The 72,089-nt window shown below is 37.3% G+C and overlaps 2 protein-coding genes across 3 annotated transcripts; both read right to left on the bottom strand.

The window, feature by feature from the left end:
* Nucleotides 1–4,254: 4,254 nt before the first annotated feature.
* On the bottom strand, nt 4,255–7,984 carry LOC111903628 (receptor-like protein kinase FERONIA). Of its 2 annotated transcripts, XM_023899389.3 has the most exons (6): nt 6,841–7,984; nt 6,141–6,427; nt 5,403–5,541; nt 5,152–5,288; nt 4,996–5,062; nt 4,255–4,745 (listed from the first exon to the last, which is right to left on the bottom strand). In XM_023899389.3, the coding sequence occupies exons 1-6, from the start codon at nt 7,886–7,888 to the stop codon at nt 4,432–4,434; spliced, it is 1,992 nt and encodes a 663-aa protein (XP_023755157.1). In that variant the 5' UTR covers nt 7,889–7,984; the 3' UTR covers nt 4,255–4,431. The 2 variants fall into 2 exon arrangements, with proteins under 2 accessions (XP_023755157.1, XP_042752587.1); XM_042896653.2 differs by lacking the exon at nt 4,996–5,062 and having other exon boundaries at nt 4,603–4,745.
* A 38,764-nt stretch (nt 7,985–46,748) lies between these two features.
* Nucleotides 46,749–49,349, bottom strand: LOC111903627 (nodulation receptor kinase). The gene is made up of 2 exons (XM_023899388.3): nt 48,274–49,349; nt 46,749–47,943 (listed from the first exon to the last, which is right to left on the bottom strand). Exons 1-2 carry the CDS (start codon nt 49,310–49,312, stop codon nt 46,901–46,903), a joined length of 2,082 nt encoding a protein of 693 aa, XP_023755156.1. The 5' UTR covers nt 49,313–49,349; the 3' UTR covers nt 46,749–46,900.
* Between the last annotated feature and the right edge of the window lie 22,740 nt (nt 49,350–72,089).

The following is a 72,089-nucleotide window of genomic DNA, read 5'->3' on the forward strand; positions in this document are numbered from 1 at the left end:
TTTAAAATCTAACAGATTTCGATAAATGATAAGAATTTGGAATTCTTACATTTAGGATAAGGATTTGAGAGTGTGAAATTAGAATCATGGAAATTATGTTTAATTGGTTTATTTCACAAAGTAAGGATCATAGACAAACATAGAGTGCATACTTGGTGTATGGCAAAGCTATTCTTTAGAAAAACATAGTGTACATGCTTGGAGCATGGGATAACTAGTGTTTTTAATTCAGGTATAAAGTTGATAAAACCGAAACAAGGAATAATGAGTAATCAGTATGGTGATAAATAAAAAGTGTTCTATTTATATTCATAGGTTTTGATACCATATTGGATTCAATTATTCTTGTGTTTCATTTTGCATGCTTTGACTTCCAGAATAAACTAGGTCATTCTTACCGAATGACTAAGTTATTCAAACCATCCACAGTCGGTCATATGTTGGAAGTAGATATGAGTCAAGATTGTCATGAGTTGGTTTGTAGATGTCTAAGATGTTGGACATAGCAAGAGTTGCTACAACACTCATGAGTACTCATAAGTTCTGAGTATTGGATTCAACCCATGCTCATTTGAATCACTTCATGGATTTTATCATGGGTGATCATGAGACGATAATATCTTATATTCTTGAAACCTAGAGATATGAGTTGTTATTATGAGTTGGTTATACATTAATTGCACGAAAACGCATTGGTAACTCGATGTTATAAAACGTGCCTTTGTGTATGATTTAAGAAGTAGTAGATCAAGCCATATGAGTCGAAGTTTATCCATTCTGTTTACCTTCAGGATAAAAGCGATATTTGTGGGCCCCTCGATAAATTAATGATGACACATGTGGGTGCTTGGCCAAGCCAGGACTGATTTGATCTATTCAATCAATCAGTCATCATGAATCGGAAATCAGGAAACAATAAATGGACAGAGAGAATGATTTCTAATCCATGTCTCAGTCCATATGATATCTAGAATGGAGGAATATATGATTCCTTATCTAATGGACAAGTCATTAACAAAGGTTAGAGTTCATCAACAAGGTCAGAGATCGACATCGGCTTTTATGAGCTATGATTGCCAGTTGCTTCTTAAAGTCATACGCAATAATAGTTTTAGACTTATCTAAGTGGGAGACTGTTGGATTAGGGTCTAAGTCCATAACTATAATTGGTATGTACTTGACCCGACTCGGCATGGTCCATTTGGGTTACATGGCATCAGAACATTTAGATAGACCATTTGTGAGGAGAGGACATTAGTGACATATTAATATCTTATAAGTTCTAATATATTAATATGAAATCATGTTATTTAACTAGTATTGATCAAGAATTAATTTGGACTTAACTTAGAGTTCAAAAGAGACTAAGTAAATATATGGGGATTGATTGTGTAAATCATTCATTCTTATATATGTGGGCTTATGATCAATGATTCCTTATGTTGGGTTTAACCCATGTGGTGACCCATGGATACTCCATAGAGGTTAAAACCCATGGAGCTTAAGGAATGGGTAAAGTCGTGGGTTACATGGTGTAACCCTAATGTGCACACTATATAAGGACCCCTTTAGCTCAAGAAATTAGCACTAGTGATACATATATGAGGGCTAGTTGATTTGAGCATGAGTGTCTTCTTCTCATGGTTATTTCATGTGTTGGTGATGTTGTGTGAACCATTTGAGGTGTCACACTTGGGGCACTTGGCTCTCGGCTTCATGGAGTCAAGCTACATCAAGAGGTATGTATTCTAACTTGTTATATTACACAAGTATCAAAGAATTGTATGCTAGATAGGGTAATACCTTGGAATATTCATATTTGCATGTATAATAGAGAACACATAGATTGAAGGTATTTAGGATTGCATGTACACTTAGGAGTGTTAGAATGCTCATAACCCAACAGTATCACCAGTTACGGATTTTGGAGAATGACATTTCCAAAACCGCGTTCAGAACTCGTTATGGTCATTACGAGTTCGTAGTGATGTCATTCGGATTGACGAATGCACCTGTTGTGTTCATCGATCTAATGAACTGAGTCTATCGTCCATTCCTGGAAAACATCGTCATACTCTTCATTGACGACATCCTTATCTACTCAAGAAGTGAAGAAGAACATGGCCAACATCTTCGTCAAGTATTGAAAACTCTTAGATCAGAGAAACTCTATGTGAAGTTTTTGAAGTGTGAATTTTGGATCAGGAAGGTTGATTTCCTATGTCACGTGGTTAGTTTAGAAGGTATACATGTCTACCCTTCTAAAATAAAGGCAAGTGAAAATTGGTCAGCACCCAAAACACCTATAGAAATCCGTCAATTCTTAGGTCTTGCTAGCTACTATAGTAGATTCATCCAGAATTTCTCTCGAATAGCTAAGCCTCTTATCACCCTAACACAAAAAGGTGTAACTTTTAGCTGGGGAGAAAAGAAAAAAACGGCGTTCCAAACGCTGAAACGAGCCTTATGTAGTGCACCAATCTTATCTCTTCCTAAAGGGAGAGAGGATTTCGTAGTGTACTGTGATGCTTCTAATCAAGGGCTTGGATGTGTTCTTATGCAAAGAGGAAGGGTTATATCCTATGCCTCAAGACAGCTAAAGACACATGAAGTCAACTATACAACACATGACCTTGAACTAGGAGCAGTGGTATTATCTCTGAAGATCTGGAGACATTACTTATATGGCATGAAATGCATAGTATTCACAGACCATAAAAGTCTCCAACATATCTTCAATCAAAAAGAGTTGAACATGAGACAAAAAAGACGGGTGGTGCTACTGAACGACTACGATTGTGAGATTCTTTATCACCCTGGTAAAGCTAACGTGGTAGCTGATGCCCTTAGTTGAAAACAATACTCAGGACGCCAAGTAAAGTCATTGACCATGACAATCCATTCACATCTGTCCACACAGATCATAGAGGCTCAACTCAAGGCCTTAAAACAGGAAAACATGGCAGGTGAAACCTTGAGAGGAATGGATAAAAACTCAGAGTCAGGGATGATGGAGTCTATTGTTTCATGAACCAAATCTGGACACCAAAGTTTGATGGTTACACAGACATAGTTATGAATGAAGCACACAAAACCCGATACTCCATTCATCCAGGTTCAGACAAGATGTATCTGGACCTCAAGAAACTATATTGATGGCCTAACATGAAGGCTGAAATTGCTACCTTTGTGGGCAAGTGCCTTACTTGTGCGAACGTCAAGGTAGAATACCAAAAACCTTCAGGTTTATTACAAAAATCGGAAATCCCTGAATGGAAGTGGGAGCGGATTACAATTGATTTCATAACCAAGTTACCAAAGACATCGGGTGGTTATGATACTATTTGGGTAATATTCGATAGATTAACCAAATCCGCACACTTCTTACCAATCAAAGAGAACGACAAGATGGACAAGCTAACAATAACTTACCTCAAGGAAATCATAATACTGCATGGTGTGCTAATATCTATTATTTCTAACGGGGATAGTAGATTAACTTCTCGTTTTTGGCGGTCTTTACAAAAAACTTTGGGAACTACGCTAGACATGAGTACAGTCTACCATCCACAAACTGACGGACAAAGTGAGAGGACGATTTAAACTCTAGAAGACATGTTGCGAGTCTGCGTGATAGAAGACATGAGTGCCTACACGTAGGACCACATTAATATATAATCTATTGTGATAATACTTTTACAATATACTTATCAAAAAATCCAGTTCAGCATCAACGGACCAAACATGTGGAGCTTGACATTCATTTTGTATGCGAAAAGGTTCACATTGGTGTTGTTCATATAGTCCACATACCGCTGGACTACCAATACGCCAACAACTTTACCAAAGGCCTGTCATGACAACTTTTCACCAATTATCGATCCGGTCTATGCTTGCGTCCTTCGGCCCATACAAAGGGGGTGTATTAGTCGTATAAACTCTTTGAATAATGATATTCTGTTGTCTCTTACACAAGAATAGTTTGTTTCCTTATTTATAGATTTCGATCCTTTGTATATAAAAGGTATTCCTATCAATAAAAGTCTTTGACCTTTTCTAAAGAATTTACACTTAGTTCATGCACCAAAGTTCAAGAAAGAGGAGAGAGAATGAGGGCTTCAATACCACAAAATTGGCACCTCTTTTTGAGAGGAAAAATAGATGAAAAACTAATTAGCTTTGGTCTCTTATCAAAAAATATATAAAAAAAAAAAAAAAAAAAAAAAAAAAAAAAAAAAAGAATAAATATAGAGATTTTTCAGCGGAAAGTATGGTTCAAATTAAACCTCTGATGTTGAAATTTTTAACATGTATCCCAAACACAATAACCCAATTTAGAAAAAATAATGCAAGTCTTACAAATAGCATAATTCCTTCTCCATACCCCAGCCAAACGAATCTACGTATAAAATCATACCTTTAATTTATCCATTATTTGTTTACAACGTATATTTGTTCCAAGCCCCACAAAACTTCTTCACTTGTAGGTCTATCCTTAGGATCCTTAGCTAAACATCTTAAAGCCAGTGCAGCACATTCAAAAGCACGTTCCAGGGGGTAGTTTTGTTCAAGACGTGGATCTATTATTTTCTTTAGCTCTCTTCTGTCTGCTAAGAATGGAGTTGTCCATTTTACCAAATCAAACTGATAAGGCGGACGTTTCGAATCCAGTGCTCGTTGGCCTGTTAAGATTTCCAACAAAATCACTCCAAAACTATAAATGTCAGTCTTCATGCTCAATTCACCTGCAATATTAAAGTGCATACTTTATAATCACAAAGGAGATGGAGAAACTTTTGGAACCACCATACTTGGGTATATTTATTGAAAACAAGCCATCATAATTGTAAAAATAAGAGTTTAGACAAAATGTACAAGTATGATGTTTTTTCTTCATATTTAAGTTAGGGAATGTTGCTGAGCGGGCTCATACTTATGGTTTTGTAAGAAGGATTTGTTTTGTAAATAATATCACTTTGTTACAAGGTAACCTACCATCTATATTCCCAATATCATTACAAAATCTTGCCATCTCAAAACTCCCTAGTTTTGCATTAAAGTCCTGTAATAACAAGTAAAAATTAAAGGTATAAAACCAAAGCATTGAAGTAGTTCTCCAACCAACAAAAAACATAAGTAGCTTAGGACTACCTGATCGATCAATATACTACAACTTTTAAGAAAACCATGTATGACTTGATGTTTTGACATATGCATATAAGCAAGTCCATTTGCTACTCCTATCATTATCATAAGTCGTGTTCCCCATGAAAGTTGTTGCACAACACCTGGTGCATTGAAAAATAATTACACATCACATGCGCTACTTCATTAAAACAATCCAAATTTTGAGTAAAAAATAAATCCAACAAGAGGTTTTAAGAGAGATTCAAGTATATTACCTCGGAATAAAAAGTTACTCAATTTTTGGTTCTGCACGTACTCATAAACAAGAAAGTATTTGTGTTCTTTATCATCGCAGTATCCCAAGAGACTAACAATATTTGAATGAGCCAACAATCCTAAAACTGTCACCACATTCTGATCACACAAAATTTTGAGTTACATTCAGCAAAAATGAGTAAATAAAATTGTAGCATTGTACACATGATGAAAATTTTCAGCTATCTTTTGCTTTCTCTCCAACGCAAGAAAATGATAAAAAGTAAAACGGGCTTCCTAGACCATGCACAAAATTGTTATCCTTTCTTTCTCTTCTTTCTTTTTCATATGTCATCACTTGTTTTCAATACGAGAGTTGCTTCACCAGGTTAGAATGATATGACCTTTTTTTATCAAGTCTTACCATATGTCCATGTCATAACATATAGACTTTGGAGGTAACTTTCAATGAAATTTCATCATGTCTTGTTCTACACAAGTAATTTATTAACTTTTATTTCTTAAAGTAAACTGACTTACTTAACCCCTAAAAAAGGTTAAGAAAAGAAGAACAATCCCAGATCTGTAGTTTGGGCATTTAACTTTTTGTATGAGAAACTGTTCAGCAGAAACCTCAAACATAATGAATATTAATTTAATGTGAAATTAAGGAGAACAAAGACTTAAGAATCCAATGGAAATCTAAAGTTCTTGTCTTGATTATAGATTTAAGTTTAGGTATATTTATTGATACTTACCTGCCATTGTTGAAGATCCTTTGACCTTTTAACAGCAACAGCAAAGCCTGTACTTTGTGTTGAAGGTGCGAATGTTTTCTTGTCAATCCAACCTAAGAACACCTCTCCAAAATCATCCATACACAAATCCTGACTAAAGTTTCTTGTAGCCTTTTTCAAATCAGAAAATTTAAATACTTTCAGACTTGGAATAGCGCTGGTGCAATCAATGTTGTTAGACCCTAATGTATCACCTGCAAGTCTATTCTTGGCCTTGTAATTATCTGATACCTTTGAATCACCTGGGACTGAAATAGATGAATACAAGAAGATTATATAATCACTATATTAACTGTTATACGATGTGATTTTGTTCATACTCATTTCACTGAAATCAACATACATGTACAATTGTACAGGTCCACTGTCACAAAGGAAGTGTACATGGACTTCAAAGGACTTTGAATGAGTTAGGTTGAACATATAAAGTGGTCAAACAGTGTCATATGAAACGACAAGAAAAGCATTGGTGCACATGATTTTATCACATTTGTACAAATCAACATCAATACTCTTTAACGCATAAGTAATGTTTGGACTTTTGAGGTGGAAGATGACATTCTTATATTATCATTAATGTTCTGCTAATATATGCAAAGATGAACCTAGACATATTTAAAGAATCTATATACACAATTAAATGGAAGGTCGAATTAAGTACCAGAGTTCTCTCCATCCAAGGTGGAGGGAAACATATCAAACATTTTTCCACATATTGTTTTGCCCACACCCTGCGAAGATGTATTGGTTTTCTCTTGTAAGATCATTAGAGAATCGAGACTGACCACAACCTCAGCCATTGTAGGCCGCTGCTTTGGATTGCTGAGCAAACATCTCTCTACAATTCGAGAAAACTCCTTCAAGCATTTTGTGGATATTTGTCCCCTTATTTCAGAATCAACTATGTTCTTTAAACTGCCTTCTTTGATAGAACCTTGAGCCCATGTCACTAAACCCCATTGCTCCTCATCAAGACTTCTATCAACTGCACGTTTTCGACATAACACTTCCAACAAAACCACCCCAAAAGCATACACGTCAGACTTCCTAGTCAGCCTTCCAGTTGTGAAATAATTTGGATCCAAATATCCAAAAGTACCTTTAACAAGTGTATTGACATAAGTAGATGGCTGATTGGTTGGGCCTATTCTAGACAACCCAAAGTCCGAAATTTTAGCAGCCCAACTTTCATGTAACAATATATTTGAGCTTTTGATATCACGATGTATAACCCCGACATCAATCCCTGTGCCAGTGTGGAGATAGTCTAATCCACGAGCTGCACTTATGCAGATCTTGAGTCGTTGAAGCCAAGAAAGAGGGGTACCAAGTTTATGGAGGTGGTCTTCGAGTGTTCCATTGGGCATATACTCATAAATGAGGATCTTTTCTTTTTCGTGATTGCAATAACCAAACAAAGACACAAGATGACAATGGCGCAACTTTGAAAGCATCTCAACTTCTGCCCAGAACTCGGTTGCCCCTTGAGTGGACATGGAATCCAACCGTTTAATGGCAGCAACCACAAGACTTTTTCCATTGATAATGTTACCTTTGTAAACTTTTCCAAAACCTCCCTTCCCAATTACTAATGATTCGTCAAAGTTAGCGGTTGCTAAGAGAATCTCAGGAAATTCGAACTTACGGCATGCTTGTGAGCACTCTGTAGAGGGTTGTGATTCCTTGCCATTGCTATTAGTAGACAACATGATTATTGATGAAGAAGAAAAGAAAGTAGAAATTGAATAAGAATTTGCAATGGTTCGTACTTCATATTTGTCAACTTAGAAAATGATAATCTTCTTACCTGGAAAGAGAGATGGACCCCAGGTTGCTGACATTTGTGATGGATTGTTTTGACTTTTATAGTGTAAAATTCGTAGTTGGTCTCTACATCTGGTATGGTAATGTTTAAAGAAAGTTTCTTGGACGTGTTTGTATTTAAATATTATGGTTTAAGCTATTCTGGGATTGTGTCAACTTGACAGTAAAACATCATGAAAGATAACTTCAAAACAAATGAAACTTTCATAACCAAAATAGTCAACAAAGAATCTTCTACATTGTAAAGCGTCAAAGAGTAAAATGTTTGTTTTTTCATAGGAAATGATAAATTTGATATATATTGGGGACCTAAAATACCCCTAAGCTAGCGATTTTTATTTGCATGGCATTGGAATGTGGTTCCTAATAACCACACCGAATTTAATAATAAAATTAAGATGTTAAGTTTTATCCATTATATATTATGAATTCCAATACATTCTGTTTTTTCTACCCTTGCCTCCTCACAATGGATGCACCTACCAAAATCGGATCTTCCGTCTGATTTGATGTCTTGCATCTTTCCAACAGTGATATTTATTTTACAAAAGTGTTGCCCTAATGGATCTATAAACGTAAAGGGCGACTAGAACTTTCCTTTCCCATGGAGTAAGAATTATTATCAAATAAATAACTTTTTGTGGCGTTGATTGAAATCAGTTATGTGGTGGATTTTGAAGGGTAGAAACCAGCGTTTGATGACGTGGTGTTATTCGACAACTAAGTTAAATATGTCGAGAAGAGTACCAATCAAATTATCCTAAAATTTGAAGATGTAAAAAACATTATCATCAATAGCATCGGGGGCTTAGAGGGGAGGGCAAAGTGGGCAGCTGCACAGGGTCCAAATTTTTTTCATTATATATTTTTATTTAAAAATACAAAATTATAATAAAGATAATGGCCTTTTTTTTCTTGTTCGTCCTAGGCTTTTAAAAATATTTCATTTTTCAGGACCGGCCCTGATCAATAGCAACATCTAACAAGATGATTACAACACAATCATGAAAACAATTTATTTTCAGTGGAAACCTAATTTTATGTTTCCAACAGATGTCTAAAATTTTGATTTTTTCAATTACACACCCAATTTCAAACTTCAAAGGAAAGCACGAAAGTTACTTGTTGAGTTGTTTTGAAGGAAAGTAGTAAAAGACGAAAGAATAGTTCTCTTTGTGTAACATCCCGAAAGTATTTTATTGGGTGTATTTATTTTTTAAATTTACTGAGTGACTCGACGAGTTGTGAGCCCAACTCATCGAGTAGAGTCGGGATGGCTACGTGGGATTAATGAATGGACTCGACGAGTCAAAGAGCCGACTCGTCGAGTTGGTGCTGTGTAATGAAACGTTAATTTCCCAAGATTGGGGCCTATATAAGAGAACTTATGTCCTCATTTCCGCGTCACCAGCCACCTTGCATCCTTGAGAGAAACCCTAATCATCCATTTGAGCTAAAGAATGAGAGATGAGCTAATCTTCTGATTAGTAGTACACTTTTTGAAAGTGAAGTGAAGAGCATCATGCCTGGATCAAGAGGGGACTTTGGATCTAGAGGTTCATCAGGGTTTTGCTTCAAGAGCAGGTAAAAAGATGCTAACTGAATCATGTCCTTATAAGATCTTGGTTTAGGGAGTTTTCTAGGGTTTTCTCCCATCCTTTTTTGTCATGGAGTCCTTTGAGCATGATTTAAGGTTAAAACCTCAGATCTGGATTGTAGGAGGTCTTGTGAGTCCAAAGACCTAAACTTTATTGAGCTAAAGGCAAGATCTTGTGCATTTAACCCTTGTTGGAGCTTGTGTTGGCATTATGGAGCAAATATGCCATTCATGAACGTAAAGATCGAAACTTTACGTGACCTTCGAGCCTTGGGATGTTAGATCTAGAGTTTAGAGTGGCAAATATGCCTTAAACGTTTGAATGAGGATTTAGGCTAAAGGGACTCGCCGAGTCAATAGGATGACTCGACGAGTCGGATAGGGTTTTGTCCCGGTGAGCTTGATCATGCGATAACTCGGCGAGTTGGAGGGTTAACTCGACGAGTTGAACTGGACTTTCATGAGACTTATGAGGAAACGAAGGGACTCGACGAGTTGGGGTCAACATGGACTGTTGATACGAGTTTGACTTCTGTTGACTTTAGGGTTTGGTCAAATATGAGTAATTGAGACCATGGAGGGGTAAAAATCAACAATACATAGGGACCAAAATATAATGACTGAAATATGAATTGGGGTCACCAGAGCAACAAATAATGACCGAAATTGTAAAAATCAACAATACATAGTGACCAAAATATAATTTATCATCCAACTCAAGTGTTAATAAAAAACCACCGTAAATCTAATCAATCCTTCGTATGTAACTCGACCACTTGGTTTCTCAACTACTCTTGACAGATGCAATACAGGAGCAACACCTTAACATTCAAACATAGTGACAAAGTTTTTTTTTAATCAAAAATACCCATAAAGGTTTTTTTTTTATCAAAAATACCCATAAAATAGTTATATTTGAGAAAATATACCTTGCATTCCAACTAGATTCTTTTTTACTTTTCCCCCATCAAGCTTGTAAGAATATGATAAACCTTGATCATTCTTGGAGCTTATAGAATGCAAATCAGCCCGATTTTCTCAAATATGTAGATTCCGAGAAACTCACTATCAGTTATGTCATTCAAGTTATGACATTCAGTTATGCCATTCATCTAACAAAATAATGAGAAAATCCCCAAACTTACCCGTTACGTAACATGATAAACATTTGGGGTGAGCATTTGGACCGGTGGACCGGACCGTTTTTTTGGACCCCCGGGGCGGTTCTCGATTCTAGGAATCCATCAAAAACGGTTCGTTTTTTTCCCGATCCGGTCTGGTTTTTATCGGGTTTAGAACTAGTTGGACCCGATTTTAAAAAAAAATGTAATCAGTGAATTTTTTTAAACAATCATAACTCATTCGTTTTAAGTCGGATTGACACGTGGTTTTCTCCAATGTTTAACTTATAGTTTGTAGATGAATTTAGACTATAATTTTTTTGATTTTGGTATTATATTTAATGAGTGATAGTCTTTCAAAGTTGAGCTATCAAAGCTGAAAACTTTAAGCTTTTCAGCAACATTTTTAAAATTTTGTAATCTGTGAAAATTTTTAAACAACCATAACTCATTCGTTTTAAGTGGGATCAACACACGGTTTTTTCCAACGTTTAATTTACAGTTTGCAGATGAAATTAGAATATAATTTTGTTGATTTTGGTATTATATTCAATGAGTTACAGTCTTTCAAAGTTGAGCTAACAAAGCTGAAAATTTTTAGTTTTTCAGCAAGTTTTTTAAAATTTTGTAATATGTGAAATTTTTTAAACAACCATAACTTATTCTTTTTAAGTCGGATTGGCCTGTGGGTTTTTCCAACATTTAGCTTACAGTTTGTAGATAAATTTAGACTATAATTTTGTTGATTTTCGTATTATATTCAATGAGTTACAATCCTTCAAAGTTGAGCTATCAAAATTGAAATATTTCAACTTTTTAACTATTATTTTAGTCTATAATTCTGAATTTTATGTATCTTTGACAGATAAATCATATGAAAGGGATATTGGTGAACTTGATTTATATGTTAGTCGATTTTATTTGGAAAATTAATTTTGCAAGTTATAATATTATAACCTCAAGGTAGATTAGTTATGCATGAAACGGAAACGTAATCATTTTTACAAGTTGTACCATATTAAACCCAAAAACTTATTTTAATGACTTGGACTCTATGCAATTAAAGTTGTACCGGTCCAAATGGGTCCAAGAACCGGAAAACCCGAACCTCGACTCAAACCCAGACACGGATACGGATACGACTCATCCGGTTCGGTCCACAGTCCACAATATTCTCCATAACCGGTCCTGTCCGGTTCGGTCCAAATGCTCACCCCTAATAAACATACTATCAGCGTCCTTATATTAATATTTCTAATTTCTGAGCAAAAATCTCTAAATTCTTGTAAAATCAACATTAAGTATAAACCCATTTGTAGTTCCATATATTCAAAAATTATAAAAAAAAACATAGAGAAAACAAATCTTACCATCCATAATGTCTTTAGGATTGATGATTTCCATCCTTTCATGCCAGGAAACACAAACACACATACAATTAAGCATATACACATAAAGAGTAAGAGAGAGGAACCGATATATATATATATATATATATATATATATATATATATATACACACACAGAGAGAGAGAGAGAGAGAGAGAGAGAGAAATATCAAATTAGAACACTTAAAAGGTTGAGAACGTGAAAATAGTTCTGGACCAACCAATATATAAGAGTATATTAGTAAGTGTATATTTTAATTAAAATAAAATAAAATAAAATTCAATCAAATTCCCTTAAATTTAGGATAAGTTACCAAAAAACAAAGAAATATTCAGTTTTTTTCTTATTAATAGAATATAAAACACATTTTTACTCAAATTTATTTTAAATCTGAAAAAAAAAACAAATTCTTAAAAACATCATTTTGTTCTCCTATTTCATGTTTGTTTTTTAAAAAAAAAAAATAGAAATTCAATCCCAGATCAATACACTTGTATTCACAAATGAAATTTTTCTTCAAAAAACCTAATACTACTCCAATCACAAATGAGTATACATCAATTTACAAATAATTCAATGCATTTTTCATCAATTGAAAATAAAAATAGTGTAGAAATTATCATTTCTTTATAAAATGAATACATCTAATCATAAATAAATACACTCGTTATATGAATACGCTATTCATAATAAATACAATTCACATATGAATACACTGTTATTCACAAATGAATACACTTCGAAAATATAGCCATCTAAAAATGTGGAAACCTTCACAAATGAATAAAACACTAAAATGCTTTCTTCCCTCACAATCCCATCTTCAGTGTCACACACGAATACACTAGTGTTCACAAATGAATACACTGCTAAAATATAGCCATCTGAAAATGTAGAAACCTTCACAAATTAATACAACGCTACAATGCTTTCTTCCCTCACAATCCCATCTTTAGTGAAGTGACAAATAATAATAAAGTAAAGTTGTCCTGAAAATCAAATCTTTTTTTTAATAATAGTTTACGAATCAAGCTCTAAGAAATAAAAATTAGACATATAAAATAACTCACTAGATTTAAGTGTTTTAGCTTAAAATATAGCCATCTGAAAATGTAGAAACCTTCCTTAAAAAATTGTAGAAACCTTCCTTAAAAAATCGATTTGCAAGATTCAATCTAAGAAAAGAATAATGAATAACATAGGTTCTTATTTTCTTTTGTGTATCTGCATCGATGAAAGCAACGACGATAGAGGAGTATACGAGGTAGAAAATGCGCAAAGGAGGTCACCCCCGACCATTTATCACTCCAGAAACCCTAATTCCATAGTGTTTCGCCACTAACAACCCTATCGGGGATATTTTTTTCCTTCTCTCTCTCTCTCTCTCTCTAAATCCTCTTGCAAGTGATGGCATTTAGACAAGGTGGAAGTTTGATTGTGGCTGCGATAATCGGTAATGATGGCACTAAGAAGGAGACGCCTCATTTGGTCTCATCGGTTGAATAAGAAACAATGCCCAAACCAAAAACGTGTTTGACTAACAGAAGATGCTCGACCCAAAAACCTTGTCGGCTGAAACCCTAACCCAGAAACGGCGGCGTTGAGTTGGCGACTTGCGATGGTCCGATTAAAGCTACGAAAATCGAAGGTGCGATGGAGGTAGGATGAGAGATGAAGAGATCGTGGTGTGCAGATAATGGAGGTGGTAGAGAGAGAGAGAGAAAGAGAGAAGAAGAAGAGAGAGAGATGAATAAGGAGAATGGAAATAAGAGTGAGAATGAGAAATTATAGGATTGACCTAAAGTTTCAACTACAGTTATACACTTATGCCATTTTAAAAGACACTTTAATACCAATAGTTTTAGAATTAACATAAATGACCCGCTTGATAATAGTCTTAGATTTGAATATTTAGATGGGTCAGATATGTTCTCGCGTTCTCAATCTTTTTGGTGTTCTCAATTTATACTACTCTTATATATATATATATATATATATATATATATATATATATATATATATATATATATATATATAGAGAGAGAGAGAGAGAGAGAGAGATACAATACTCTTTCCTGGGCAAAAACTATGTGTGGTGATGAATCCAACGACTAGAGGTAGCGATGGAGTGGTGGATTAAGGTTTGATTGCAACATTTTGGTTCCCACAGCCTAGCATAGCTCACATTTCCAAAAAAAAAAATTCATCGAGATGTTAGCCTTCACTTAGACATTATATCAAACAGTTGGGGTATATAACTGAAAGTTGAAAAACACCAAATTACCCTTCTTCCATAATTTCTCCCATTTTCTTGAACTTTCATCTTCAATCAATCGCTATGTAAATGAAATTAAGATACGACGTAAAAAACGAAGATAAAAGTTTTGTCACGTATTTCAATAACCATTTTTAGCCAATCAAATGCAACAAACAACAACATACTTTTATTTTATTTTTTGTTTACTAACTATTATTATAGAATCAGCCTTTCATTTACTCCTGATACAACAATTTATTATCATAGTTCATTTCCTTCACAAGAAAAAAAAATTGTGTGATTGAAAGAACTAATAGTCGAATGCGGTAATAAACAAATAAATGAAATATGTTGCTATTTCTATCACTTAAAGATGAAAAAATTGGGATTATTTTTATGGGTTAGAAGACCACATAACAATAATATAACAAGGCAGTGAGTGCATTTACAATGGCAAGTGGGAGATAGAACAAGGACTAAAAAGGAATTCATCATTGACACAAATATGAATTTAATATTTAAAGATTGTTATTAGTAAATTTCAAAATCAAGGATATTTTAATTAAAACTTACCATGGACATACTACCTTTTAATCCCTTAGGCTCATCGCACAATTGAGGCAATATCCCTTAGAATGAAAATTCCTCAAATCTTTCTAAAAAATTGTTAATTTTTGGGACATATGGAGTAGGAAAAAAAGAAAAAATAGAAAAAGACACAAACTATAGAAGAACTTCTGCCAATAGCACAAAAAATGGGGCAAACTGTCATGGAAAGATAAAGAGGGGCAAATAAGTCTTTCAACAATCAAGACATGAGATATATGAATAAAAAATTGTCATTACTTATTCCCATACTATTAGATTAGGTGTTTAAGCCAATAACTAAATTAGTATATACTTGAATTATTAACAAAGTTCCTTTGGGTTGCCCTCAAACCTAGTAGTTGAATATGATGACATTTAGAGAGAGAGAGAATGATTTATTGATTTATTATAAGATTAATAAATATGTCACACACCGCTAAAGCGGAAACACGAGGCACAAAAGTACAAAGGGTCTCATTGCAAAAAGTTAAAAGACAACACTAACCATACTGTTAAAAGAATTAGAATTTATAATGAGTTTGAACAATTTTACAAAATTACAATGTATTTGAAAAAAAACAACCCATGCGAATGATCCTACATGTGATGGTCCCTAAGTTCCATCTTATAGACGAGTTCTTGAAAAATCATGTAAAATGAGCATTCGACTACCAAAATAGTTAGCGAGTTCACAAGTTTACAAGATAAAAGATTTATAAGTCAAGAACTTCAGTTTTTAAAAATAAGTGCGATAATTAAAAGTACATTGCTAAGATGACTAAAAAAGTTCATTTTTATCATGAGAAAATAAAGTTCCTTATTATCATAAGAAATAAAATTCGATGCTAACATGAGAAACGAAGTTCATTGTTATCATGAGAAATAAAGTTCGTTATTATCATGCGAAATAAATTTCGATGCTAACATGAGAACCAAAGTTCATTGTTATCATGAGAAATAAAGTTTGTTATTATCATGAGAAATAAATTTTGATGCTAAAATGAGAAACAAATTTCGTTACCATCATCAGAAACAAAGATTGATACCAACATATGAACCAAAGTTCATATGTGCAAAGTGATCAACCTATGAGTTCACTACCCAAGCCTATGACCGAGGAGTGCCCTCTTGAATACTATATCTATCGCTAACATACTAGAAAATATGGTAAAATACATCCTGTGAACTGCGCGTGTGAGGTGTAGTCTACCTCCTAATGGCGCTATCCATAATGACCATGGGCTCTAAAGAGTTAATGAGATGTGTGAAATGAATCCAGGGACTTGACCATGATACATGCCTCATGAATCAACAATTTCAAACACATACATAGAAAATCACATCTGATACAATTTAAAATAAGTACAATGAACATAATTGTATAACCCACATGCTTTTCAACCCAAAATATTAAAAACCAAAAATAGGGTTTGTGAATACTCACAACTTATTTCGTGATGACGTTAACCATGCCTTGAGTTAAATTCCACTCGTACCACTACCGATGTCCTACAATAATGGTATACACTAGTGAGTCTTTAATTGAAATCTAATATTACTATATTTTATCTTATACAATAGAATTATGCCAATAATATGTAAAAAATTGATATTGATAAATTACAAACATTTTTATGTGAAACTTTGATTTCGATGAATCAATTTATCATATAACAAATTCAAGTGGAAATTCTCATTATTGAAATGTTAAAAGTTCACATTTTAGGAGGTGTTCCAAAGATTAAATATTCAAAAACTAAATCAATTTACTTCTAAATTTCCCAAACTTTGTAATTCAGTTTTACCTAAAGTCAAAGACCTTAAGATAAATTTTCTTGAATTTTTTATTTGTCTAACTATTTTTCACCATTTTAATTTCTTAAATAATAACAAAATCACAGAAAAATAATAAATGATCATGAAAAATTCTTATAGTTTTTGTGTAACTGTTTCACAGTATCCTTAAACTAGGAAAAATATTAAATGGCACTTTTGATCAATAAAACGTGGTTTTTGAAATTTAATTATGTTTTACACCATGAAATTCTAATTAAATAGAAAATAGCAATTAAAAGTCACAAAAATTTTTATTTGTGTCCTAATTGCAATCAACAACTTCTAGAAAATGTTTCATAAATTTTACATATGCATAGCTAGTTTTCTCATATTTAACCACTTGAATCCTCACAAATTCATGGAAAAATAGTAAATAGTTAAGCAAAATTATCAATCTTTTTTATAGAAGTGTAATACAATAAAGATAAGCTGGGAAAATTTTTGAAAGCGATTTTCAAATAGTGGAGTCCGATTTTGGATTTATAGATCTTTAATCTTCGGAAATTGGAAATATATAGCAAATAGTTGAAATAAATCCTCAAACTTTTTGGCTAATTTATTTACAGTATTTTGGAAGCTTGGAAAAATGATCATTGAACTTTATAAGCTGTAAAACCCATTTTTATAGTTTTAGATTTGTTTAATACCAAGAAATTCGAAATAAATAGTAGGTAGAAAAGAAAAATTACTAAACAATTTTATTTGAGATTCTACTGTAATAAAAGATGTTTGGGAAATTTTTCATGAATTATGGATAAGTGAAGCGATTTTTATCAATTTAACCCCTTAAACATTCATTAGATACAGGAAAAATTAGAAATGATCAAGGAAAAATCTATAAATTTTTGTATGGAGGTTTTATAATGTCAATAAGGTGCGAAAAGTAACAAAAATGGGTTTTAACAGTCATAACTGTATTTTACCATTTACTTCTTCTCAACAATAATAAAATTGAAATAAATAGAATAGCCATAAAAATTCATGAAACTTCATAAACTGTCTTTCACCGATGAATAGGTCATCGTAGAATTTTTCTCAAAATTTATTGACATTAAAAGTATTTTATGTGAAGTATTGCTTTATTTTCTTGAAAATATTACAACAATTCGAGAAAAATGAATTATTTTCTGAAAATTTCCAGATCATCATATTTTGTTTTTTTGATTCAGGGAAAAATCGGATTTGAGCAAAAAAGGATTTTTAGGTATTTGTTGTAAATAAATCCTTTATGAACCTTCTTAACAATATAATTTGATCACCAAGCATTTACGCTTGATGTTCATCACATGCATTATGATTTAAAGACCATGAATGAACTTATTTTGTGCAAAATAATGTTTATAAATGAAATTTTTGAATGCATGTTGTTTTCTTATATATAAAACTTGTTAAAACTCAAGTTTATGGATTTGATTTAGGTTTTGGTCACTGGATTTCACCTTCTAATAACATGCACATTGTATTTAGGTGAAATCCTACCACCATCATCATCAAATTCAACATGCATGAACATGGATATGAATTTTCATAAAGAATGGTGTAGAAGAGGAAGAAAAATGCAAGAAAACTTGAAATTTTTGAAAGAAAATGGAAGGAAATTGATTTTACCTTGAAAATCAAATTCAAATGATGAAGATTCTTGAGTAAGATGAGGGATATTTGCTGGTAATTTCATAGGTTTTGGAGCTAATTCATAAAGGGGAAGAATGGGGGTTTTAGAGAGAAGAAAGTTGTAACGACCATAAAATTCGAGCCAAATTAAAACATTTTAATTCATTCAAAACCATTAAGTTCATACATTTTTTTTCAAAATAGTTTAAACATCAGAGCATTTCCCAGAACCATACCACATAAATCATAAAACATGAGGAGCAGTACGATCACGCCTTCGCCTTGCCACGGCCTCCTAAAGTACCTAAAACAATACACTGAAACTGTAAGCCCGGAAGCTTAGTGAGTTACCCCAAAAATACCAACCACAATACCATACACATAACGTATCATATCATGAACAGAACAACAATGCATATCGAGTTTATAGTGTGACTGGTCCGCCTGCACCAGGCCTTCAGTTCACCCGGTCCACTCTTTGAGTCTATAGTATGACTGGTCCGCCCGCACCGGGCCTTCAGTCTATCTGGTCCACTCTCTGAGCCTCGGCACGTCTGGTCCACCCTCATGGGGCCTTCAGCCTATCCGGACCGCTCATCGGGCCTTCGGTCTAACCGGTGCGCCCTGGGTATGTTGGCCTACAGCACAAAGCAGGACCCACCTCAACCCAACCCCAGTCCAACAACCATGTGCACATAAACATATAATCGTATAGCAATTCACAACTAGTCAACCGATCTAGAAAATCACATAACATAGCAACATCTTAACCAGGATACCGACCTAACTAGGTCTCTATCATAGCATCATCCTATATACCAAGATACCGACCTTAACCAGGCCTCTAACATAGCATTATCCTATATACCAGGATACCGACCTTAACCAGGTCTCTAACATAGCATCATCCTATATACCAGGATACTGACCTTAACCAGGTCTCTAACATAGCATCATCCTATATACCAGGATACCGATCTTAACCAGGTCTCTAACATAGCATCATCCTATTTACCAGGATACCGACCTTAACCAGGTCTCTAACATAGCATCATCCTATATACCAGGATACCGACCTTAACCAGGTCTCTAACATAGCATCATCCTATATACTAGGATACCGACCTTAACCAGGTCTCTAACATATACCATCCTAACTACCAGGATGCAAGCATAGCAAAACAATAACATAACAAACAACTACCTGGATACCCATCCGATAAAGGGCCGACCTTGGTGCCAGAGACCCTGTCTAGTGAGGATAACTCACCTGCAACTGCCGACTTGAAGAAGCAAGACGACGCTGCTTCGACCACCAGCACGAACTCCACCACTGGTCATTACCAAATAACCAATCCAATAAATACCAATAATTACCAAAATACCCCCGGAAGTCAACTAGTCAACCCTTGGTCAAAGTCAAGGTCCTCACTCAAAGTCAACCTTCCTGGTTGACGCTACTCGCCGAGTCAACCCGTTGTCTCGTCGAGTTCCTATGCTCAGAACTCCCATGCGATGATTCAACTCGCTGAGTCGCTCCAAGACTCGTCGAGTCCAACAAACTCTAAGTCCCTTCCTGCTCAACTCACCAAGTCATCCCTCGACTCACCGATTGACAGCTCAAAGAGAAAAGGTTATGGTTCCATGACCAGACTCGCCGAGTCCAAGGCAATCTTCAACAGACTCGTCGAGTTGTTCTTCTAACTCGCCGAGTCCATGCACATACTCATACAACTCGTCGAGTGCACCCATGTGACTCGCCGAGTCTCTTCAGTTCTCATTCCATGCAGAGGCTTTTCAAGCTATGTAAGGACTCAAATCTATAGATCCACTCTTCTACAGCCTAGCCCTCACATAAAGTTGCAAACTTTACGTGGAACCAAGGTGATATAAGATCAAAACACTTTAGGGCTAAGGCTAAAGATGAAAGGGCTTCACCAACGACTCTTAAACAGAGCTTTATGACATATAGGACCATCAAAAGCTTAGATCTGAAGTAGCATCCTCAGATCCAAGCTTCTATCTCGAATTAGTTCTCATATCTATCACCATACATGAATCCATGAAGAAATAGTTTAAGGAAATGGTTCCTTACCCCTAAAATGAGCCCAAACAACTGTAGATTTCTGATCTCTCCAAGCTTCCTGATATAAGCCTCCAAACCATCAAGCGTCAAATACCAAAGATCCTCCTCCAAGCTCTAATTCACTCAATAATGGGGTTTCCTCACGAATTAGGGTTTCTGGATCTCCACGGGCAGCAAAGAGGCTGAGGGGAAAACATAAGGGTCTTTAAATAGGGTGCAAACCCTAAAAATAGGGTTTCTCATTCCAGCACCGACTCGCAGAGTCTAGCCGCCGACTCGCCGAGTCAGTCACTTAGCACGTGACCAAATCGCGACTCGACTCGCCGAGTCTATCCATAGACTCGCTGAGTCGATCTTTCTTAATTACGCCAACAACCCTGAACTTGCACTTCTGAACTTGGGGTGTTACAATTCTCCCCCACTTAAATTAGGCTTTCACCCTCGAAGCCTGCAGCAACACATCCCAGATGATACTCCTGCAATACAGCTCCTGGTGTCAACCGACCCAAGTTCCTCCAAACACTACTATCAAACCTCTGTAAAGTCTAACTCTCCCTTCATAGAGTCACGACAACTGCTTCAAGCCGGCCACCGGCTTCTTTCTCTGATAACAACACTCATCAACCAATGATCACCCGATGATACTTCCCTTATTCCAAATCACAACAGTCACTTGACTCTTACAAAGCTAGATATCACCCTGAACCACCAGGTCCTGACCCGGTATCAAGCTACTACCCGCTTTCCTTGACTGGAATATCCTTTATCGCATTTACATTTGGGACTTACCCGCTTTCCTTTCCGAATCCAACTCGTTTCTTTCCACGCTGCCAGGATGACACATCCTTCAGCTCCGAAGCAACTCCCATGAGCTCTCCTCTGCAATCACATACAATGTTGAATCTGCTCTAACATCCTCGGGCTGGAAAACTTGACATACTAATGATACCTCCAGACATCCCCAGGATGAATTACCGCTACATACATAACCTCCTGATCACAACCATACTGGAAACCAAAGGCTCCCTCCTTGCATCCCTTCCGAACTCCTCTGGTTCTACACCACCGGAAATCCTTCCGTGACCTCAATCTATACCCAACCTGGATGTGCTTCCATACCACTGGCACAATCACAATGCTCAATAACCATAATCAAAATACTCTCAATCATCCATTCACACTACTGCTTTCACTTCCATGAACCAATACTCCCTCCCGGAGTTACACGCGTTTCCCTTTCCTTATCCAAGGGAATCTACTGGTCAACCTTGCCACTTCATACAAGTGCCACGGTGCTCACACCCCACTCTACACTATCCCTTGTAGAGTAACCACTACTCCATGCATTATAATGCTCTGAATCTGCTCGCAAGAACTCTCGGTTCCATGCACTGCCTTCCGCTAACATAATCAATACCCAGGGCCAGACCCACTGTTTGCTATCGCATCGCAACATACTCAATCCATCTCCTCATATAGATCTATCAACACATATAGAGTCTTCAGCATGACTGGACCGCCTTACTAGGCCTTCAACCAATCTGGACCACTCTCAGAACCTTCAGCATGTCTGGACCGCCCTCTAGGGCCTTCAGCCTGTCTGGACCATTCTCTGAGCCTTCGGCCTGACTGGTATGCCCACAGGCCTTCAGTCTCTTCGGACTGCTCAAACTATCATACATCGCCCCGAACTATCCTTCCTGGGAATCATTCCTGTACATACTGTTCTAGCCCTCTAGGGGTTCCGAACTCTAACTCCATCCCACTTACTCAGATCTCGGCCTAATCCTAGACCTCACTACAACCAATCACCCTTTCCTGAAAACGTTGGTCTGTACCCCGCCCCATTCGCCTGTCACTTACTCATACTATCCCACACTCTTGGCTGACTGAAACACTGTTGAATCCCAAACAGCTAATCAACCTCTAATGGTTGTCGATCCTCCTGAGATTTTCCATTTCTCCCCACATAGAACACTGCCTACCAACCACCGGTGACTCGACCGGCATAAATCAATCATCCCTACTCAACATACTCCTCTTATCCGTGAACTGATTTCCTCTGAAACGAGCAACCTCCACAAAATCACTTCCCTACATCACAGATCACGAACTCTAAGGGAGTTCGACTCTCCGCTGAACACTTCTCAAATCGCAATTTCTATACCCGACAACAAGACCATACAACCAAATTTTAAACATCAATCCCTTGGATGCTAATTGCCTACAACTCCTAGTTACTAACACTCCCAACCAAACCATGAAGCATGCAAAACGGCGAACAAAATGCAACACTACATAGATAACCAGATAACCAGACAACAACGGAACAAAAACATACCCGCAACTGCATCCGGCTCTGCCCTTACCTCCTCTGCTGTGAGCTGAAAAGCGCGACCCTGAGCCCTCGAAGGCTCCGCTCCACCCTGACCCCCGCCAGTAATCCTCAAAGTGGCCGGTACTGGAGCCTGCACCGGTCTGGCAACAAGTTGTGGATAGTTGGCCCTCAAGTGACCAACCTGGCGGCAATGATAACAATCCTCACATCCTGAACCAGGGCTGACTACCGACAATCCCTCACGTAATGCCCCTCTCTCCCGCACTTACAGCACGCACCACCAGACCTACAAACTCTGGTATGACCCTTCACGCACCTTTCACAAGTGCGACTGCTCTGACTTCCCAACCTGGAATCAACGGTCTTGGACCATTTCGGCACCGGCCGGGGCCTGCATCTGCTCTCTCGACTACAACTCAATCTCCAACTCACGCCGCCGAGCGGCCTCCTGCAACTCCAGTAAGGTGTCGCACCTCTGCATAGACACAAACTGTCTGATATCCCTCTTGAGCATACTCAGATATCGGGACATCTAAGCCTATTCCGAAGCAAATTTAGGGCAAAACATCGCCCTTTCAGTGAACATCCTGGTGATCTCAGTCGCCAACTCCGAATCCTGTCTCAGTTCTACGAACTCCTGATCCAACCTCTCCCTTTCAACCCGTGGAACATAATGGGTATTGAACATCTCCCGGAACTGATTCCATGAAATTGCAGCCCGCTGTGCATCCGAATAAGATCCCAAGGTCAACCTCTACCAATCCTTCGCCCGGAGCCTCAAAAGGTTCAGAGCACCTCACCCTCTGATCTGCAAGGCATGAACACGTGAAGAAACAACCCTCCACGTCTGACAACCACCTCATAGCAACGATCAGATCTTGAAATCCATCGAAAGTAGGGGGCTTCGTATTATCGAAGTCCCGATACTGAAACCCTCGACCGGTTCCTCCCCCTGCCGCTGATACAGCCGATGTAGCAGCCGCCTCTGTGAGAGCTGCATAGCGCTCATCAAAGTACTCAACCATGGCGGTCTTGATCGACCCAAACATCTCTGGCAACTCAGCCCGAAACGTAGCAGCCACCCCATCATGCAGGATATTACGACTCCTGGCATCCAACTCGTCCGTACTCATCTGACCAATGACCTCATGTGGTACCGATCCACCCTAATCACCTTCTCCTGATCCCGATCCCGAACCGGATCCTGCCCTGAGACGTCTCGTAATCGCCAAACCGAAAATATGCTACAAGAATATAAGGCATTCCTCATAATAATCTCGAGAACTAGCTCCCAACAAAACCCTAGGGGTTGTGACTTCCTTCATAAGCGTATGGGTCCTGTGCTTTCAGTAGTACGGACCCATACTACCTTCCACACCTACCCATATTTGTATCAAGTATCGCCACAACACCCTAACAATAACATATGCATAATGAACACTCTATCCCCACCCCTAGAGGAGCACCACTAACCCATAACTGACCAACCGGTCTCACGCAACCCACCCATCCATGAAACTTCCACTGACCCTACAGCATTAACGTATACTAGCCACACATAACGCTGGACCCGATAGACTTTCGAATATCCAACTCTACCCTAAGGTCGAATCAAACATTCTCAGGCTATAAGATCTTGATTATGCACAATCGTGATGCATACACTAAACAATACAATAAGGATGTCAATTTCATATAAGGAAAACCCTAGGCTAATAAGCATCATGAAATCAGGCGATTCTATCATGGAATTCCTGACATCCTTAGCCTAGTACTAGCATGTTGTTCTAACATATCACATAATCAAATAACTTGTGTGGTATTTTGGGGTCTACTTACTGGCTCTGGCTAATTGTACCCTCTGCATCCTCCTTAACTTATTTCGAAAACCTTTTGAAAACCATTTTGTAAATCCCTCCTTCATTTGAGACTGGATTCACACGAATGTTCTTCCAATTCACTAAAACCAAGGCTCAGATACCAACTTGTATCGACCATAAAATCCGAGCCAAATTAAAACATTTTAATTCATTCAAAACCTTTAAGTTCATACATTTGTTTTCAAAATAGTTTAAACATTAGAGAACTTCCCAGAACCATATCACATAAATCATAAAACATGAGGAGCGGTACGATCATGCCTTCGCCTTGCCACGGCCTCCTGAAGTACCTGAAATAATACACTGAAACTGTAAGCCCGAAAGCTTAGTGAGTTACCCCCAAAATACCAACCACAATACCATACACATAACATATCATATCATGAATAAAGCAGCCATGCATATCGAGTCTACAGTGTGACTGGTCCACCTGCACCAGGCCTTCAGTCTACCTGGTCCACTCTTTGAGTCTACATTATGATTGGTCCGTCCGCACCGGGCTTTCAGTCTGTCTGGTCCACTCTCCGAGCCTCGGCAAATCTGGTCCGCCCTCATGGGGCCTTCAGCCTATCTGGACCGCTCGCGAGGCCTTCGGCCTAACCGGTCCACCCTGGGTATGTTGTCCTACAGCACAAAGCAGGACCCGCCTCAACGCAACCCCAGTCCAACAACCATGTGCACATAAACATATAATCATATAGCAATTCACAACTAATCAACCGATCTAGCAGATCACATAACATAGCTACATCCTAACCAGGATACCGACCTAACCAGGTCTCTAACATAGCATCATCCTATATACCAGGATACCGACCTTAACCAGGCCTCTAACATAGCATCATTTTATATACCAGGATACCGACCTTAACCAGGTCTCTAACATAGCATCATCCTATATACTAGGATACTGACTTTAACCAGGTCTCTAACATAGCATCATCCTATATACCAGGATACCGATCTTAACCAGGTCTCTAACATAGCATCATCCTATTTACCAGGATACCGACCTTAACCAGGTCTCTAACATAGCATCATCCTATATACCAGGATACCAACCTTAACCATGTCTCTGACATAGCATCATCCTATATACTAGGATACCGACCTTAACAAGGTCTCTAACATATACCATCCTAACTACCAGGATAAAGGCATAGCAAAACAATAACATAACAAGCAACTACTCGGATTCCCATCCGATAAAGGGCTAGCCTTGGTGCCTTAGACCCTGTCCATATAGTGAGGATAACTCACCTACAACTGCCGACTTGAAGAAGTAAGACCACACTGCTTCGACCACCAACACGAACTCCACCACTGATCATTACCAAATAAGCAATCCAATAAATACCAATAATTACCAAAATACCTGGTAAGTCAACTAGTCAACCCTTGGTCAAAGTCAAGGTCCTCACTCAATGTCAACCTTCCTTGTTGACCCTACTCGCCGAGTCAACCCATTGAATCATCGAGTTCCTATGCTCAGAACTCCCATGCCACGACTAAACTCGCCGAGTCGCCCCAAGACTTGTTGAGTCGAAGAAACTCTGAGTCCCTTCCTGCTCAACTCACCGATTGATAGCTCAAAGAGAAAAGGTTATGGTTCCACGACCAGATTCGTCGAGTCCAAGAACAGACTCGCCGAGTCCAAGGAAATCTTCAACAGACTCGCCAAGTTGTTCTTCTAACTCGCCGAGTCCATGCACATACTCATACAACTCGTCAAGTGCACCCATGTGACTCGCCGAGTCTCTTTAGTTCTCATTCCATGCAGAGGCTTTTCAAGCCAGTAGGGACTCAAATCTATAAATCCACTCTTCTACAACCCAGCCTTCACATAAAGTTGCAAACTTTACGTGGAACCAAGGTGATATAACTTCAAAACACTCTAGGGCTAAGGCTAAAGACGAAAGGGCTTCACCAATGACTCTTAAACAGAGCTTTATGACATATAGGACCATCACAAGCTTAGATCTGAAGTAGCATCCTCAGATCCAAGTTTCTATCTCGAATTAGTTCTCATATCTATCACCATACATGTATCCGTGAAGAAATAGTTTAAGGAAATGGTTCCTTACCCCTGAAATGAGCCCAAACAACTGTAGATTTCTGATCTCCCCAAGCTTCCTGATACAAGCCTCCAAACCTTCAAGCTTCAAATACTAAAGATCCTCTTCCAAGCTCTAATTCATTTAACAATGGCGTTTCCTCACGAATTAGGGTTTCTGGATCTCAGTGGGCAGCAAAGAGGCTGAGGGGAAAACATAAGGTTCTTTAAATAGGGTGCAAACCCTGAAAATAGGGTTTCTCATTCCAGCACCAACTCACCGAGTCGGTCACTTAGCACGTGACCAAATCGCGACTCGACTCGCCGAGTCTATCCATACACTCGCCGAGTCGATCTTTCTTAATTACACCAAGAACCCTGAACTTGCACTTCTGAACTTGGGGTGTTACAAAAGTAGAGAAAAGAGAGATTATGTTTCTCTTGATACCCAATCTCTCTCGTCATCTCTTTGGGGTTTCACTCCACCAAAATCGATCACCAAATTATAGGAACGTATTTAAGCTCATGAAGAATCGAATGGCTAAATATCTCGCACATATTTGTCTTCTAAGTTCATTGGTTCTAGAGAGAAGGAAGATAGAAGTCTTAAGAGAGAGAGAAGTGAGGAAGAATAAGTGTGTGGTTTTGGGTTAAAAGATTTAAATTGGGAATATAGATGGTGGGAGCGAATGATGGCCGGAATTATGAGGTGTAATACCCTCGCTTTCCTATTTGTCATTATAAAATTTAAAATATTTTTATAAACATATCAAACTTTTATAAAATATGCAACATAACCTAGTTTTTATTCAAAAAACTTTTCATTTTTAAATTAATAATTAGGGATATATGTTGATACCTTTACTTACACTTTCATTGATTATATTTCTAAATTGTAATTATTCTAAGATGATATTATAAGTTTCATAACCATTTTTTTAAATTTCGATGTTAGATTTAACAAATTTAGGGTTTTAGGAGTTTTAGGGTTTTGGGATTTAATGAATCTTTGGACATTAAAATAATTTGAATTTTTGATATTTGAAATTATTTTAGAGTCTTATATATAACTCTTTTACAGTTACTAATAATGCTTACCACTTGTTTTAGGACGATTTATTGGCATTTCTATGTGGTGATTCCGAGATTCAAGTGAAATTGAAGAATCAAGTATATTAGTCTTAGTTTTCAAATTTAACTTAAGTTCCTATGAGACTCTGACCTAATTTCTATTGCTAAGTCAAGTGTATGATATATCTACATGAATGTACAAAGATGCTCGAGTCAAAGAATGACTTTAATTTGATAGTCATTACAATTAAAGTAGTTGTAGAATTCACATGTCAATGTGAAATCTAAGTACCAAATCCCTTGTTTTTAATTGTTTCCAAGTTTCTAGTAGGTCTTGACTTACCTTCAAGCTACCAAGTCTCGCATGTGTCGTGCCTATATGTGCAACTAAGTTTAGTCAAAATTAGAACCGACTCAAATTTTGATGATTTTCACAAAATGGAAATAAATGAAATTATTAATATATTATGGAAATAATATATCAATTAGAAATAGTAATATTTAATTAAGAATTAATCAAAAATTAATTAGAATTAGTTTTAAGATTAATTGGATTAATTAAAAGTGCAAGTGTTAAAGTTCAATTGTTCAATAATTCAATAAGAGAGGTTCTAAAACCTTCCTTGGAAGGGTGGACGGTTTCTAAGGTATTCTAGGGAATGTGGAATATTCCTTGCAGATATAGAGGAAGCTGGATAATTACAAATTTGAGTTAATTTTATTTTATTCATTTAACGGTTATCTGGGATTTCCAAGTTGCTCTATAAAAGGCACCCTTGGCCTTGGATTCTCAACCACTCCTCATTTTTAATAGAGATAGTCGAAAAATTCTATCATCCCTCTCCTCTCTATTAAAGTTTCCTAGTTGCTAGGGTTGGCTATGAACCATGAGAGACACGAGATTTCTGGTGCATGCTTCCAAAAGCTTTAAGGAAGGGTTTTAGTTTTGTTTACTATAACAAATCAAGAGGTATTCAATATTCCTTTATGAATTCTGATTTCATTAGGTTTATTGTAGTTTGATACTTCATAGTATGTTGCCTTCATGTGAAAGACATTGATCCCTTTAGGTTGGATGTGCCCTAATAATTTAATTGTTAAATATTTTTTCTGCTTACAGAATTGTTGTAGTAACCTACGGTTTCCATCAGTGGTATCAGACCCTATGGCCTTCTTTTATCTAATTTCAAATAAGTGACTTGAAAATACAAAAAAAATTCAGGTTTTGGATCTCACGACGTGCGAGTTGATGCTCACAACGTGAGATCTGGAAAAAAAATCGATATTTTCGAGTTTATCTGCCTAATCTGTTTTGTATGCTTAATATTTGGAAATTATTTATGTTATATCTGCCAAATCCGAAGTTTTTATATATTTGATAATTAAATAAGTCAGTCGGGTCACTAGTATGCCTCATTCAAGAAGCTGAACTATACGGTGAGTATAAGGAAATTTCCTATAAAATGGTAGTTGAATGGGTGTCTACTCTCACCCACCGCTTCCTTCGTTGGTGGAGGGTTGTTAGCATAACGGATCTAATAGGACATTAACTTCATTAAAATTATGATGCTATTAAAGTAACTAAACTACCTTTTATAAAATCTCACTCTTAGTTACTTTAGGAAACACATGAAAGGTATGCTAATCCATAAAATAGCACATTATACTTTATAGTAGTTAGTAGAGCATGTGCGGTTAACCGATACACTAATAGTGACTATAAAGAGTAATAATGGGCATCTCAAAAATTATCATTGATTAATTGAGCGTGTGTGGTTAATCGGCACATTAAAATGAGATGATAGATGACATCGAGAGTGCCAAGCATATTTGTGTAGTTATTTACATGTTATTTGTGACCCTCACTATCCTAGTCACAAATATTAGAGAATAATATAAGATTAAACATGTAATTGATAGATTTAATGAATCTCAAAAGCTCTAGGAATTTCGTTTTGATTGAAATTCATAAATTTCTTTTACCTACCTTTATAAAATTTACAATTAGATTACGGCATCCATTTTCTAGATTATGAATTGGATAGATGGGTCCTAGCCTCAAATATTTATTATGGGTTAACTAGTAAGGATTATTGTCATCTAACTAAAACTACTTTCTTTCTTTATTGATGTCTACTCCAACTGATGATTCAACTCCATCGTCATCTACCCACAACTCGGGTTTCACCCTACCCTCTATCGTGTCCAAGGTGACCTTTGATGGAATAACTAAAATGATTGGATGTGAAACATCAATATGGCTCTTTGATTCAAGTTCAAAGAATATGTCCTTGAAAATGAACTCGTTGAAATAGATGAAGCCACTGGTACTCCAGAACAACTAGCCTCCTACAAGAAACAATACAACGATGCAACAAAAGTTGCTTGCATCATGATCACCACGATGGGCCCCAAATGCAAAGGTTCTATGATAACTATTGGTCCTATGAGATGAAGAATGACCTTGTGGAAAATTACCAAAAGAGAGCTCATCAAGAGAAGTATGACGTGTTCAAAGCTCTCAAGGCTTACAAGATGAAAGAGGGGGAGTCTATATGAAACCACGTGCAGTGAAAGAAAAGGTACATGGAACGCCTTGTTAGGCTCAACGTGCATTTCAACGAGGAGTGGGCCATTGACATGGTCTTGAACTCCTTGCAAAGTTGTTATGATCAGTTCATTTTGGCCTATCATTTGAACAACATGAAAACAACATTAGCCCAACTCCACAACTTGTTGCAGACCGCTGAGTTGGGAATGAATGAAAATAATCAAGCCCTACTAGTACTGCTAGTGCTCTCATTCTCGCCATTGGGGAAAGCAAAGGGAAGAAGAGGAAGGCAACTGCCAAAGCTAACTGGAAGAACAATGCCCAAGCTGGATCATCTAGAAATGGCCCAAAATCGAGGCCCAGTTCAGATATTCCAGCTATTAGTGACCCCAAAGATGCAATTTGTTACTATTTCAATGACAAGGGACATTAGAAGAGGATTTTCCCCAAGTAATTTCAATACATCAAGGATGGCAAGGTGAAGCCATCGTCAATAGGTATGTACACTATTCAAACTAATAACGTACAATCTACTCATTATTGGTTCCTTGATATAGGATGTGATTTTCACATTTATTCTGATTTGCAGGGGCTAAAAGAATGTGAGAAAGTGGATCATGGGAGGATGAATCTGATCATGGGAAATAGGCGATCTTCTCTTGTTATCAAGATTGGGACTTATCAGCTTGTACGTAGTAGTGATGTTAGGACTAGTTTAATTGATTGTTGTTATTCGTCAGAAATGACACGGAACACTATTTTCATTTCATGCATTGTTCCGACAAGGTTTTTATTACTGTTTTGATGATTTGAATGGTTTAATTATAGCTTATAAAAATGATGTTTTTATATTTGAAGCTTTACCTTGTAATGGTGTGTATGAAATAGTAACCTGGGTTGATAGGTTAGGCAATAGTGTATTTCACATTGATTTGTCTAATGGTTTAGACAAGGCATGCTTGTGGCATTATCGCCTTGATCATATTAACAGGAAACGCATTGCCCAACTCCAAAATGAAAGAGTGTTGGAATCATTTTACCTAAGGCCATATGATGGTTGCAAATCTTATGTTTTGGGAAAGATGACAAAATCACCTTTTACTGGATCTTGTGAAATAGATGAAGGTTTGTTGGAAATCATACACACAGATGTGTGGACGCTTTAGATCTAGTAAAAGAGATGCTAATCAGTTTTTGTAACATTTACGGATGATTATAATAGGTATGGTTATATCTACTTGATCAACCATAAATTAAAAACCTTTGAAACTTTCAAAGAGTTTAAACATGAAGCCGAGAATCAATTAGGCAGGAAAATAAAGATGCTTTGAGCTGATAGATGAAGAGATTATCTTAGTATTGAGTTCCATTACTACCTCAAGAAAAATGTGGAATGGCTTCACAATTCACTCCTCCTAGAAAACCACAACCTAATGGTTTGGCCGAGAGGCACAATTGGACCTTGTTGGACATGGTTCGTTCCATGATAAGTTAAGCCAATCTTACAATTTCTATCTGGTGGTATGCCTTAGAGACAACCACCCATATCCTAAATCTTGTCCCAACTAAAAAGGTTAATTACCAAAACACCTCACGAGATGTGAACAAACAAAGTTACCTCGCTGGCACATATCAAAGTTTGGACTTGTGAAGCTTTCATTAGATGAGAGACTCATGACAAGCTAGAAGCCAAAAGTGAAAAGTGTATTTTCATTGGCTACCACAAAAGTATTTTGGATATTTGTTCTATAGGCTTAGTGAAAACATGGTCTTTGTAGCACGTAGATGAGTCTTTAACGAAAGAGAGCTCATATAACTACAAGAAACACACATTTTTGCTACGGATGGAATCCGTTGCGAAAAGCTGGAATTCCGTTGCAAAAGACGTATAACGATAGAATTTGCAACGACCTATTTGCGTCCCTAAAAACGCCGTAGCGAGGGTTTGCAACGGAAAAGATAATTTTGTCATAAATGTGACAACATAATAAAATCCATGGTATGTGGAACTACGTCATGTATTCTGTAGTAGGATTCCATTGCATAATCTGTGGTAGTAATTCCATCACAAGTTTTGTGCTGGTGATTCCCTAGCCAATTCTGTGGTGGTGATTCCCTAGAAAATTCCGTGGTGGTGATTCCATAGAAAATTATGTGGGGGTGATTCCCTAGCAAATTCCGTGGTGATGAATCTATAGCAAATTCAGTGGTGGTGATTCCCTAGTAAATTTTGTGGTTGTCATTCCTTAGTAAATTCCATGGTGCTCATTCCCTAGTAAATTTCGTGGTGGTGATTCTGTAGCAAATTTCGTCATGTTGAATCCCTATCAAATTATGTTTGATGATTTCCTAGCAAATTCCATGGTCATGAATCCCTAGCGACTTCCTAGCAAATTCCGTGGTCATGAATCCCTAGCAATTTTAGTGGTGTATATTATATACCAGATTCTATATGGACCAATGGATAATTGATATATAAACTATATCCAAATAATTTGTAGTAATATATGAAAAACAAAAATCCAACAAAAAAAATCATAACCATTATATCATAAAATAATAAAATAATTATTTATTACATTGAAAAAAAGAAAGTTGCTACTCTAAAATACATAATCTGCAATAAACATATATTAACCTACTACTCATGTTGTTTTGTAAACTCATTAATAAGATCCAATGTCTTTTGAATTTGTTTTTCAAGATGCCCGACCCTTTCTTTGTTTTCCTCTTGTTGGGCGTTCATCATTTCTTTAAGCTCTTCGTTTTGCTATTTTTGTTTAGCAACAAGCTCCCTCGTTTCTTCTATTTCATCATATTTTGTAGAATGTAAGATACATCCGTTTTACCATTCCTATTGGGGACCGCCTTTGCAAAAGATCTTAATCCATAAAGTCTTCTTTTTATATCATGAACACCAAAAACAGCATAAAATAGTTTCTCCTCATCAAATTCAATACCTTCAGCTTCTAACTCTTCCTGTTTTTCTATATAGGCCGCCTACAAAATAAAAATATTATAACTTAAAAGATATCAAATGTAGGAATGATATTATGGAGTAGCTACAATATAAAAGTTTAAACTGAAACATATATTACATGAATTTGTCTATCTTTTTCATTTGTGAAAGTGACTCCATCGTGATTCTTCCTGTGTGTATACAGGAACAATTCACTATGGGGTAGCTCATGTCCTAATTTCATCTTCTGCATAAATACCATATAAAATGTCAAATATAGAGATAAACATATACAAACATTGATATGATGTACCATATAAAAAAAATTACCAAATCAAAAGCTATCTTCAAATGACTTGCGGATCCATTGTTATTTGTAGGTTTTGCTACTCCATCATCCACACCGTTAAGCCTATTTTTCTTGTTCTTCTCAGATTTTAGCTTGTATTCTTCTATATTCCAATTTAATTGCTAGGAGTTCCAGACTTCCTATGGAATATGATCTGGTTTAAAGCCATGTTTGTTTCTTTTTGGTTTCCTCATGTTGAAGAGATATTGACCATAACTTTCTGCCGCTTTCCTTGCCTAAGCTTGCCTCACCACCGAGTCTATTGTTTCATCCCATCAACATTTTTTCTACACATTAACAATATAAACATAAGTTTAAGTGTAAATGTTTAACAAACAACAATTTATATCACATATAGTTAATTACCCGAAACTCCTCCCAATATAATTCGTGCATTTCTTTGCTTACTTTTGCCTAAGAGTACCCTTCTGGATATACTCTTTGTTTAAAGGGCTGAGTAATAAATTGTACACAAGGGCCTAGTGGCATTAGCCTGCAAGTAATCATGTGATGTGTTAAGTTTTTAATTGATATGTACGTGTAAACCAAAAGTTAATACATAAACAAAGTTGTAATTAAGATTTGAATGGTAACTCACGTTTTTTTCCAAACATGAACAATTAAACGTCCATCTGGTCCACAATCTTCAGAGGAATTGTTTTCACCTTCTACATTTTCCACTAAAGATCCATTCATGGTTGGTTGTGTTGGTGATGGGGTAGATTCTGGGATAGGTGTTGTTGATGGGGTATATTATGTGGTAGGTGTTGGGATAGATGTATATGTTAAGGATGTGGTAGTTCCTTTACTTAAGGAGGGTGTGGTAGTTACTGTAGTTGTGGAGGATGGTAGTGTAGATGCAGGTTTTGAGGTTGTGGTAGTAGATATAGGTGTTGATGATGTGGTAGTGGGTGTCGGTGTTGAGGATGGTTCAGATGATTTAGGTGTTGAAGTTTTGGTTATTGATGTAAGTGTTGAGGATTGTATTGTTCTAGTTTCTAAATTTTTAGATGTATTTTCTAAGGACGGTGTGGATGTTGTAAGTGATGTCGAGGTAGTGGTAGACATGGTTGATGTTAATGATATAGGTTTAGGGGTTTTGTTGGTAGATGTTATAAGTGCTTTGGATGTGGTTGTTGGTATTGGGAAGTCGATTTCTTCATCTTGTAATTGTTTGTTGTTTATGAATTTTGCACCTGAAATCCAATTGTGTTTCATAACCTGTGGTGCAATAAATTTAGTTGGCTTCACACTGGATGCTAAACTACTGATAAGAAGAGAGAAACAAACAATAAAAATAAATTATATACGAAGGCATTACCACGCATGCAAAGTATTGAATACAATCAAAACCAATTTACTTCTAATTTAAGATGATAATATACATGAAGATGATCAGAGAACAATAAACAATCATCATGATAACAGTAAATTAAATAAAAATTAATTTTAGATGAGTGACAACCTATATCGCCAAATTCAGTGCACAAACGTATAATGAACAAAGATTTCGATCAATTAACTGCCGGAGATGATGATTACAGAAAATATAAACCTATTTCTAAACAATAAACTTACCCTAATATGCAGCTTAAACATGTGTAGGTTGGAAGGAAACGATTTGCAAGATGTTTTGAACCTCTGCTAATCAAAATTTCAAACTGTGCTAATTACCGCTAAATATTTAGTAATTCAAATTTAATAAATTAGTTCCAGAGTGATAGATAGTGTATATACATCAAGCTAAAGTCAAAGAAAGAACATACACTAACGAGTTGTTCATAGTATAATTTTAATTAAAAATTATAAACAAAGATTAAACATTAATAAACTATTCATCTTTATGCTTTTATAATTAAACCAAAATTTATATACAAACGAACTACGAGCCATGTCAATATATATATGGTAGTTGCTTATGGTGTCATGGCATCACCCATGGATGACATATGGGTCATTAGTGAACATGCTAGTTGCTTATGGTGTCCATGGATGTCATGTGGGTCATTGGTCAACATGATAGTTGCTTATGGTGTCCATGGATGACATATGGATGACATATGGGTCATTAGTCAACATGGTAGTTCCTTATGGTGTCTTTGGATGACATATGGGTCGTTTGTCAACATGGTAGTTGCTTATGGTGTCTATGGATGAAATATAGATAACATATGGGTCATTGGTCAACATAGTAGTTCCTTATGGTGTCCATGGATGATATATGGGTCATCGGTTAACATGGTAGTTGCTTATGCTGTGCATGGATGACATATAGGTCATTGGTCAACATGGTAGTTACTTATGGTGTGCATAGATGACATATGGATAACATATGGGTCATTGGTCAACATGGTAGTTCCTTATAGTGTCCATGGATGACATATGGATGACATATGGGTCATTGGTTAACATGGTAGTTGCTTATGGTGTCCATGGATCACATATGGATGGCATATGGGTCATTGGTCAACATGGTAGTTCATTATGGTGTCCATGGAAGACATATGGGATGCAATATTAAGGAACATAATACTATGGTTTTTCAATTAGAAGAAACGGATGTTAATTTACTTTAGCTCGCAAACGTGTCTCACTTCCCACCCGAAGTCGCATGTTTAAATCCTACTTATGTCAATAATTTTATTTAAATTTGTCTCTATAAATATAATGAATAATTTTATTTAACTTCATCTTTTTAAATTTCAACTATTAATTTATTTACAAAAATGCCCATAGGTATTTACAAAAATACCCTAACCATTTACGTAGTAATCTTTGATAGTTAAAGGGCAATTATGTCAATTCACAGTCAACACAATTAGGCACCATAATTGTAGTTAGAGTCATGCCGTCGATTCAGTTTATCGGCGATTAATCATCTAAATTCCATTCCGAAAAGTCAAAATTCCGGCACGTTGATCAATAAACCCTAAAATAGTTGTTATTATACCATTTGAATTACACTCGACGCAGTTCAACATAATGCCTGGGATGTTTATTTGTGTTTTTTATGTCAAAATACAAAACTATTGACTGTAAAGCCCAAGAGTGTAAAAGTGGCTAAAGAATCGTGGAAAAAACCTAAATTTTTTTCGTATATATCGTGCCAAATGTATATTTTTTATAATAAGGACTAAAAGTGTCAAACTGGCTAAAAAATTGTTGCAAAAATCTAAATTTTTTTTGTGTTTTTTTAACCAAAATGTAAAAGTATTGTTTCCAAGGGTCAAAAGTGTCAAAGTTACCAAAAAATATGGCAAAAATCTTAATGTCCAAAAAGTTCCTATTGCTAACTATTTTGTGCTTATATATATATATATATATATATATATATATATATATATATATATATATACTAATGTAATACATTAGTGTATATATATATATATATATATATATATATATATATATATATATATATATATATATATACACTAATGTATTACATTATAGATTATGATATATATGTTATTTTTGTCTTTTCCATTTCAACAATCAAAATTTCATTGTTACCTATAAAAGGTTATAATATTTGAATAATGTGTTTTGACACAAATATCCTTAGTATTCACATATTTGAAATGATTTCAAGGGCACTTTGGTCTTTTTGCAGTATGAAGTGTTGAGGCGCCATCATACCTCTGACGTCATACCGGCATTATCAGTTCTTCAACCATTCAGAATGTCTCAACTATTCCGGATAATAAATCTCCATAGAAACACTAAAACCCCCCAAATCGTCGAAGGGTAATTGTTCTTAAAATCGATTTTCTCCGATAATAGACACTCCTGTACACCTCGCGGAAAGATCATCATAAAGTAAGTATTTTTTTTCCATACCCTGTTCCACTATTTTTCATAGTTACACTTATTTTTTAAAAAGAAATTAAAATCAACTACTCCAATGTCTATTTTGTTAGTAGAATGTCGATTACTAGAAGTCGTCGTTCGTTAGATGATCTCCCATTAAAGATTTGGAGTTGGATATTTGTAGTATTAGGGTCAGAATCCGCAAAAGACATCGTCTCTGCAAAGACTTTGGTAATTCTCAATAAACATCAACTAATGAATGTATATTTGATAAAATACAACTTTCTTTATTTTTTTACTATGTATTTAAATTTTTGAAGTTCAATGAAGATGTATGAAGCGGGGGGTGATCCTCAAGTGGTCAGAACAACATGCATTGACATGATTGAAGGAATGGGTCCCAAAAATCTGAATGCTGATTCATTTATACGCACATGTGCATTTCATAATAACATTAAAGCCATGTTCAGAAAATGAATTGTATGCGTAATTTCATTAGTTATATGTAATCTATAGCATTTATTAATATTTTGTGTCATTGATGTTATATATTGATATTATTATTCTGTCAAGAGGAAGAGTGCTTCTATTATGATCATTTGATTTAGGATTCTCTTTGTTGAGACAAGCAGCAAATGAAGATCATCTTGAGGAAATTTATTTGCTTGGAATGATCTACATTTCAAGAGGGTCTCATCAATGTAATGAATTTTTGTATATATGGTATATATGTAAATTAAATTATATATATAGTTAATTCAAGGCATGTTTGTAGTTTGGGGTTAGTATTTAGTTGTGTTTTCTTGTATAATATTTGTTGTTCTATTGAAAAGGATACATTGGATTATTTGATGGATATTTTAATGTGTAGGTTTACAATTACTTGATACCTGTTTTGGCTGGGTAGTTTTGGATGATGGGGAGTACACGGGTGTTCTTGATAGTGCCAAAGAGTTGTTGCGGGCTGTTGATGTTGTCCATAGACTTAAAACGAATAACATCACATTCCAATGTAAAGACCTACAGTATTCTGTTAAAGGTGCATTTGCAATAGGCCATGAAGAGGATGAAGATCGACAAAGATATTGCACGGTTTGTCGTTGGTATGAAGAGTAGGGTAGGTTTTGTATATTTCTTAAAAATATTAATGGGTGATAATAGATTGGACATTGGATATTATTGTTCTTATTGTATTGTATATGAAATTGTATAGTACTACTATAATTTTATTTTGGTTTTGTGTTTACATCATTTTGTTAAAAGGGCATTTTAGTCATTTTTTCTTGCTATATTGTTTGAGTAGGATGAAGTATACGTAAAACCCATGTTATTTTTGTGATGAAGTATACTTAATGTAATTAAAAATAAGTTTGTAATGAATTCGTTATTAAGGAAAATAATCTACATACATTATATACTTTAACATGCCCGGTTAAGGTAACTAAACATAAGTTTGTAATGATTTGTTGTTAATTACTCATTATATACTGTGATTTCAAGAAATTATACACAACTTGAATAGTACAACTAGCTTAACCGCGCCCTTTTCTAGCATAAGCTTAAGTTCGAGTCTGCTTGCTAGTAATATCTACTTTATAATTTATTTTTACATTTTTTAGCCATTAGTTTATGTCACATATTACCAATTCAAAAACATTTCATTCAAAGCATATCTTAGAAATTCCATTAATCATAATAATAATTCATCCATAGTATAACAAAATTAATTAACCATACAACATCCCAATAAATGTCATCACAAATTAGCTATGAGTTTTGTTCCATAGCAAAACAAGCAAAAGAAATCATATTTCATAGCAGAATTCTCTAGCAAATACCTACGAATGGTACTTCCATAGCAATTCAACTATGGAATTGGTTTCCGTCACAAACTCCGTTTCATGCTAACCACGATGATGAATTCCATAGCAGCAGTACAACGGAAAGTGATTTGGTAACAAATGTCATTGGGAAATTCCTATGAATGTTTGTTCCATAGAACTATCGGTAGCATAATACCAACGGAAACGGAGTCGGTAGCATTTTCCCTAGCAACTCCCACTCTCGATACCAGAAATAAAATCCGTAGACAATGTGGTAGCAACATTGCTATGGAACGACATCCCATAGCACGTTCCATTGCAAATTAACAATGAAAATACATTCCATAGCAATCTTCCGTAGCAAAATCACGTTTTTCTTGTAGTGTATGCAAATAGGACAGTGGGAGCACAGTTGACATTGAAGAGATTCAAGAGTCAAGCAATGGAGGAACCATAGAAGACACTAGAACTCAATCGGAGGAAGAAATTCCAGTTGATCTAGTTCACAATTTGTTACCTCTTCGTCGTACAAGTAGAGTTAGCATACCACCTCAGTTCTATGGTTTCCATATAACTACACACGGTGATACGTTTATCAATGATTATACACTGATAAATTTAGAAGAACTAGCTAAATACAAGGAGGCAATGGCAGACCCTAAGGCTGCTAAGTGGAAAGAAGCAATGGATAGTGAGATCAAGTCTATGTATGATAACCAAGTTTGGAATTTGGTTGATCAAGAACCTAATCGGAAGACAGTTGGGTGCAAATGGATCGTCAAGAAGAAGATCGACATGGATGGAAATGTGCACACATTCAAGGAACGACCAGTTGTGAAGGGATTTACTCAAACTCTAGGGATTGACTATGATGAGACCTTCTCACCAGTGGCTAAGACAAAATCTATTAGGATAATGATCTCTATAGCTGCCTTTCATGATTATGAAATATGACATATGGATGACAAAACCGCTTTCGTTAATGGGAAGTTGGTTGAGGATATTTATATGAGTCAGCCACAAGTTTTTTTGGATGCAAAGTTCCCCAATAGAGTGTGTAAGCTTTAAAAATCTATTTATGGACTAAAACAAACATCTCACAGTTGGAATCTTTGTTTCCATGGGAAAGGAAAAGAATTTGGTTTCTCTAAGAGTGAAGATGAGGTATGTGTGTATGTCAAAGCTAGTGGGAGTATAGTAACCTTTCTAGTATTGTATGTTGATGACATACTACTTATAGGAAATGACATTCCAACCTTGCAAAAAGTGAAATCTTGGCTTGGAAAGTGTTTTGTTATAAAGGATCTAGGATAGACAACCTATGTTCTCAGTATATGGATTTTGAGAGATAGAAATAGAAGAATAATTGGACTTAGTCAAAGTACATACATGAACAAGGTACTAAAACGGTTTAGTATGGAAAATTCTAAGAAATGAGAGATACATATTGAGAGTAATGACAAATTGAGTAACACTCAATGTCCATGTATGGATGAAGAGATAGCTAATATGAGTCTAGTCCCTTATGCTTCAGCTATAGGATCGATCATATACATTATGATATATACTTTCCCTGATGTGTCATTTGCTTTAAGCATGGTCAGTCTCTATCTTTGTTTAAATCCTAGCAGAGATCATTGGAAAATTGTTAAGAACATTCTTAAGTACCTGCGATGAACAAAGGAAATGATTCTAGTCTTTGGAGGAAGTGATACATTAAGAGTGACTGATTATAGTGACGCCAACTTTTAAACAGACAGAGACAACTTTCGTTCTCAATCTAGATGGCTGTTAAAGTTAAATTTTGGAGCAGTTACTTGGAAAGTTCCAAGCAAGATACAATGGTTGATTCTACATGCAAATCAGAGTACATATCAGCGAGTGAAGCATCAAAGGAAGCACGTTGGTTGAGAAACTTCATTGGAGATCTAGGAGTAGTTCCAACCATTTAAGAACCGATGGAACTTTTCTACGATAATGAATGTGCGGTTGCTTTGACTAAAGACCGAGAGACCATGGAAAATAAAGAAATATTGATAGAAGTACCATTATATCAGACATAGAGTAGAATAAGGTCACCTCATTATGAGGAGGGTATCATTTAAATAGAATCTTGCAGATCCTTTGACGAAGGCTCAGAGTAGGGTCAAGCATAATCAACATGCTTGGAGCATTGGATTAAGAGATGATATTAGTTTTAGTAGTTAGATAATTAGTTTTGAAACTTGTAACAAAAATAAATGTAGTTTATTTTTTGTGGTTAAATATTAGAAATTATTTATGAGTTTGTTTATTGCCTTTGTCAATTATTTATTCTTGTGTTTCGTTTTGCTTGCTTTACTTCTCGGATAATGTAATTGTTCAAAATTCCACAGTCACTCATATTTTGGGAAGTAAGTAGTGAATTAAGACTATCATGAATTGGATTGTAGATTGTCTAAGGAGGTTAGACATAGCAGTTGTATTGCTACAACATTCATAGGTACTTAGAAATGGATATTTAAGTACTGGATTAACCCATGCTCTGATAATTACTTCATGGATTATATCACGAGTAAATGTGAGACGATAATGTCTTATATTCTTGAAACAAAGATATATAAGTTGTAATTTACATGTCAGTATGCATTAGTATTGTGAAAATGCATCAGTAACATGATGTTATAAAATGCAGTATCATGTATGATTTGCTGAATAAGGATACAAGCATATAAGTCAAAGTTTATTCGTTCCTTTTTCCCTAATGGGAAAAGTGATATCTTTGGGACCCTCGGTAATTTGGTGTTGACTTATAGTGCTAGGCCCAACCAGGTACTCAATTGATGTGTTTTATTTAAAGTCTTATGTCGTCATCATAAATCAAAAATCGGGAAACAAAAATTGGATTATGAGACTGATTTTAATCCAAGTCTCATGCCCGTACGATATATAAAAGAACGGAGGATATTTGATCACTTATCTTAAGACCAATGTTTGTATAGTTCAGAGTTTGACAGTTGCTATGGAAGCACTCTTTACAATTTAATTTAGAAGTTATACTGGTAATTGCAGTTATGGACTTATCCAAGTGAGATACTGTTAGATTAAGTGTTTAAGCCAATAACTGAATTAATATATACTTGAATTATTAGTAAAGTCCTTTTGGGTTACCCGTAAACCTAGTAATTGAATATGATGACTTTTAGAGAGAGAGCGCGAGAGACTGATTTATTGATTTATTATATGATTAATAAATGGCAATAAATGAATTTATTAATATATTATGGAAATAATATATTAATTAGAAATAGTAATATTTAATTAAGAATTAATAATAATTTAATGAGAATTAATTTTGGGATTAATTGGATTAAATAAAAGTGTAAGAGTTAAAGTGGAATTGTTCAATAGTTCAACAAGAAAGTTTTCAGAACCTTCCTTGGAAGAGGTGGACGGTTTCTAGGGTATTCCAAGGAATCCGGATTATTCATAGCAGATAAATAGGAAGTTGGATAATTACCAATTTGAATTAATATTATTTTATTCATTTAAGGGTTATCTGGGGTTTCCAAGTTGCACTATGAAAGGCACCCTTGGCCTTGGATTTTTGGCAACTCCTCTTTTGTACTAGAGATAACTGAAAATTCTATCATCCCTCTCCTCTCTTTCTCTCTCTCTCTCTCTCTCTCTCTCTTCAAGTCTCCTAGTTGCTACGGTTGGGTGTGAATGATCAGAGACACGATATTTCTAGTGCTTGCTTCCAAAAGCTTTGAAGAAGGGTTTTAGATTTGTTTACTATAACAAATCAAGAGGTATGTAATCTTCCTCTATGAATTTTGATTTCATTAGGGTTATTGTAGTTTGATACTTCGTTGTATGTTGCCTTTGTGTGAAAGACATAAATCACTTTAGGTTGCATGTGCCCTAATGATTTAATTGTTAAATGTTTTTATGCTTAGAGTATTGTTGTTGTAACCTACGTTTTCCATCAAGGTAAGGCCTTTAGCATACTTCCATGTATGAAATGCATAACCTTATAAAATTACTTGGTAAACTTGATATTTCATTAACGAAAAAAGATCGCCTTATAAAATTACTTGGTAAACTTGATATTTCATTAACGGAACAAGATCGCCTTGATTCTGAGATTTCTCGATATTTAGATCCTCTTGATTTCTATTTACATGATCTTTATATTTCCTTCTTGTTTTGAACGAGTTCCTACTAACTTGGAATTCCGAAAATGCATCAGCCTTTTAGAGATGTGATTTGAAGATTCTGTATAGAGTTACTTACATGATATCTTCTTGTGCATGAATGTTTGCATATTTTTAACTATGATTACCAGTAGTATCATTATTCTTTGAGGATGTGCTTCTTGATGTAGTGTCACCAACTTTATATATTGCAATGTAAGCGTGATCTTTGACCTCTTCCAGATAAAAAACTTAAAACTAAAGCCCTAAAATGTTTTTAGAAATTATTTGTATATGCGACTATTAAACGTGGAAAGAAGGTATTGAGAAGATAGTCATCGAATTATAACTATCTTATTGTCCAAATTAAGTTCTACAAATTGTGTTCGTTTTACCTTTGCATGGATATGATGTTATCCTCTTGGCTGACGATGGTGGCAACAAAATATTGAGCGACCGATCCTGAGAGAGTTGAGCCACAATCTAGTCATTGAAGTTAATTATGCTAAAATATAAGTTTGACAACAATATACAACATCCAAAGAAAAACACCTAAGTACAAAAGATATTTGGCTAAATCAATGGTTTAGGTTACCCAACGAGATAGAGAAAAACTTACCGGAATAGTGGTAACATACCGAATGTTGTTACAAATTCTTAAAAACGACAATCTAGGAATGAAATTAAAAAGAAACTAAGGAACTTTAGTATCAAATTCCACAAATGAAGTTATAAACTAAATCATTTCTACTCTGAAAAAAAAAATCAACCGCTTCCATAAAAATACGCCAATATATAGTGGATTGAGTGTGGACTTGAAATTAGGGTTTGAGCATAGACCTGCGAGTGGAGACACTTGAGGATTTAAGGGTTTAACCAACGAACATGGTAAGGAATGTGAGTTGATAATTAGAACCATACCTGATGTCATGATGCAAAGAGATGGTATGCAACTTCTGTTTCGATGGCCCGTCTCTAATGATGTGCGATCGATTGATTAGAAATAAGCGCCCATTCATTTTGGAGAGGAAAATAAGAAATGAAAATTCAATTTCTTTTAGTGGCACAAAAACAAATCAATGAAACATACCATAAAAAATTAGTGGCATATAGAAAAGTGTATGATACAAAATATAAAGTTTTAAGTAGCATTTTATATTTTTATGCTGCTAATAACTTTAATATTAGTGACACAAATTGTTAAGTGTCATTAGATGTATTAATTTTATCATGGCATATATAAAGTATGCCACTAAAAACATAATTTAATGGCATAAAAACGATATGTCATTAGAAATGTGTGCCGCCAAATGTCATTTTGTTTGTAATGGCTCCTTCCAGTTATTTGTCACATTTGACTAAGAGCCCACACCAATAAACGATTCACAGATCCATTTAGACGGTATTTATTGGGCGTTTAGCCATTTGGAATTTAAGCTTTGGGCTGTAGGGTAGCACATCATGTTTGCTAGGGGTAGCACATAGTGTTCTTCTATTGTAGGCATCTTCATTCCTTAATTTCTTATATTGTTTAGGGATTTTTTAGGGGTAGTACACGCCACGCCAGGCTACCACATAGACATGCTCTTGTTACGAACGTATTCAGGTGGGTTCAAGTGTGGCACAAATAAGAAGAATGTTATTGAGACGACTATAGTTAATTAATTATGGTACATATGGGGTGTCGTAATGACCAAGTGTTTGGAGATGGTAAGATGCGAAAAGATATATTTTTTACTCTGTTATGGAGTTTTTTTTTATTATTATTTTTTTATTTTTATTTTTTTTCTTTGGGTTCATAGTAGATTTACTAAGCATGCTTTTAATGGGTTATGCAACATCCATTAAACAATTTGTAGGGCGTGTTCGGCAAAACTAGCTGGTAACGGGTAGCTTGTAGCTTGTAGCGTTTTGTTAAATGATACATGAAGTAGCATTTGGATATGGAGCATTTTGATTAAAATAAACGCTAAAAGCTTGTAGTGCCAAACGAGGTTTTATGTTTTAAACAGAACATTTTGTTAAATGCTAGAAGCTAAAAGCTCTCAAACGCTTCGTGCCGAACACGTCCGTAATGTTTTTTCTTTTTCTCTACCTCCTTGCTAGAGTTTCTCTTTTTAATATATGGCTGGCAGTTTAAAAAAATTGAGTCATACGAATTTATCGTAAGTATTAGATTAGCTCAATCTTATTTTTTCATTATAGAAAGGCCTGTTCAAAAAGTATACATCTCCTATCAAATTAAATTACATTAGACTTTGATTTGATGACTCAGATCAACCCCTTTCTTTAGTGAAAAGTGGGTGCAAGGCTTAAAATCTTGAATTGAGTCATAAAGCAATTTCAAAATTGTTTAACATTAAATTCTTATATGCTTTCAAACATCCCATCACCAATATTGATTCCTTGTATTGACGTCTCACCAAACTGTATAAGATATACCTTTGTTCATATCAATTCCATTAAAATGATGATACATGAAGAAGACCACCACATTGCAGAGGAAGAGTATATTTAGCGACTATAGAAAAGCATTGATGGACATGTACGTAGTGGTGGAGCCACCTTGTTAGAGGTGCGGTCCAAGCACCCCACTTGGAAGAGGATTACAACAATTATATTACCAAATGTACCCTTAAACAAGTTTTATTTTACTAAGAAACCCTCTTCAATGCAAACACTCTTACAAGAAAAGTCCGTTCGTTAATATTTCTTTTTGCTGAAAAAAACTAAAAATATACAAAAATTTCAAAATGGTCTATTTTTATTTGTTTTTTATATATAATGGACCCCAGTTAACTTCCATCTTGGATCTACTTACATGATGTAACTGATACAATTAGAAAAAACATGGATGAACATGTCATTGATGCAATTAAAAAACATTTTCGTAAAGAGATAAAAATTATGTTTGTTAACAAAATAAGGTTGTTGCGTGTTTTCTCATGGTACGAAAGTAAAAAGGCATGAAGTTGTTGGTAAATCTTTGTTACTATTATTCAAGTAATTTCATGCTAAGAACATATTAGCACATTCATAGACAAATCAAGTAAATCTTTGTTACTATTATTCAAGTAACTTCCATCTTGGATCTACTTACATGATGTAACTGATACAATTAGAAAAAGCATTGATGAACATGTCATTGATGCAATTAAAAAACATTTTCGTAAAGAGATAAAAAGTATGTTTGTTAACAAAATAAGGTTGTTGTGTGTTTTCTCATGGTAAGAAAGTAAAAAGGCATGAAGTTGTTGGTAAATCTTTGTTACTATTATTCAAGTAATTTCATGCTAAGAACATATTAGCACATTCATAGACAAATCAACATCAATACTCTTTAATGCATAAGAAGTACACCAAGGGGCCTCAAATACCAAAGTATGGTATTCTTATGTTTCCATTAGTGTCCTCTTTTATTATCAAACATTCTACCAAAAAATTTTCTGTGTGCAAGTTGCAACGGACTATTCATTTTCTCCTGTATGGTCCGTATATGCACAAGAAGGCCAACAACCTCAGCCATAGTAGGACGCTGCTTTGGACTGCTGTGCAAACATCCTTCCACAAGTCGAATGAACTCCTGCAAACAATATGGGGAGATTTGATCTCTTATATCAAAATCAATTATATGCTTTAAATTTCCTTCTTTGATACATTGTTGTGCCCATGTTGCTAAAGCCCATGTCTCCACATCAAGACTTCTCTCTATTGCACGCTTCCGACAGAGAACTTCTAACAATACCACCCCAAAAGAATACACATCAGACTTCCGTGTCAACCTTCCCGTTGAGTAATAATCTGGATCGAGATACCCTAAAGTCCCTTTAATAAGCGTGTTGACAAAAGTCAATGACTGATTCGCTGGACCTATTTTGGACAACGCAAAGCTGGAAATTTTAGCTTCCCAGTTTTCATGTAGCAAAATAGTTGAGGTATTGACATTGCGATGTACAACAAAGTCGATCCCCATTCCAGTGTGTAGGTAGTCTAACCCACGAGCAGCACCTATGCAGATATTGAGTCGCTGAAGCCATGAAAGAGGGGTACCAAGTTTATGGAGGTGGTGTTCAAGCGTTCCATTGGGCAAATAATTGTAGATGAGGATCATCTCTTTTTCATAGTTACAATAACCCAACAAAGACACGAGGTGATAATGACGCAACTTGGAAAGCGTCTCAATTTCCGCCCAAAACACTGATGCCCCTTCACTAGACATGGTATTCAACCGTTTAATGGCAGCAACTTCAACACTTGATCCATTGATAATGTTACCTTTGTAAACTTTTCCAAACCCTCCTACCCCAATTAATAATGACTCGTGAAAGTTACGGGTCGCTAAGAGAATCTCAGGAAAGTCAAACTGACGGCATGGGTGTGAGGGTTCTCTGAAGCTTGAAATACCAGAGTTCTCTCCGTTGGAGGGGAGGGGGACAACCGTTCTACCTGGATGTTGCAACAAAAAAAATAAGTTTCTCTTATAAGTAAAGAATACCATGGTCCACGTCTCAAGAACACATGCATGTTCCTCAAAACTGTGGGAATTATCAATGTATAATGCTTGGGAGAAACGCTATTAAACCAAGGAAACAAGTTATTGAGGTTATTCAGATTGTTTCTTAATCTACAAACAATCCCATTCCTAGATATCAACATATATACTAATGAAAGCCGTAGGCACTCTTCTATTTTTTTGACATTTGGAGATGGCATACAAAGATGAATACACACAAACCTGAATAACTTAAACATATAATTCAACAGAGATTGAAATACCAGAGTTCTCTCCGTTGGAGGGTAAGGGAAAGATATCAAGCTTTTTTCTGTCGTCAGGAGGGAAGAAACTACTGGTCTTTTCTTCTGACGCAAGTACAGAATTAAGACCCACCACAATCTCAGCCATTGTGGGGCGAAGTTTTGGATTTCGAAGCAAACATTTCTCTGCAATTTGAACAAACTCCTTTAAGCATTTTATGGATATTTGACCCCTTATACCGGAATCAATTATATGCTTTAAATTTCCCTCTTTGATGGAATCTTGAGCCCACATCACTAAACCCCAATGGTCCTCATCAATAGTTCTATCCACTGCACGCTTCCGACACAACACTTCCATCAACACCACTCCAAAAGCATACACATCAGACTTCCTAGTCAGTTTTCCAGTCGTGAAATAACTTGGATCGAAGTACCCAAAAGTTCCTTTAACGCCTGTGATGACTGTAGTAGATGGCTGATTGGTTGGACCTATTTTTGACAAACCAAAATCTGAAATTTTAGCTGCCCATCTTTCATGTAACAAGATATTGGAGCTCTTGACATCACGATGTATAACACCAAACTCAATCCCTGTACCAGTGTGAAGGTAGTCTAACCCACGAGCAGCACCTATGCAGATCTTGAGTCGTTGAAGCCATGAAAGAGGGGTACCAAGTTTATGCAGGTGGTCTTCTAGCGTTCCATTTGGTATATATTCGTAGATGAGAATCATCTCCTTTTCATAATTACAATAGCCAAACAAAGAAACAAGGTGACAGTGACGCAACTTTGAAAGCATCTCAACTTCCGCCCAAAACTCTGTTGCCCCTTGAGTGGACATGGAATCCAACCGTTTAATGGCAGCAACCACAACACTTGATCCATTGATAATGTTACCTTTGTAAACTTTTCCAAAACCTCCCTTCCCAATTACTAATGATTCATCGAAGTTATCAGTTGCTAAGAGAATCTCCGAAAATTCAAACTTGCGGCATGTTTGTGAGGACTCTGTGGAGGGATGATCAGATCCCTTGCCATCGCCACTAGCTGCCAACATAATTAAGGAAAAAAGAAGTAGAGTAGTATGATTAGAAATTGTCAATGGTTTATCCACCGTATATGATATTGTCGGTTTAAGTCAAGCACAAATTAATAGTCTTGTTCCTGACGAGAGAGAATGGAGCCCATTTGTATTTTTTTGACTTTCGTGTTGAAAATCCATAGTTGTCTTTTATATTTTGTCTGGCAATACTTACAGAAAATTCGTGTTTCTTTTATAATATTATCGTTCTACCTATTATTGGATTGTTTCAAATAAGGCATTATTAAAGTTGAAATTAAGACTACATATCGAAAATGATTAAAAGAGAATCTTAGAACGTTGTAAATCATCATAGTTTAACTTAATTGCATGTATCATCCCAAATAAATAAAAGTAATTTTGCACTTGTTATCTTCTAATGCATTATGCTATATGATGTATATTATTATTTTTATTTTATTTTTTCACATGTCTACATGATTTATCTTATTATTTTTATTTTATTTTTTTCACATGTTATTTTATGTTTTTTCTATTTTATTAAATTTTGTATAGTATTTAAATGTAATAAATAATAATAAATGCATATCAATTTTATTAATGGATTTTTCTTTTTAATTTTAAAATTACTAAATTAAAACCTCATTAGTTTAGTTTGTTTATTTATCTAAATTATTTGTTTAAATTTAAAAGAAAAAAAAACTTGAATTTTAATAATTCAATAATTTTTTTTTTCAATTTTCTTATAAATTCAAAATTTACAAATATTTAGAATTTTCATATTTATTTTTTCTTTTAATTAAACTCATGTAATACATGAGTCTCACACATAATTTATAAATATTTTAAACGAATATAAAATGCAGACATAAACAAATAAAACAGTACTCTTGTTCTCTTGCGACTATATGACATCAATATATATAAGCTTTAGTTTGAAGATCATACTTTTATAACATACACTAGCCGAGTACCCGTGTTGAAATCTTTAAAAATATATGTTTTCTTAAATATAAGAATAATATTGTTGTTAAATTTGATATTATAATTTGTATGCTAAGTTGATATAATATATTGATTATTTTGAATTATAAGATAATATATACATCTATTTAAAATGTATAATCCCATTCCTTTCAATGACCTCTGCATGCGAGTTACTAATAAATAAAATTAAATATAATATATGATTTAATGTTATTTATAGTCGTTGTTAATTAATTTTTTAAAATTTATTTGTTTCACGTTTTAATTTATATCATTGTAATTATTTAGAATATCAAACATTGTTTCTTGTTTTAAAGTTAACAAAATAACCATTTATATAGAGTTATTTTAATTATCGTTAATGTAAATTATTTTAAGTTACTTATTTGAAAACTTTTAATAATTATCAAGATATCTTTAAAAAATATTTTAGCTAAATTGATATTACAATTTAGTTTTTGCATTTAGCACTACAATTTATCACTTATAACTATTCACAAAAAATTATTTGGGTTTTAAATAGAAATGATATTTCTATTTAAGTTGACTATGTAATGTTATATTTAATTTAACAATTTAAGTATTTTATCCAAATTGTTCAAAAGTTGTAAGTTTAAACTGATAATGGTTTACATATAACAACATATTAAATCTAATAAATTAAGTTTAGTATGTTAAAAGTTAAAGACATAACTTTATAAGTAGAAGTAAATATATTATTTTAATATTGAAATTTAGTTTATTTATGATTACACTTTAGGTTTGATATTTATTTAACCTTATTAACCAATTTATAATCATTATTAGAAAGACATTACATTTTATCACTTTTAACTATTCACAGTATATTCTTTGGGTTATTTAAGTGCTTAATGGCGTAAGCACTCAAGCCCATAATTTAGATCTATGGTCCAAATCCACCCTAGAGTCATAAAGTTTCCAACATTACGACTACCCATGCCTACAAAGATCTTAACACAAGGTCTTAATCCATTAAGACCTCCAACAAGATGCATGGGGCAAAACTAACTATGGGGACTTGTTTTTTTGTGGCTAAGGACTCCTCTTAGAGTACGAAGGGACAACTCAAAACGTCTAGAACATGCTATTCTCAAGATAAGGCTTTTCAGACCTAAAAGATGACATGAAACTCCAATAACTAGATCTATAAGATTAAGAGGTAAAGGTGCAAGCGTTATACCTTGAAAGGCTTGCAAATAAAGGAAGAATCCCAGATCTAAGTTGCTTCTTTCTCCAAGTTGAGCTTTATCTTCTTCCCTCATGTTCAAACCACACAAACACACTCTTTTACGCTTGAAATGTCCTCACAAGGTGCTTCTAGGGTTTCAGATCATGAAGAGAGGGTAGAGGCTGGTTAGGTGAAGAGAAATGAGACCAATAAGATGCTTAAATACCACCTAAACTCTAAAAATCAGGTTTTTCATCCTTCTTTAGTATTCCCTACATACATTAGTGTACGCCTATCGTACTAGGGTGCGCCCTAGTACGCTCAGCGTACACACATGTACGCTTACCATACCTCTCCTACCTAAAATTAGAAGAATGCCACTAGGACTTCAATGCATATTCTATTGGACTTAATAGACCAGAATGTCATATAATAAACTTAAAGGGATAAATTTAGAAGTACCTGAACGTCGGGATGTTACATATTTATTTAACCTTATTAACCAATTTATAATCATTATTAGAATGAAATTGAAAAGTCATTAGAGTTTCAAATGAATGTGGTGAAAGAAAAAATGATTCATTTATAAGTATATATAGATATAGATATAGATTTAATGGTTTGAGAATGTTAGAATAATAAAGTTATTAAGCTTTTTTTGGTTTGGGTCATGTTTTGCCCCTTAGCCCCATAGCTAGGTTTAATCTTTTTAGTTTTTCTATTTATATTATCTTTCTATTACTTTTGTAATTATACTCGTCTCTTATTTAATAATGAAACTCTAGTAGTATTTTGTGCATTAGTTTACATGGTATCATAGCCATATTTGGTTCGTCATTTATGATTGTTGTAAGCGAGTTGTACGTAAAGTTATGGCATTTCCCGAATCGATTGTTTGAGGGTTCAAATTATTGTTGGTTTTGTTTGATTTTGAGATTTTTGTCATTTTTCACGTCGTGATTTGGGTTGCGCCGCTTTGAAATTACCCTTTCACTGATATCTCGCCGCAATTTTATTTTTGTGTTGCAATTTAAGTTTATAGTAATGTTTCGGTGCTATCATGTACTGAATTTATTATTAAGCTTCGATTTTTTGGACAAAAAACATCTTTTTTACCATTTTGGTTATTTTTCGAAGTTTAGATTGTTTGGTTTTTGTTACTATTTGTCGATTTTGAGGTTTTGCTATTTTGTTTGACTGTTATTGTTCATTATTGGTTTCGATGATTGGTTTTGTCCGTCTATTGTTGGTTTGGGATTCTTGTTTGATTGTTTACTATCAATATGGATCCAAAGGATAGACCAGTTCGAAGAGATAATTTTGATGAATGTGCTTACTGTACACAGTAGAACTTTTGGATGTCTTAGTGCCCATTGTTATTGAACAAGGCAAAGCAACAAATAGATATATCATCTAGATAGACCAGTCATCATTTCACCCTACAATAGAAACAAATGTCCATACTACCACCACGTATTCTACATTAGATCCTCAAGTTCTTGAGCAACTTAGAGAATTCTTTGCTCTCGATTATTTAACTATGTATATATCTACATCTCATTCAGGTCTTTCATCACATAGTACTTTAGGTATTCCTTCATATATATGGATATTGGACTCTGGTGCATCTAATCATATGTCACCTTACTTGCTATACTTTATTTTTTTTGTCTTATATATCATCTCTATCAGTCATGTCTGCTAGCTATACTCCTATGCCTATTGATGGGATTAAAATAACTTTTAATCTATGAAGATCGATTAGATCTTGAACAAGTATATGAATATAAAAACAGTAAGAACGCAATAATAAGAACAAGACAAGATTGAATCAAATGAGTCGAATGATTAAAACAAAATCCTCAGAAGAGCTCGATTAAGAACATCAACTGTAGAGGATTGGTAGGTTACAAAACGATTAAGAAACCTGCTGTGTTCTAGATGAATCGCTATTCGTAAATCTCTATAATCGTAAACCTCTATCTCGTTGTCGACCTAATATGCATGCAAGCATTAACTTATATACAATACATAAAAGGCTCTCGGTTGGACAGGCCCAAACCGGAGTGTACATGGCTAAACTATCGAGCCCAAAAGACGCAACATCAAAACAATCTACAGCCCAACAATCTCCCCCTTTGCGTCAATTTGGAGCGAGACCTTCACTTTTTACTTAGGCCGGCAGCTGAAGCTGGTACCTTCTTCTTCACGGTGCTAAACAGACACTTGGTTATGAAGAGGATGGTCTATCTAAACCGGATGTACCAATTGATCATATCATTGAAGTACTTGATATCATCAGCTGAATTCTCTTTACACCGCTTGATAATTGATAAGACGTGCTCCAAGCAAGCTGTGGTGTAAAGGTATTTGTCAGCTAAAGCGAAGAGACATTTCTGTCCTTTGGCTCTAGTGAACATCACTGAGTTACGCCTCGGATCAATCTTACCCATTTGCATTTGATTTAGATCACTGGCCGATCCCACAGGTGCTATCTTCGGTTTCTTTTTGAAAACTGTGGCGACCTCCTGATCCATTAGGGCAACCTCCATGATATAGCAGGCCAACATCCTTTTGACATGGTCTATGATGGGACCATATTTGGTTTCATCAGTCAAGAGGATATTGTATAAGACAATCCAATCATGAGGATTTAGATTGGCCAGATCCGCCAGGGAGATAATGTGAGCAGTTCTTGCAGATCCTCGAATGAGCTTGAACTTGACGTTTGTAAATCTCCCCACGGCATAAGGCTTCAGCACCCGAACGTTTACAATCTTCTGGGCGCTCTAGGTAAGATATTGAGGGCGAGCGGCCTCCAGGTAGAAGTCAATGACCTCCCTGTCAAGCTCATCGTTCGGATGCGGGACTTCAAAAATGTTAGAGAAGGCGTGAAAGATGAACGTCTTTCGAGTCAGCGGCATATCAAACTGCGAATCGACAGTGTTGTTGCAGTCGAATGATATAACCGACTTGAGCCATAATATGCTTGGAGTTTCTATGGCCTCTTTTATCATACGATCCCTGGTCCACGCAGGGAAGAGCATCTTTCGGCTCTCAAGGAGATCGTGGGCTTCTTTTTGCTTGCGTTCGGCTTCCTCAGCCTCTCGCGCCACACGACTGACATCGTCTTCAGCATTGCGACTGTTCGTCCTTTTTAACATGTCAGCAATGGTCTCCTTGTCTTCATCTTCATCTTCATCTTCATCTCCTCCCTCAGCTATGTTTTTGCCCTTGTTCTTCACACCCGAACCTGAAGCATGACCAGTTGGAGGTGGTTCGGTTGTGTGAGTAGATTTGGAGGAAGGAGGTGGTTTCGATCCCTTCTTCTCATCTCCCCCTTGTTTCGGAATGGACATGAAACTCGGTAGGCCTTCAATTTTGCTCAGAAGGTCCATGGCCGGAGAGAGTTTTTCAGCGAGGGTACGCCTCACCGAATGGTTTAGGATGGGGTCGTGTGCTTCCAGGATGTTTGATAACGCTGCGTGGACATCCGAAACATACGTCCTTATCACTTCCCTTTCGGATCGAAGAGCTTCCAATTGTTGTTGGGAGTTGGAAAGTTGCGAGCTCTTGATCTTGAGGGCGGTAGTCTTACTCGCCAAAACGTCCATCAGAGAATTCTCAGCTGCAAGATCCTCTTGTAGCTTTGCCAGGCGGGCATCGATGGAGGCACGAAGTGCCGAGTTGTCGTCGCTGAGATGTTGTCGGAGTGTAGCGAACGAAGACAGCTCCGTTGAGACAAACTTGGCCAATTGTTGAACAATCGGTTCCAGAGTTGTCTTAGTGGCGTCGGCGCTTTCCTGCAGGGACTTCATCAGGATGGAAGCGTCGAAGAATAGTTTATCGACTTTTTCGGTCGCTGCCTCACAGGCTCGGGTGGAGGCATCGATTGCAGCAGTTGCTGAGGCCACCGAATCATGTTGAGCCCTTGAAAAGGCGTCAACAATCTTCTGAAGGGCAGCTTCAGAAAGAGATGACTGCTGATTGGTGGAGGAGGCGAGAAGTAGATCAACCTTCTCGTTAAGCTCTCGGAGATGCTTCTTTGTCACTGGAGCATCATCCTCCTCGTCACTCTGAACTTGAAACGGACTATAGTAGACCGAATCAAAGTTCATGTGATCACCACCAAGGTAAGGGATTTCGCCATCGGAGGCATTTTCTGGAGATGGAGGTGGTGGTGAAGCTGGGGGTGTTGTGGGTTTGGTGGGTTCAGGTTGAGTAGGTGGGGTGTTAAATTTGGGTGGTGGTTGAGTATGGGTTTCGGTTTGGGGTGGTTCGGTTACTGGAGGGGTTTCGGTAACTGGTGGTGTTTCGGTTGATGTGGTGAAAATGGGTGGAGGTATAGGGAAAGAGGTTGGGGGAATAGTGGGGTTTATGGTGGGAATGGAAATAGGAATAGTTGGTGGAGGTGAAGGAACTGGAGATTGATGAAGTTCCATCTCTAGGGTTGGGGATCGAGGTGGTGTGTTGCCTCGTTGAGGAGATTCGTCTCCTTGAGATCCTTCAGAGTCCGAACTTCCACCCTCAGATTCGCTTGACGAGGAGGGAATAACTAGCTTTCGCTTCTGTTGGGTCTTCCTTCTCTTCGGCTGTGGGGATGAAGCAGCCTTCGGTTGTTTCCTCTTTTTGGGATAAGGTCCCTTTGGGGCTTTGGACCCTTGCTTCCCCTTCTCTGCCTTTTTGCCCCTGCCCACCGGTTTGTCGGCATCATGAATCGACCTTAGCATGTCCGGTGTCAGTTCCCTTGGACCAGTTGGCCTAAACTCCTTGATCGTCCTGATCAGCCTGCTGTCGGAGGGCACATCTGCATATATTGTCTCCGGGATGGAGCCAATGAAGGAAAACTTCGATGCATCTGACACGATGATCTTCTTGGTATGGAACGTACCAATAAAAGACATCGATGCACCATCAGCAGTTGGAACATTGAACTTGTCCATGGCCCATCGTGTAATCAAGATCCAGAACCGGGCCAACGACACCTCCGAGTGTCGGGATGAGGAAGAGAGGCTCTGAATCAGCTGTTGCCATAGGACAAACCCATAGTCCAGGTTTATCCCGTTGTACACCCCATACATTATCGATAGGAAAAGACGACTTGCACCGTCAGATCCTGAGCTCCTCTCTGACAGGCCCTTGAAAAGAACAGTAAATAGACCATTCCACTGGGGCGGCAGGCAAGACTTCGTAAACTTGGCGACGGAGGTGAGAACCTCTGTGTACCCCATGTTGTAAAACATGTTATACAAATGGCCGATCGGAATCGTATCCGGATGAACTCTTGAAGGGTCAACGGCAAACCCTAGCATAGTGCAGAACCTTTGTCGTGAAACGGAGGTCTTGTGTTCTGCAAGCTCGAAAAATACTCGGTCGACGGCCTTGTCGTAGTAAGCCGTCGCGTAGACCTGCGATAGAGCCACCATAGGCACAATTTCAATTCTGGACAGTGCAGGTGCAAGCTGGGAGTACTTTAGGCATTCTATGACCGGCGACATGTAGGAATCATATGCCAGTGGGTTAAGATCAATGACTAGACATTGTTGGGGTCGGATGGGAAGAATCTGTGAAGTTGCATGAACAAAAGAAGATTCAGCCATTGTTGCAGGTTTGGAGAAGAGGATGACCGGGAGAGTGTTTGGGAGTATTTGTGCTTTGGAAAGTTTAGAGGCAGTAAAGAGGTAAAAGGTGGTGTCGACGTCTTTTTATAGTGGGTGATAGGAGAGAGAAAAATCGTATCAAATCTCTTATGGAAATACGAAACGGGTTTTTGAGTGATTGATTGGTGACAGTTGGGACGTGCGATGATCACGTAGGAGAGAGAGTGTCAGTTTCCTAGGATGACGCCGCCCAATAAGCGCCGGTTCAGAGAGAGGAACCGTTTCTATTTCCACACGCGCCTTTAATGCCAGAGTGATAACGCTTCAATATCGCACACGCGTCCTTAAGTGTCAGGAAAAGCGCGGCCGTTTCAAATTCACGCGCACCTCCTTTTTACTGTCGTTTGAATTTTTTTTTTATCCCTTTAACTCCCGCCGAGTCAGCAACCTTTCGTCTTATCCCTTTTAAACGGCAGTTTTGAATTAGTGACCCACGTGGATAGTTTTTGACCACAACTTCATTATTGACCATCCAGTAATAATCCAGCCTGTAAATAATTAGTAACGGAATTTTAGGAAATCTAGGATTTTCGTGCAAAGAGTGTAAAAGAAAAAGAAATAAAGCTACTCTTTTAAGGATGTTATGTGATGTCAATAATGACACGAAACTGATGATCCCGGGCACGAATCTCTTTCTTCAAGATCAATAGAGACCTCAAAGTGTTAGTGTGGAATCCTGTGGCAACCCCAAATGTAATTCCGTTAAAAATCCCATTTTCACTAACGGAAAGCGTCACTATACGTTATTTTACGTAATATTTGGAACCGTCAATATCCGAATATCTAAATTTAAGCATGGTTTGATATTATTATAAGTAATATGTCTCATAGGTGTTAACCCCGTTTAACCTAATAGAGTGGTTTTACCTTCTCAACCACTTCACCCGGGTAAAAAGTTTTAACCCAGTTAACTTTAAACATCGGGTAGCTGTGTATCGGGCGCGATTCTCGAGACATATGCAATGGTGTTCCCAACATTTGAACACTCATTCACTACACACCCACTCTCTCTCTCTACTTTCTCTCTCTAGACTCAAAAACGACCCCGATTTCCGCTAATTTCCGACTTCCAAACGTAAGTACTCATCCCCTATCTTATTCTAGACATGCTTCATTGAATTTGTGGGCCAAAAACCATAGGAATCAAGCTTCAAAGTGGAGTTTACGGCCTAAGAAGCTCCTTAGGCCGTAAACCCCCAAATCCAAGCCAAAGACCATGTTTCTCCTTCTTGTATGTTAGTATACTAATTAAGGCATATAACTAGAAGAGTTTGGACCTTAGAGCACAAGAGAATGATGCTTGAAAAGGAGTTTACGGCCCAAGCATGTGCTTAGGCCGTAAACCCCTCAAACACCCCACAAATCCATGTTTTAAGCCCTAAAAACACATCTAGGGTGTTTGGTGAATTAGACTTGACTCCAAGGAAGGCTTGAGTGCATTAAACATCAACATTTGAGGCCAAAAAGAGGAGTTTACGGCCTAGCATAAGCTTGGGCCGTAAACACCCAAGAAATTGTGTCAAACAAGTCCCTAAACTACCCTAGTGCATGAAAGGAATTTATCTAAGGCCTATGGAAGTGTGTTGTACAATTAAACTTCACATTTGGGTACCAAATGAAGAGTTTACGGCCAAGGATGTTCTTGGGCCGTAAACTCCCCATAAATATGTGCCAAATTGTTCCAAACTCACTATAGGACCTTCTAGGATTTTTCTAAGCCATTTGGGACCATGTTGTACAAGTAAAACCATCACCTTAAAGGACTTATAGGAGTTTACGGCCCAAGAACAAGTCTTGGCCGTAAACTCCCCTAAAATATCACAAATTTAGATGTTTAATCCTTCCCTCTTGATCCAAAACACACACCACTAAATCAAGGAAGTGAGATAAGGCCTTAAACACGCATTTTGGAGTGTCACAAGAGTTTACGGCCAAGCCTAGGGGGCTTACGGCCGTAAACTCCCAATGAATGGCTTTTAGGCCATAAACTCTAAGAGAATAAACTCTAGGACCCTCCCGTAAATCATCCATGGCCTTGTACCACTCCCGGGAACTCTTTCTAGGCCTTAAAACCCCGAAAACGACACTAGAATGTCCAAATACTATAATGAGAAGCATAAGATGATTAACTTCTTTCAAAATACATATTTCATATGCCACTAGGGTCCTAAAAGGTGCTCAAGTGGTTATTTGGTACAAAACACTCAATCGACACTATTACCCGATTTACCCGATTCACCCGATTTCCGCGATTTCAGGTGAGTTCATACCCCTTTAATGAACCTTTCAAGTGTTTTACATGTTTTAGGGGGGAGATACAAGTTGCTTACAAATGTTTATGTAAAGTTTTACAGAACGATTTCCGAGTTACCAGGATTAATCACATGTGATTCACTACTCTTAGTTCAAATCACATGTGATTTGCCCCTATGCCTTGAAAACGGGTTTTACTCTTTTCAAACTATTTTTAAACATTGAACCAGAATTTAAATATTCATTTGGCAAAATACTTTTATTTAATCAATTTGCTTATAAAATGTAACCACTCTGATATATTTATATAAATAAGACTTGGAGGACTTAGGACCGATATCTCGCCTTATTTCCTGTTCTTGTTTGATTGTGGGCTTAGGGTAGTAGTTATCCGTCCGACTGTCGTTGATTTCTTACTTATATAAAATCTGTATATCAGTGTGGGATACGAATATTACTGCTTTCACTTAATGCTAAAGTCACTAACGTGCTAAGAAACATCCCCACTAAGATAACCATAATAGGTATGGTTAGGGTCGCTACCGCTACTACTCGCTAAAGCTATTACTAACTACACTATAATACTCACTATCACTAGACGATACACTAGTAAGAGAATACACTATGATCAATACTAAAAGATTACTACACTATAACAACAGAGAAAACACTAAACAAACAATAATACACTAAACCACTACGAGATACTCTATTCGCTATTCACTACGCCCAGAGTGTTCCAGCAGGAGACGACTCTACATGTATAGATCTATACGGGGGCAGATGCTATTACATCCCGACTGTTAACTCAGTCCGCGCCGTTCAGGCCCAGGGATGCCACTACTTCACTACACTGTGCATGACCGGGAAGGTCATGGGATTCTCTATTATTCTCACTATTGGTAAATTACAAGGAATACCCTACAACTACACTAAAATACTACACTAAATGTTAAACCACAACCCGAAGTAAGTAAGTATCTAACATTAAAGGAAGCTCGCACCTCTATCATTGGTCACGGGCTTAACTTATCCTATCACACTGTTATTTGGAGATTTACCAAAGTATTTTTACAATAAATTGGTTTTCAAAGAGACAAAGAATGCATACTTTTCACAGATTGCCACTTACAATGTATTTCCTGGAAAATATGGGATTTTCTAAGTTTCTACTACTTATGAACATAAATGATACATTTTTAAACACTAATGCTTTGTATACAAAAACTCACACTAAACTCTTATGAACTCACCAGCTTTATGCTGATAATTGTTTTCAAAATAACTTGTATCTTCAGGTCAAAGATAGACAGGTACAGACGCGGCATTTTTGGAGAAGGTGGAGCACACAAGACCCATCTCTTATTTTTGAATTACTTTTGAGTGTTTGTTAAACATTACGCAATACACTTGTAATTCAATTCACTATATAATGCTATGGTTGTATGTTTCTTGTTTCTACTATTACGCAATTGTGATGATACTGTCCACTACGTCATCCACCCCGAAACGTATTCCGCCGTTATCGGTTTTGGGGTGTGACAGATTGGTATCAGAGCATTGTTTATAGTGAATCAAGTATATCAACCTATAAAAGATATACGAACTATAAACACTTCGGGACAAAAACACTCTGACCAAAAATATATACTGTTAAGTATCTAAAAGATCTAACTAAGTATATATACATACACCCTTCACTATAAAACACAGGAATCAGTATCATCCTAGAACAAAACAAAAGTATTAAGATTGTTGGGCAGCACAATTGGGTTTAGAGACATATAGTCACATTCAGGATGATGTAGCCTGATCAAGTACGTTTTCCTGAGGGTGACTAGCATGTGCCTAAGTTCGGTTGTGATGTTGCAACAAGTCTAAAACTTACCAACAATACCACAATAACGCTACCTTAAGAATACTATAGGAGTATTCTGTATCTCTAGATTATACGTATGTGTTAACAAAAAGGTCATTACCAGTAGGACAATAGTTGCTAAGTGGATACACCACGATTACATGTGATTAGGGCGCTATAGACTCAGAATCTGCAGCCTTTGCTTCATTCCCTGTTCTTGTTTGATTGGGGGTCTGAAGTTAGGGTGGTTTATTCGAAGGACTATCTTGCTTCGATTACATGTAATCGGTATGCACTATGCAAGTATTGGGTCAACTAGTAATGATTCTCCCTATAAGTATCTTAGAATAGTACGTCTATTAATCTTCTTTCCCCCTTTCTCGCGTAGATAGCATGGCTGGCTTCCACCTACCCGGCGATCCGTACTTTCCGAACCAGGGCAATGGAGGATGGCTCGAAGAGGAGTCAGACGACGATCACCCTATTCCTTTGGATGATCATCATGCTGAAGGCTTCTCGGATAGCTCAAGCTCCGAGCCAGAAGTCAACAACCAACCTCCTGATGCCCCGAACCCTAACCCCCGACCCGCATTTCAGGGCCCCACTCCTATGTGGGCAATGTCCTTGCATCGATGGAGCGAGGAGCAGGGTCAGCCCTTGCCTTACAATGGAGACCGAAGTTTCTACAACATAAGCGAAGGAGGATCAGCAGATCGGGTTCTGCCCATCATGATCCGAAGGATTGCCAGGAATGTTGAGCAAGGCCAAGCTGCTATTGGTCGAGTGGTAGAAGTGGATGCCAACTCAAACCTCAACACTATTCGCATCCGCCAACTCGAAGAAGCCATGGACAGGACAAGGAGGACCAACGAGGCTCTGCAGCATCAGCTGGCAGCATCCCGAGCTGAAATTAGGGAACTCCGAGCACGCCAAAGGACTCAGGATCGACACCTTCAAGAAGTTATGCGGCAACTAGAAGATCTAAGGATTCGCCCGACAAGCAGCCGTCGCCAGTAGTAGGCATCTAGTTACCTCACTCTTTTGTTTAAAGGACTAGCCTTTTATCTCTATGTTCCATAGGTCTTTTGTCTGTAAGCATTCCTAGTTTAAAAGTACTCTATCTGAACCTCTAAACTGCCAACATTTTCTCTATGGTATGATGTAAGACCTACTGCTAGGTCAATTTTCATGAACTTCTATTGCATCATTAATACCAGTATATTGGCAGATGATTTCTCTATTACTATAACTCTTACCCTGATCTTGGATTATGGTGATTTAATCCATGAGACACACTATTCATATTCGCAATAGGCTCTTACTATTGCTATCATTTCTATGATCTTCCAGTGAAGGATGCCTCCACGAAAGCGTCCCAGCAGAGGAAGACCTGAAACTCAAACCCCTCCTCCACCACCTCCTCCTCTGCAGTTCGATCCGGTGTTGTTCCAAGCGGCTGTGACTGCGGCTGTAACAGCAGCCATGGCCCAGATGAACTCGGGTGATGCGAGCGGTGGAAATTCTAGATTTGGTGAAGTCCACCAACGAGTGCAGGGATGCACTTATAAAGACTTCATGAATTGTAAACCTACTTTCTTTGATGGGACCGGAGGAATTCTGGCATTGTCCCAATGGTTCGAGAGAACCGAAGCTGTATTTGAAATGTGCTCTTGTCCCGAAGAGAGCAAAATCAAGTTCGCTACTGCTACCTTCACTAACAGGGCTTTGTCATGGTGGAACGGCCATGTCAACGCACTCTCCTTGGTCACAGCCAATGCCATGGGCTGGGACACTCTAAAAGATCTTATGAGAAGGGAGTATTGCCCTAGGGGCGAAGTTCAGAAGCTTGAGGAAGAACTCTGGAACCTCAAGATGAAGGGGACCGACATAACGGCTTATACGGCCAGGTTTTGCGACTTGGCGGCTATGTGTCCCAACATGATCCCCTCTGAAAGCAAGAAGATTGAATGTTACATCTGGGGTTTAGTGCCCCCGTATCGAGGAAATGTTCTGGCTTCACGCCCTACCACTTTCGACAGCGCCAAGGAATTGGCCCAGAGTCTGATCAACCACGAAATCTCCTCCACTCCAGCAACAACAACCACAACAACAACTGCACCATCCGGATCATCCGACAGAAAAAGGAAACGATGGGATAAGAAGAAAGGCAAGAAAACTCAAACCGTCTCCAGGGATCAGCAAATTGTGGCGGTTCATGCTGCCACCATCCCGGCCGCACCAGCTGCTCCAGCCCCGCCGAAGGCTTACAGTGGGAACTTGCCTAAGTGTCCTAAGTGCCCTTTTCACCACAACGGTCCATGCCGTGAATTGCAGTGTTCCAACTGCGGTCGGAAGGGCCATACTGTCCGATTTTGCAAGGCCCCTCCCAAACCTATCACACAGGTTCCTGGTACGGGAGTGACCCCAACTTGTTATGGCTGCGGTGAAGCGGGCCATTTTAAGAGGAACTGTCCGAAGACTGCAAATGCTGGGGGAACTGGAAGGTTACTTGCTATCGGTCACAATGAAGCAGTAGCCGATCCCACAGTCGTCACGGGTACGTTTCTTCTCAACAACTCTTATGCCTGTGTCTTATTCGATAGTGGTGCAGAAAGAAGCTTCATAAATCAAAACTTTAAACACTTCCTCAAACAAACCCCTCAACCACTAAAAGAAACATTCGTTGTAGAAATGGCTAATGGGAAGACAGAAAGCTCTAATGAAATCTATATAGGTTGTACCCTCACATTAGATGATCACCCCTTTTTAATCGATCTTATACCAGTCTCAATCAAAAATTTCGATGTCATTGTCGGTATGGATTGGCTAAGCCTTCACTACGCCGACATCCTATGTTCCGAGAAAGCCATTCGCCTGAACTTTCCGACTCGAGAGACCCTAGTGATATACGGAGATAAGCCAAGTACAAACCTTCGTATCATCTCTAGTATTCAGGCTCAGAAATACTTGCGCAAAGAATATCGCGCCTTTCTTGCTCACGTCGTCGACACTAACCAGAAATCGAAGGATCCAAAGGACATTCCAGTGGTATGCGATTTTCCTGATGTCTTTCCGGAGGATCTCCCAGGCCTACCTCCTAAACGACAGGTTGAATTCAGAATCGACCTAATCCCAGGAGCTACTCCCGTAGCTAAGTCGCCCTACCGACTAGCGCCCGCCGAAATGCAAGAACTATCCGGTCAACTCAACGAACTGCTTAGGAAGGGCTTCATAAGACCGAGCTTCTCACCTTGGGGAGCTCCAGTCTTGTTCGTGAAGAAAAAGGATGGGTCATTTCGGATGTGCATCGATTATAGGGAACTCAATAAACTCACGATCAAAAATCGCTATCCCCTCCCTCGTATCGACGACCTATTCGACCAGCTCCAAGGAGCCAATTACTTCTCCAAGATTGATCTTAGATCGGGGTACCATCAGTTAAGGGTGCTTGAGGAAGATGTTCCAAAGACAGCTTTCCGAACCCGTTACGGGCATTTTGAGTTCGTAATGATGCCCTTTGGACTGACTAACGCCCCTGCGGTATTCATGGATTTGATGAATAGGGTATGTCGTCCATATCTAGATCAGTTCATCATCGTCTTTATTGACGACATTCTCGTCTACTCTCGAAGCGAGGAAGAGCACAGAAGCCATTTACGATTAGTCCTGGAAACCCTGCGATCCGAGAAGTTGTATGCGAAGTTCTCTAAGTGCGAATTTTGGATCCGAAGAGTTGAATTCTTAGGACACGTGGTCAGCGAAGACGGAATCCACGTGGACCCCTCCAAAATCAAGGCTATTGAGAACTGGTCAGCACCAAAGACGCCTACGGAAATTCGTCAATTTCTAGGCCTCGCTGGCTACTACCGACGATTCATCCAAAATTTCTCTCGGATTGCGAAACCTCTCACCACGTTAACATAGAAGGGTGTACCATTCGACTGGGAGGAGAAACAGGAGAAGGCATTCCAGACCCTGAAGCGAGCCCTATGCACCGCACCAGTATTATCCCTTCCCGAAGGGACAGAAGATTTCGTCGTATACTGTGATGCATCCAACCAGGGGCTCGGTTGTGTCTTGATGCAACGAGGCAAGGTTATCGCCTATGCCTCGAGACAACTAAAGAACCATGAAGTGAACTACACTACTCACGACCTCGAGTTAGGAGCGGTCGTCTTCGCGCTAAAAATCTGGAGACACTACTTGTATGGGACGAAGAGCGTGGTGTACACTGATCATAAAAGCCTCCAACATATACTGAACCAGAAAGAACTCAACATGAGACAGCGTCGATGGGTCGAATTACTCAACGATTACGACTGTGAAATTAGATATCACCCGGGGAAAGCCAACGTGGTAGCAGACGCCCTGAGCAGAAAAGAATATTCCGGACGAAGAACCAAGTCGTTGACAATGACTATACACTCACATCTATCCACGCAGATCAAAGAGGCTCAGCTAGAAGCTTTAAAGCCTGGAAACGTGACGGGTGAATCTCTGCGTGGAATGGATAAAAATCTAGAGGTTAAGGGTGACGGAGCCTATTACTTTATGGACCGAATCTGGACTCCACGCCATGGAGGTTTCAGAGATTTGGTTATGAGAGAAGCACACAACACTCGTTACTCCGTTCACCCGGGTTCAGATAAGATGTATCTGGATCTCAAAAAGTTATACTTGTGGCCGAACATGAAAGCAGAGATCGCTACCTTTGTGAGTAAGTGCCTTACGTGCGCGAAGGTCAAAGTAGAATGTCAAAAGCCATCAGGACTCCTCCAACAACCAGAAATACCAGAATGGAAGTGGGAGCGAATCACAATGGACTTCATCACCAAGCTGCCCAAGACAGCAGGTGGATTGGATACCATTTGGGTCATTGTTGACAGGTTGACCAAGTCCGCCCACTTCCTACCCATCAGAGAGACGGATAAGATGGAAAAGCTCACTAGGACTTATATAAAAGAAATAGTGCGATTGCATGGCGTCCCTATATCTATTATATCAGACAGAGATAGTAGATTCACCTCTAGATTTTGGCAATCATTACAAAAGGCACTAGGGACGAGGCTGGATATGAGTACAGCCTACCATCCGCAGACTGATGGACAAAGTGAGAGGACGATCCAAACATTAGAAGACATGCTGCGAGCTTGTGTGATCGACTTCGGGAAATCGTGGGATACACACTTACCTCTTGTGGAGTTTTCCTACAACAATAGTTATCACACGAGCATCAAGGCAGCTCCATTCGAAGCCCTCTACGGACGAAAGTGCAGATCCCCGTTGTGCTGGGCCGAGGTGGAAGACACTCAGTTAGCTAAAGGACGAGTTCCTGATAGCGCCCTCACTGGTCCAGAGATAATTAGAGAAACAACCGAGAAGATCGTACAGATACGTGAACGACTAAAAGCCGCTAGGGATCGACAGAAGAGCTACGCCGACAGACGAAGGAAACCCTTGGAATTCCAGGTCGGAGACCGGGTCCTTCTGAAGGTCTCGCCCTGGAAAGGCACGATACGCTTCGGGAAGCGTGGAAAGTTAAACCCAAGGTACATAGGGCCTTTTGAGATTCTTGCCAGAATCGGCCCTGTAGCTTACAAACTAAACTTACCCCGCGAGCTAAGTAACATACATCCGACCTTCCACGTCTCAAACTTGAAGAAATGTCTGTCTGACGAGACTCTCGTGATTCCCCTCGACGAGATCGAGCTCAACGAGAGCCTCAACTTCGTGGAAGAGCCTGCGGAGGTATTGGATCGTGAAGTAAAGCGGACGAAACAAAGCCGCATCCCAATTGTGAAGGTTCGGTGGAACGCCAAGCGAGGACCGGAATTCACTTGGGAGCGCGAGGATCAAATGAAACTCAAATACCCTCATCTCTTCGCTTAGTAGTATTGTAATATCGTATCTGTTTGTATTCTAAATTTCGGGACGAAATTCCCCTAACGGGGGGATGATGTGGCAACCCCAAATGTAATTCCGTTAAAAATCCCATTTTCACTAACGGAAAGCGTCACTATACGTTATTTTACGTAATATTTGGAACCGTCAATATCCGAATATCTAAATTTAAGCATGGTTTGATATTATTATAAGTAATATGTCTCATAGGTGCTAACCCCGTTTAACCTAATAGAGTGGTTTTACCTTCTCAACCACTTCACCCGGGTAAAAAGTTTTAACCCAGTTAACTTTAAACATCGGGTAGCCGTGTATCGGACGCGATTCTCGAGACATATGCAATGGTGTTCCCAACATTTGAACACTCATTCACTACACACCCACTCTCTCTCTCTACTTTCTCTCTCTAGACTCAAAAACGACCCCGATTTCCGCTAATTTCCGACTTCCAAACGTAAGTACTCATCCCCTATCTTATTCTAGACATGCTTCATTGAATTTGTGGGCCAAAAACCATAGGAATCAAGCTTCAAAGTGGAGTTTACGGCCTAAGAAGCTCCTTAGGCCGTAAACCCCCAAATCCAAGCCAAAGACCATGTTTCTCCTTCTTGTATGTTAGTATACTAATTAAGGCATATAACTAGAAGAGTTTGGACCTTAGAACACAAGAGAATGATGCTTGAAAAGGAGTTTACGGCCCAAGCATGTGCTTAGGCCGTAAACCCCTCAAACACCCCACAAATCCATGTTTTAAGCCCCAAAAACACTTCTAGGGTGTTTGGTGAATTAGACTTGACTCCAAGGAAGGCTTGAGTGCATTAAACATCAACATTTGAGGCCAAAAAGAGGAGTTTACGGCCTAGCATAAGCTTGGGCCGTAAACACCCAAGAAATTGTGTCAAACAAGTCCCTAAACTACCCTAGTGCATGAAAGGAATTTATCTAAGGCCTATGGAAGTGTGTTGTACAATTAAACTTCACATTTGGGTACCAAATGAAGAGTTTACGGCCAAGGATGTTCTTGGGCCGTAAACTCCCCATAAATATGTGCCAAATTGTTCCAAACTCACTATAGGACCTTCTAGGATTTTTCTAAGCCATTTGGGACCATGTTGTACAAGTAAAACCATCACCTTAAAGGACTTATAGGAGTTTACGGCCCAAGAACAAGTCTTGGCCATAAACTCCACTAAAATATCACAAATTTAGATGTTTAATCCTTCCCTCTTGGTCCAAAACACACACCACTAAATCAAGGAAGTGAGATAAGGCCTTAAACACACATTTTGGAGTGTCACAAGAGTTTACGGCCAAGCCTAGGGGGCTTACGGCCGTAAACTCCCAATGAATGGCTTTTAGGCCATAAACTCTAAGAGAATAAACTCTAGGACCCTCCCGTAAATCATCCATGGCCTTGTACCACTCCCGGGAACCCTTTCTAGGCCTTAAAACCCCGAAAACGACACTAGAATGTCCAAATACTATAATGAGAAGCATAAGATGATTAACTTCTTTCAAAATACATATTTCATATGCCATTAGGGTCCTAAAAGGTGCTCAAGTGGTTATTTGGTACAAAACCCTCAATCGACACTATTACCCGATTTACCCGATTCACCCGATTTCCGCGATTTCAGGTGAGTTCATACCCCTTTAATGAACCTTTCAAGTGTTTTACATGTTTTAGGGGGGAGATACAAGTTGCTTACAAATGTTTATGTAAAGTTTTACAGAACGATTTCCGAGTTACCAGGATTAATCACATGTGATTCACTACTCTTAGTTCAAATCACATGTGATTTGCCCCTATGCCTTAAAAACGGGTTTTACCCTTTTCAAACTATTTTTAAACATTGAACCAGAATTTAAATATTCATTTGGCAAAATACTTTTATTTAATCAATTTGCTTATAAAATGTAACCACTCTGATATATTTATATAAATAAGACTTGGAGGACTTAGGACCGATATCTCGCCTTATTTCCTGTTCTTGTTTGATTGTGGGCTTAGGGTAGTAGTTATCCGTCCGACTGTCGTTGATTTCATACTTATATAAAATTTGTATATCAGTGTGGGATACGAATATTACTGCTTTCACTTAATGCTAAAGTCACTAACGTGCTAAGAAACGTCCCCACTAAGATAACCATAATAGGTATGGTTAGGGTCGCTACCGCTACTACTCGCTAAAGCTATTACTAACTACACTATAATACTCACTATCACTAGACGATACACTAGTAAGAGAATACACTATGATCAATACTAAAAGATTACTACACTATAACAACAGAGAAAACACTAAACAAACAATAATACACTAAACCACTACGAGATACTCTATTCGCTATTCACTACGCCCAGAGTGTTCCAGCAGGAGACGACTCTACATGTATAGATCTATACGGGGGCAGACGCTATTACATCCCGACTGTTAACTCAGTCCGCGCCGTTCAGGCCCAGGGATGCCACTACTTCACTACACTGTGCATGACCGGGAAGGTCATGGGATTCTCTATTATTCTCACTATTGGTAAATTACAAGGAATACCCTACAACTACACTAAAATACTACACTAAATGTTAAACCACAACCCGAAGTAAGTAAGTATCTAACATTAAAGGAAGCTCGCACCTCTATCATTGGTCACGGGCTTAACTTATCCTATCACACTGTTATTTGGAGATTTGCCAAAGTATTTTTACAATAAATTGGTTTTCAAAGAGACAAAGAATGCATACTTTTCACAGATTGCCACTTACAATGTATTTCCTGGAAAATATGGGATTTTCTAAGTTTCTACTACTTATGAACATAAATGATACATTTTTAAACACTAATGCTTTGTATACAAAAACTCACACTAAACTCTTATGAACTCACCAGCTTTATGCTGATAATTGTTTTCAAAATAACTTGTATCTTCAGGTCAAAGATAGACAGGTACAAACGCGGCATTTTTGGAGAAGGTGGAGCACACAAGACCCATCTCTTATTTTTGAATTACTTTTGAGTGTTTGATAAACATTACGCAATACACTTGTAATTCAATTCACTATATAATGCTATGGTTGTATGTTTCTTGTTTCTACTATTACGCAATTGTGATGATACTGTCCACTACGTCATCCACCCCGAAACGTATTCCGCCGTTATCGGTTTTGGGGTGTGACAAATCCCGTTGAATTACGATCAAACATTTATTAATAAATGTTGAAAGGCTTCTTTTAATTAGGCTAAATAAGGGTGGTTTCGCTTTGATTCGTCAATTCTATTCTTGATATAAGAAAGAAAGTGAACAAAGTACTTGTGAGACCGGTGTAGTCTATTGAACAAGTAGGTAGGAATTCATTTTGTATTTGCTTGGATAAATATAAACTCTCAGATAAAAAAATTTAAAACTGGATCCCTTGGGAAGAAATGTTATGCTGTGTAACGATTTCATAGGAATCACGCAAAAGAAAATTTGAGATGTCATTAAGGTACATTCGTCAATTCATTGGTGAAAGCTTGAGCAAATTAATTGGTCACCGTCAATTCGTTGGTGTTGAATTTTGGGTTTCACGCAGCTCGTAGTGCCACGAAACTAAGATCATAAACACAGATGTTGTGTAACCAGAAACCTCAGTGGTAGTTTCTGAGAGTCTCAAGGGTTATGATAATAAAACGAATGTAGTGGAGAAGAGTTATGGAGATGGTGTAAGAAAATATAGTACCTCTGCTGCGAAAATAAGGACCAAGCAGGAAACTTGTAACTCATGTGAGAAAAGAGTGAGGTAGCTCACGATTAGAATAAATGTATTAGCCTTATTGGGAAGACAAGGTTTGTGTATACCAGGTCATGAAGGCTATTATTCAAAATCTTATGAGGCTTGCGACACATACAGCAGCATGCTTCTAGGGACACTTAAGTAAGTCATCAAATATATCCCCATAAACGAATGAGCACACAAAAATAAATAAAATATTTTTGGAGTTTTTGAAATTTATAATAAAAAAAATAAAAAAATAATAAAAAAAATAAAAAAAATTAGAAGAAAAAAATAAGACTTAAAAAAACTTTGAAAAAGATTTATGAAAAAAACCGAACTCGAACGTTCGGTTGGTTTCGGTTGGGAAAAAGATGAAAAACCGAACCCGAGCGTTCGGTTGGTTTCGGTTCTAGAAAATTTTGAAAAACCGAACCCGAACCTTCGGTTGGTTTCGGTTTAAGAAAATTTTGAAAAACCGAACCCGAACCTTCGGTTGGTTTCGGTTCCACAAAATTTTGAAAAACCGAACCCGAACCTTCGGTAGGTTTCGGTTTTGGAAAATTTTGAAAAACTAAGGAATTTAGATATACAAGAGATAAATACTTTTAACACAAAGAAAAACAGAATTGTACAAGAAATTTACAACACAGAAAAGCTACCTTTGAAGTAATGAGCGAGTCAGATGGTTGAACCGAATCCGAACGTTCGGTTGGTTTCGCTTCTTACATTTGAGGTTTAGAGGTAGTGTGAGGTACAGACTCTGATTCCATCATACCTAGCCCTTGCAATATTTATTGAATGATGCTTCAGGAAGAGCTTTGGTAAAGACGTCATCCAGTTGATCAGTGGTTCTTACGAAGTGAACTTCGACGTTTCCATCTTCCACATGATCTTTGATGAAGTGATACCTCAGTGCTATGTGTTTGGTTTTAGAGTGTTGCACTGGGTTATGACAGATCCTAATTGCACTTTCAGAGTCACAATATAGAGGGATCTTCTTCATATTGAGTCCATAGTCTCGAAGTTGACTTTGGATCCAAATCACTTGTGATATGCAGGACGCAGCGGCAATGTACTCCGCTTCGGCAGTAGACAACGACACATACGTTTGTTTCTTGGATTGCCAGCTGACCAACTTCCCGTCAAGGAATTGACAGCCACCAGTTGTGCTTTTACGGTCGAGTCCACAT

The sequence above is a fragment of the Lactuca sativa genome, chromosome 7 (assembly GCF_002870075.4).
Source record: "Lactuca sativa cultivar Salinas chromosome 7, Lsat_Salinas_v11, whole genome shotgun sequence".
In the NCBI taxonomy this organism is placed as follows: Eukaryota; Viridiplantae; Streptophyta; class Magnoliopsida; order Asterales; family Asteraceae; genus Lactuca; species Lactuca sativa.

Bases quoted from the DNA above. Each gene is read 5' to 3' on its own strand.
- LOC111903628 (XM_023899389.3), bottom strand. From the start codon at position 7,888: ATGTTGTCTACTAATAGCAATGGCAAGGAATCACAACCCTCTACAGAG. The intron at 5,289-5,402 runs GTAATATACTTG...TCAATGCACCAG, and splicing joins GAGTAACTTTTTATTCCGAG to GTGTTGTGCAACAACTTTCA. The intron at 4,746-4,995 runs GTAGGTTACCTT...TTAATATTGCAG, and splicing joins TGATATTGGGAATATAGATG to GTGAATTGAGCATGAAGACT.
- LOC111903627 (XM_023899388.3), bottom strand. From the start codon at position 49,312: ATGTTGGCAGCTAGTGGCGATGGCAAGGGATCTGATCATCCCTCCACA. The intron at 47,944-48,273 runs GTATTTCAATCT...TGCAACATCCAG, and splicing joins CTCCAACGGAGAGAACTCTG to GTAGAACGGTTGTCCCCCTC.